This window comes from Chiroxiphia lanceolata, chromosome 10 (assembly GCF_009829145.1).
Source record: "Chiroxiphia lanceolata isolate bChiLan1 chromosome 10, bChiLan1.pri, whole genome shotgun sequence".
In the NCBI taxonomy this organism is placed as follows: Eukaryota; Metazoa; Chordata; class Aves; order Passeriformes; family Pipridae; genus Chiroxiphia; species Chiroxiphia lanceolata.
In genome coordinates this window covers 11,752,031-11,813,785 of record NC_045646.1, presented here as the reverse complement: position 1 = coordinate 11,813,785, position 61,755 = coordinate 11,752,031, and the positions used below count along the sequence as shown (strand labels likewise).

Below are 61,755 nucleotides of genomic sequence, written 5' to 3'. Positions count from 1 at the left end.
AGACAAAACCAGCAACATGAATTAGTTATAATCTGCACTGCATTCAAGAAATGCCATGTTGGACTGATATGACTTTAGCTGCTGTTATGGGGCACACTGTTTTCCTGGCTGTGTGTAGCTACACTAAAGCAAGATCTGGTACCTGAGGCACAGAGTCACAGCAGAGTAGTTCCTGAGTTCAGGTTTTTACTACACAAATTATGGGCTCCTCATACCTTGCTGTAGCTCCCTTAGTAATGCAAATGTATTTGTTCTTGCACAATGTGCTGAAGCTCACTCATAGCTGTGGGATGGTGAGCTTTGCAAGGACCTAAGGAAACTACAGGGAGTCAATATAAGTGACATTAAGTTCTTGGTGCTGGAAATGAGGGAAACATCTCTAGCTATCAGAGCATAGATCTGCTTTCTTCTATTTAAGGTAATAAGACAATGACCCTTCAATCTTTTATAAAAGCAGGTATTTATTCTCACAGGAGCTTCTGTTAGAAGGTAAGTCCATATCATTTCCCATGACAAATGCAGAATTTGAGCTGAAATGCACAGCACACATCCTTAACTCTTCTCTCATGAAGGAAGTTCACTTAGAAGACCATTTTCAGGGCTCTAATCCAACCCCCTATTCAAAGCATGACTGGCTTCAAAATCTGATGAGGTTACTCAATGCCTTGCCCAGGTGAGTTTTGAAAATCTCCAAGGCTAGAGATCACACCACCTCTCATTGTAATTTTTCTCTTTGTATCCAGATGGACTTGGCCTTGCTGCAGCCTGTGACCCTGGACCCTTGTCCTTGCACTGTGTGCCTTGTTTGGCTCTGTGCTTTCCAGCAACTATTCTCCATGACAGACCCCGTATACCAGGCACACCATGATCTGTGAGGAGTGTGCTCCACCAGACAGCTGTGGGCAGGGGCTCAGAGATGGCACTGCAGCTGGGACTGTGCCACCACACAAGTGTTAAACACCAGGGAACTCCGGACTGGGCACTTTCCCTACCTGCATCCAGGCATCTGATCCTGCCTCCAAGCTGGAGTAAACACAGACTGTAATGCTGGTGCATGACAGCACACTTTCCCAGCTTTCACAGCACTGAAAACACTCCTGAGAGAATGTGCAAAGTAGAGGCTAGAACTGTTAAAAACAGACAAAAACAACACAATCTGGATTTGCCCTTAGAAAAGCCACAGTGAGCTTTGAGGAACATGGGCTGCCAGGCAGAGCATTGGGACTAGGAGCTAGGAGTGCTTTCTGCTGCTAAGCACTTTCTCCAGGCAGGGAGAGACAGTTTTGTTCTTGCTTCTTAAATAAACTGGGCACCTCTCCAAGTCTCCTGCTGTCATCTTAGGTCAACAGGATAACAACAACTGTGAAATAAATTAAGCCTCATCAAGATGTTCACTTTCAACAGAACAGTCTTTGTTAAAATTTCCTTAATGATGGCAAAGCTGACTTCCAACTGATGAGGCTGCTGTCAGAATAGACAGAGAGGATAATGATCGTGTGCATCCATTAATCCCAGGCTGGAACGTGTGCATCCATTAATGGTCAATGGAAAAGGATGGGAAAAAATGGTTCTAAGTGTCTCTTGTCATCGGGTGCCACAGAAGTCCATGTCCAAAACTCTGGATCAGCAGTGACTGACCTTCCTGGGGATATGGGCTTTTGTTTTTCTCTCCAAAATCAAATTCCTTATATAAAACCCAGCACAGGACTCCATTCTATCTTCAGGAAGCCTAAAGGATGCAAGCAAATTATTCTCCCTTGTGATAAATAAAAATCAAGGTTTGGGGGCTCAAATAGGAATTGCCCCCACCCTGGGCAGGGATGCTGCAGGGCCTCCCAGGGAGGGTGGCAGGTGATGTAGGGATGCAGGGGAAAACCAGACAGGGGAAAAAGAATAACATTTCAGACATTAACCTCCCTGCCTTTCTAAGGTAAGACACTTCAAGAGAGGTTTGAAGTCCTGTGCCAGAAGGGATGGATGAGAGGAAGCAAACATTACAGCATTGGCAAAGAGCACCAAGAAGCAGGTGTGTAATTTCCATAGGTAGCTGAATGGTGCCTGTGGGAATCCAGGCTTTCTGAAGAACAAGGGGAGCAGAAACCTGCAAGGATTAAAGTATTATAAAGCTCACCAGGGGTAGTGAATGGGGTGATTGCAAAGAATGAGCAAAGAGGAAATTCAGCTTGTGCTTACATGTAACATAACGAGAGGCACTAAAAAATCATAAGCCATGCCTTTACAGAGCAAGGGCTTTTGCTGACTGTCAAGTTGGAGAGTAAACCTTTGCAATCTGAAGTCAGGTATGCATTCCAAAAGTCTCCTTTAGAGAGAAGTAAGACTAAAAGTGGTACATTTGCTGCTTTTTTCTTCCTCATCCTCATCCTTTCCTTACTTTTATGTCAGAAGAACAGAACTCACCCAAATAATGTTAGTCACTTGTTGCTCCACAGGGAGCTGCCTGCAGGACCACAAGAATCCTAACAAATGTGGCAGGTAGTGATGAAGCACCGTGGCCATTCTCAGCTAGTCAGTCACTACCACCTGGATGAAACCACAACACACTGATTTTGTAAGAGGGAGTTTGATGGGGCCTGAAGTCACTGTAGTTTTTGCCTAGCAGTGACTTTGCTGTATTCCACTTGGAAAAATTTCTAGCTCTACCTAAACAAATCACCTTGTATGATTGCATCTGCCCATCCTTTTCTAGATTAAAAAGAAAAAAAAAAAGGAATAAAAAATTCCTGTGTTATCACTTGTTTCACCATTGTTTCCCAAGCTGTAGGGTGGTAAGCAGGCCAAAAGGTGAGGGATGGATATGTCCTACAGCCTCAGCTGGAGCCCTCATTTCAAGTGATGATTTTGTATATGCGAGTCTGCACTCAAAGCAGTGGTGTTCGCTCAACAGAACATTCTTTTGCATGTGCAGAAGTCTCACAGTTTCTCAGCAGCTTGGGGTGCAAATAAAAATCTAGGTAAAAAGACAGGCTCTCCAAAAGGTAAGATTTGTGATTATCTGCACGAGTTTCACCAAAACACAACAGGTCTGTGTATCCTCCAAGCCTCCCTGTAGTGATAGTTTTCCAGAAAAAAAATGGGCAACATTTCTCAATAAGCCAGAAAAACAGATGGTAACTGAGAACAGGAAGAGTGAGAAAGGGGAACAACAGCGTGAAAGTTGGCACTATTAGCAGATAGAATTGACATCTACAACCTTAAAAGTGCCCCAACCAGCATTTTTAGCAGGCAATTACCCAGCCTTGTCTTTTTGGCCATGTTACTCAAAGTAATACATGCACAAGCTGCATTCATCATCCCAGATGAACTCAAGCCTTGCAGAAAGTGAGTCAGAACAGAGGGGGGTCGAGCTCAGGGTAAATCTGATGGTATAACCAGGTCATTCCAGATCACACCTCTTCAGGCCACTGTCCTGGCATGGGGGTCAGGTTAGTCCTTACACACCCACACCAATATTTACCATTCAGGAGCATCACTGGAAATGTGTTTGAGACCAGCAGGTCATGGCATATTTCAGAGCAGAAAAGGTTTCTATATTGCCTTCCTCTCCTCACCAGGAACCTCAGCCAAGTAACCCCACTCAGCAGGGACAGGATGCTGAATCTGGAGGAGGTGCTTTAGCTCAGGATTAAGAGGCAGAGATGAGAATGGTACCACAACTTCCTCTGCTCCCTACTTTTTCTCCACAGGCTGCCTCTTCCCACATCCAACGCCTTTATGTTCCTGAATTACTCTTTCAGTCCCTCTCTCCAGGAAGATATTTTGGAATTGACTTGCTCTCTGAGAAGTTGGATGGCTTCCTGACAGACCTCAGTGTGGGTTTGAAAGCCAGACAAGGAAGCCCAGCTGCACTTCTTATCCTCCACTGCCTTAACCTTGAGGAACTGGTTCTCTGTGGTACAATGCCCATCCGATGGGAGATGGTGATGCCTTTTTGTGGCCCTTGTTTGCCCGAAGTGAGGTGGCAGCTTGAGCTGCTCTACACTCTGCCTTGGACCTTTCCCTTCTCTTTCTCTAAGCAAAGACACATTAAACCACAGCATATAATTTTATGTCAGTAATAGGCCAAGCAGCAGCTGAGTCCCAAAGACAAGCACGTAGAAGGGGGAACAAATCGTATGAGTCAGACTAAAAGCTTCATAAATATTGACTGGTTTTAACAGTCCCCTAAGGAACAGAGAATCTCATTTTATAACAACATCTCCCTCCCTGTTATGCACTCCCTCCTTTCAGGGATCTGTGAGAGGGACTACTCTCCTGGCTTATGAGCACAATATTTTAATTCCTTTCTGCAGTCAAGTTGCCCTGTCAGGGACTTCGCACCCCACATCAGCAGAGTATCTGAGTACCTTCCAGTGGTGCTTTAAATAACAGAGTAGAGTGGGCTTTGTTCTCTGAAGCTTGCCCCAGGGTAGAGGTGACTCAGGCAGAGGAGAAATCAGACATTAAATATGTAAGGGATGAAAGCTGAAGAGGACAGGCATTTCAATACCTTCTTCTCTGGTTCCTACCAGGTGAAGCACAATTGGAGGGTCAGAGGAGCAATAGATGCAATAGAAATATAGATAGAAGAGACAAATGGGGAGAAGTCTACAATGGTGATACAAGCAAGGAAGGCAGACATTATGAAAGAGAGAAAGGACTTGGCTACAGAAGATGGAAACAGCTTGTTGCATATGTAAATAGATAGAGGTGATAGAGGCATGTGGTGGGACAGGAGGGTACATGAAGTTACTACCCAGGATGGGGAGCAAGATGACTCCTGCCTTTCTGACATTGTGTAGGAAGATCAGTTCACCCCTGCTGTGCATGCAGCTCCCTTTTCTTGCCAGCTAAAAAGCTCACCAACTTCTCGCTGATTTGATGGCACTTGCAAGCCCCCATTCCGTCTTTCCCTCTACAGGGCATGTCCACTCCCCATTTCCAAATCTCTTTCTAATTCCCCACCCTCTTCTTATTATTAGGAACATTCTAGGCAAGAAAACAGGGATGCATGAAATCTCCCCATATGTACTACACAGTATGAAACCCTGTCTCTACCACCTGAGACTAGTTACAACCAAGTCCCATCTTTGGTGCAAAGGTTGAGTAACAGTTCATACGTGCTTTCTCCTAATTTTAAGTAAAGACATTTCCCTGACAGGCCCTCCCTCAGCAGGTTGTTTGCTTTGGGACAAAACAAGCTATGGTTAAGTGGAGACCATAAGACAACAACAAAGCCTGTGGATGCTGATGAGGCTCACCTGGAATACATGATGCATGTAGTGTTTTTATGTGCCCTCAGGAGACACTGAAAAAGAAAAGAATATTCTCTCTCTCTCTCCAAACCCCAAATGCACAGCATACAAAGTGGTCTGGAAACCTGCCACTCCAAGCTGGCTCTGCAAAATAGCCTTTTTATGTTCTGTTTTCAGCAGCTCAACACTGCCTCCTACATCTTACAAGTCACTCAAAACCCACACTGAATTCCACCTGTCTGAGGCTTGCTCTGAAACTGGGTTTAAACTCAGATTAGGTTAATTGGGGACTGCATCTCTTCTAGAGACAGCCCTAGTTTCATTAGAGCTAGTGGCAAAGCTCAGAGTAACTTCAGAGAAATGGGATTTTATGTAACATACCTGAAAGCCTTCATCGCTCCAAGATCCACCTGGCAGGGGAGTCTATACACAGAGGGAAACTGAACATTTTGAGGAAGATGATGTCAGAGGGCCAGCTGTTCCCTAGGGAACAGGGAGCCAAGTGCAATGGTGCTGACAGCAGGACAGGGACCCATCCCAAAAGGGGCAAGCAGGGCGGGATCAGAGACTGCAGCCAGGGGTCAGGGAAGCCCATGGTGATGAGCCAGATCGTGGGTCAAGATGGAAGTCAATACACTGGCTAGCATCAGGCCTGATGACAGCAGTCAGGGACAAACACAGCTGACTGAACACCAGACAGTCCACAGAGATGGGACATATCTGAGGTCCAGCAGGGAAGTCAACTTGCAGGTCTGGGTCCAGCAGGGACCATGTGCAGGCAAAGACAGCTGAGCCCCAGACCAGCATTTCTCCAGCACAGCTCAGGGAAAAACAAAGTGGACCAGGGCTGAGCTTAAATGGGCCTCCTGAGCTGATGGGCAGAGATGGTGGTGAGGTCCCAGCTGAGGATGCTCAGGACTATAACACCCTCTGGGCCCTGACACACTTATTCATCTCTCTCATGCTCAGAGCTGGTGCAGCTGAATTTGGTGGCCTCTGCTTGGGCCAAGGTTTTCCCATTCCTGCCATCTGAACTGGTTGGCTTTGTCTGCATAGCTCTGTTGAAAGAGAAACTTCTACATGAAGAGGCTAAACCAGACTAGGACCTTGGGAGGTAGAGATGGAGCTCACATCTTCATGTTCTCATTGTCCTTGAACTCCAGACAAAAGTACTCAGTGGAGCATGTAGAAGACATTATCACTGAGTGAAGTAATAGGAAGAATATGGAGACGATGTTGTTTTCCTGTTGAGAACAAAATACATAAGAACAAAATGTAATAGTATTTCCAGAACCTGGACAAATGCGTAGCAGAATTTTCCAGGTAGAAATCTTAGAGAAGCCCAACGCTGCAAATCAACCATCTCATAACTTCAAAAAATGCAAAAATTCCACCAGAGCTTGGCAGCAGCTGCCAGACATCTATCCACCAACCCATCGGATGAGAGCATCCACTCCTCACAGCATCCAGTAATCTTCCTTCTCATACGTAAATGTAGCATGGCAGTTCCTCACCTTCACCAGAGCCTTCATTTGAAAGGTCTGGCACACTCTATACATGAGTTGCTTTTGGGGCTGAACATTGCAGTGATCCAGAACTGAAGTTTCTCTGCAGCAAAAGAGGAAATCCCAGGAATAACTTATCTTCCTGAAAGAGCCTGCCAATAGCCTATGAGATCTTATAGCCAAGAGTAGGAAAAAACAGTCAGAGATCTGTGGATTCTGCATAAACTGGAAAAACCCACTGTCTGTATCAAGACAAAGTCGATTTCACAGCACATATCTAGACAAGCTGGTGAGGACCTGGAAAGCTGCTTATCGCCAGGTTCAAATGGACCTGACCTTCCCTTAGGAATTTCGTTTTGGGTCACAGCTACTATTGTCCACACTGGACTCCTGTGCAAGGTGGTGCTCATTAAGTTATGGCCTCTGCTTCATGGGGGCTACTTAACTCTGACCACTTTGAAACGGCAGCTTAGAGAGACAGAGGTGACTGGAAAAGTCTTAGTGGGACATAGGTGTCCTTGAGTCCAAACAGAACTTTGTGAAGAAGGGAAGTACTTCAGCTAGCTGATCACTGTCTCACACAAGTCTGAGGGAAAATATGAGTTTGATTTATTTATACATATTATATCTGCAGGGAAAATTTTGGAATATTTTCTCAGTAGAGAAGTATTCATTAATAGAAGCATCACATTCATTTGTCTCGCAAAAAATCTAAGCCTCTCCCCCTATATTTTTATTGATAATATATCAGATAATAAAATACTACAAGAGTTATTAAAAGGCTAGTCATTCAATACCTATTCAAGGCACAGAGCAAGTTGTAGGGAGAGCAGGGGACCAGAAGCCAAAAGCCCAAACATGGAAATGATACTAAGATGAAGTGCAGGTACCATAAGATGAAGCTATGTTGGGTAATCTGGCATGATGTGGTGTCAAAAAAGCACACACAGTGAGTCACTAGGAGTGTATGTACAAGTCAGAGCTTGGCCTGATCCTCTCCCCCATCCCACCACGGGGGGAGTGAGCCGGCAGCTCTGTTGTGCTTAGTTGCTGGCTGGGGTTAAACCATGGCAAGTACAGATGATTCAGTTCTGCATGAAAAGCAGAAGTGAAGAACAAAATTTAGTACTGTTACTATTACAACATTTTCTTGGTAAGGTGGTTATAGAAAAGTAGTAGCAGGTCCCTGATCAATAGTGATGGATAAGCAACAAACGGAAGTCAAACTAAAATGTAGTCATGACCTGAGAAGACTTGGAATACGTACAATGTGCCTCTATACTTTGTTCTAAAATTATAAAATAAGGCTGTGTAGCCAGAACCAGCATCTGACCTTCCACTTCTTTTTTTTTCCCCCAAGAAAAAACTGAAGACACTTGCCCATCCTTGACGTATTCTATATCACTGCCAAATCTGCACTCCCCCACTCAAAATAATCCCAAAATAGGGTGTGATGCCTTTCCCGTTGACAAAGCCATAAGTCACAGTGAGCAAGACACACTCGACATCTCCTCCAATCAGTTAAATGAAAAGAGCTCTACCCCTCTGTTTCCCACCACTTCAGCACTCATTATATCTCACATTAATTAATATAGGAGCTAGGAAGTGAGATGATAAATTACAAAACCCCATTAGCCTGATTCTGTCCAAACTGGGAAAATACAGCAACTTGTACATTAGACAAATCTTCCTTGCTAACGTGGGAGTCCTCATGTCTGAACTCCATTAAAGCAGCAGCCCTGAAAAAATATTTTTAATGTACGTATGTATGGAATGTATATCAACGTGCGTGAACAGTGCACGCCTGTGGGAACATCAGAATTCATTAGATCAGTCTGATATGAGATATATTGAACAGGTTCCATCTGACATATGTTACTGGGTTGTTCTGTCCACTCCCAAAGGAGTGAATCATATTGACAGGTTGAATTATATCTCAAGAGATATTTTTCTCCCCTCCTCCAAAGGCCATTTGCAATCACGGCACATCCACTGCCTCTTAAAAGTGAGCTCATCTGGCGCTGGGTTTCATTGAAGTCCTCCACTGTGCCTGAAGGAAGAATGCTTCTGGGCAGTGGGAACGTGGAGAAGATGTGGTCTGTCCAGCTGTGTCTTGGAGTGCTAACCATCCTGACCATGACTGTGTGTGTCCCATCCACACATGGAGAACCTTTTTTACTACAAGGTAAGCTGGAATACAGGCTACGTGACACAGGTAGGTGGTTATGCTTTTGCTTTGCTGCTTGCCATGGCCAATGCAGCACTCGCTTATCTGGGAAAGGAAACAAAATGAACCTCGGGCTACACTAAACAATCAATTAACATGGGTGCTACCGAGAGACTTGTTCATATCAGCATGAGCTAAAGCTGTTCCTCTAATCTGCAGCTGGTTGCATGACACATTCTGCTAATGAGTGAAAATATCAGATCTGGTGAAATCTGGTAAGGGTAGCTCTTTCTCTCTCATAAGAAAATCTCCAAAGAAAAACATTAAAATATCAGAGAGTAGCAATTCCAGTATGTACCATATGAGATTTGACAGCTCATAAATGTCAGTAGTAGAGTGCTGCTGAACTTTTTTTTTCTTCACAGAACTTCTTTTTATATGTTCTTCTCCCATAATTTAAATTAGTCTTAGCTTGAACTTATACTGCAAGGAAATGTCAATCATTAATGTTCTTTCTTAAAGAGACTTGGCAGTGGAAAAAAGAATGAGCAGCTAAATATAGCCTTGAAAATAACGTTGCTTTTCAAATGTTTTTTTCATCTTATATCACCTATTTATTTTTGTAATGACAACCAAAATATTCCCAAGGCCAAGCTATCTAAATATCGCTTGTGTTTATCTTGTACTAGAGTGTTTATAGGGTGTTTTTTTTCCTGTAGCAAATCCCCTGAGCAAGTAAAAGTAGGTATTTTAAAATTATAACTGTCTTTCAGACTTAGGAACGAGGTTTATAGCACTCCATGTTAATTGCAAGTTTTACACAGCATGTAGCTTTTCTCACTCCCTTGGGTTTATTTCCAGAGATCACAATCAGGACCAGAGGCTTCAGCTGCAGCATGAGGCAGGGTTGAGTCCGGCCAAATACTTGGAGCATTGCTTTGTCCGGCATCCCTCTGCTTCTGCAGATTTATGTGACTTTAGCTAACAGAGCTGATTCCCATATACTCTTGAGCATCCTTCAGGCTCACCTGGTGTAATATTTTGCCTCAAGTTTATCAAAAATACTTGCATTCATCCCCTCAGAGCTCTGTAGGGCTGATGGCTATTTGAGACTGTTTTCTCCTTTCTTGCCTCCCTAAAGACATTGAGATGAAGTCCTAAAGATCCCGGAAGGAGAGAAAATAAGCCTTTCTGTATAATTTCTTAGTATTTTCCATGGATTCTGCAGGCATCTTCTAGGGCTTTGTAAGGTCTGGGTGTGGAGCAGGGGTGTTCAGACCAAAGATTTTTTGGAATGGCCACTCTACATATAAAGTCTGGCTCTTATTCTGTCATTATCAAAAATGAGTGCAACATTCTAGTCTTATAAGACTCTGGAAATCTGTTGAGCAAAGCTGAGAGGGTCTCTTCAGGGCACTGATTAGTCCCATCCTGTGTCTGTTGGTTTCTGCCAAACCCTTGACCTTCACAACCATTCATTTGAGGGCATAGCCACAACCACTAAAGTAAAACCACTGAGAAAGCTCCCTAAAGGGGCCTCCTACAGAGGTCCAAATTGCTTTAGAATAGCAGCTTGGGGAAGTTTTTCCTGGAAAACAGAAAAATTCTGCTTGGTCTTGCTTTAAGCTCCTCCACACTTGGTTCAGGAAGAATCCTGCAGTACTGTTGGCAGTCAGAGAGAGCAGCCCCCAGCCTGAGTGAGCACAAGAATGGGCTGTGGGGCTTCAGGGCATTTCAGCTGTGGTACCCACACATCAGCCTCCTGAGGAGTGAGTTCCTACCTCTGTCAGCCCTGGGAAGGTGCATGGTGTGAGTGGGGGTAACACCCGCAGTTTTGAGGAGAGAGGATCCTGTGGGTTGTTTGTCTGGCTCTGCAGAGGCATCTGCTACACCCACCTTCCAGAAGAGGTTGGGACTGTCCAAATGAAGGTGATGTCTCCAGCTCTCTGCAGCCAGCCATGCTGATGAGGCTGCAGAGAAACTGGCCAGCAGCCCGGGGCTGGCAGGGAGGGCTCCCCATCCCACACCCTTGCACTGCGCAGCCCTCACTGCCTGGACATTTTATTCTGCGCTCACACACCTTCCTTTTCCCCCGAGCTACTTCTACCCTCATGAGTGCTGACAGGAGACATTTTCCTTCTACTTCTTAGCCTTCTTAATGTGATTAAGAGATTAATTGAATCAATTGATTAATTGATTCTTAATTTGATGAGATTGAGAAAGATGTGTTTTGTCCTGCAGATAACCGAGTGCTTCCAGAGAGAGAAGACACAAATCACGAGGACACACTGCTGAATCTGCTTCTTAATAAGAAATTCTCATGGCGGAGGCCAGAAAATGTTGGTAAGCAAAGGGGATGGGAGATCTCCACTTTTTGAATCTGTGTGTGTATGAATGCAAGGAACCTGATTCTCAGGTTCCTCAGAAATACCAGCTGCTCAGAAAGCAGAAGCACCCGGTATGGTGCCTACATGTGATTAATGTCAGATGTTCTCTGTCATGGGGCTCCTGGACCTGCTTTTGCAATGCCAAAAAGCACGTACCCTAGATCCTCAGACACTCAGCATTGGGCTGGCAAGGGAGCATGTGTGCGTACATAAGTAATAACAAGAAGAGATTCTGCTGAGTCCCTGTGCACCTGATATCCTCGAGACATTGTGTTCAATGCCTGGGCTACAGGCCAGCTTTGGGAGTCACCTCTCCACCCACACCCCACACAGCCCCATGGGCTTTTGAGAGACAGCTCTGCATCTTGCTGAAACCAGCAGCATCTTGTGAGCACATGGGGCAGGGGGGTGGCACCAAAATTTTGCAGAGATTGTGCAGGTGAGATCCCTTGGGGTCAGGTGTAGGCTGGGACAAGGGCAGTGGGAGCTCCTGCCTGGGCCTAAGCCCCTGCTTACTGCTGGAGGCAGTTGAGACAATGGGCTTTTCCCACACAGTTGAGACACCAAAGACAGGCCATGGGGAAGTTCTCCTGTTTGTGCTCTGTGAACAGACACAAATTTAAAGCCTCCATGTGGCTAAACTTAAACCTACTGAAGAGAAACTTGGGCTTTCCCTGACATTGGGCACCAAATGGATTACAGGGGTCAGCTATTCCCACGGCCACTGCACCCAGGGGAGGTTTGGAGCTGTACGTGGTGGTCTCAGAGCAGGAAGCTGCCCTTCCCTATGAAAACAGCTGAGAGCAGGGCCCAGCAAAAATTTTGTTATGAAAATCCATTAATCAAATTCACTCAGTGCTCTTCCCCAGATGTTTGTTAACGCAGCAAGGCAGTGGTTAAACAAACCTGGGACAAATAAATAAACATAAATAAATCAAGTCCTTATACTAACAAAAGCATCTTCTTGCAAAGAGGATGCATTCAAGAAATAACGTTTTTATGATAGGTTTATGGATTATTGCACTTATTACTCCTGGAGGAAAGGCTGCATTTTATGCCAGACAATTGAATATAATGAATCTCTGAGCAGAGCAGAGACAGAGGATTTACAGCAGGCAGTTTCTCAAGGCTTCATCCATAAATTAACTTCCTTCTCCCTGCCTGAGAAAATCTGTTCCAAATTTCGACCGCTGTTCATTTTCTATTCATAGCAGTCATTGGCCAAACTTACAGTTTGCAGAAAGTCAAGACAAAATTTTACCTCTTTCAGAGTTTCAAGTGCCTATTTTGGCACTTGAAACTCTGAAAGAGGTAAAAATGTCTATAATAATAATAACACCACCACCTCTTAAGTGGCACTTTTGACTTATAGATATGCCGGGATCTGTCTCTCTACCTTATGGATATGTAAAGACATAGTTAGGAGGAATCTGACCGAGGTCATTGCTGACAGTGCCAGGAACAGAGCTCACACCCCCTGACTCTCATCCCCATCACATCTCTCAAACTGAGCCCTGATGTAATGGATTTGCTTAGGAACTTTTTGCTTTTACTTCCAGTTAAATATCTGTCAGAAAATATTCTGGATTTTTCAACGGAATGGTTTCCTTTTTGAAGGAAAAACCGAAAAAGCAGTCAACACTTTCTTGGAACCCTCCTGCTCAGTTTCAAACATTAAAAAACCAAACCAAACCAAACCAAAACAACTAGTCTGGCAATGTGTCTGTGAGTTGAAGTCTTATCTGAAATCTGAAATCAAGGGGAATTAGTCCTAAATCCCCTTGACAACCCAGACCAATGCCTGGTGCCACATTAGGAACAGACAAAAGAGGCAGTTTCAGGGCTGTTTTTTGGCTTGCTTGTGGGGCCTAGCAGAGATATTCTTTAGCTCTCTCCTGGCTCTTCTGCTTATTTTAGTGCGTTTTTCCCAAATGCACTAAATTAGCGCTTAAAACTGGCTGATTATTTTGTGTTCCCCTCCCAGGAGGACTACTGCAGCCAGTCACTCAGCTTTAACTGAGCTCATGTATCTTATTAAAAAATTAAGTGGTTTTGACATCAGTTTGAGTCTGGAATAAGGTACCTCAGTCCTCAAGAGTAGTGAGACTGAAACCCCCTATTCCTGCAGCTTTCCCTATCGTTAGTCCAGGACATTCCAAATTCAGCTGGAGGGTTTAAATCCTGTTTCCAGGAACCTAATTCTCTCCTCCTTCTGAACAGGACGTCTCAGGGCAGTTCCTTCATCCACCTGCATTGTTTTTTGACAGTAGTACAGTACTGATTAGCTTTGAGATCTCTAAGTCTGATCTATGAAGCTGGCCCCCAGGTCCTTTTGCTCCCCCAATATTTAGAGGTGTGGAATCTGTGCCCTCACTGCTATGTGACTTTTCCTGTTGCTCCACTCTGCTAGCCCGGCTCTTTTCTGACTTATAAAGCAGTAAGTTCTGTTAGGCTAACTTTGTGTGTTCTGACTTCTGCCTGCATGGGTGATGTGAGCATAAACAAGTCCTAAAGGAAGCAATGAAATTTCATATAAAGGCCAGTGGCAGAAAAGCCTGAATTAGAGATTTGCTGTTAGCAGGATAAAATTTAAAAAGCAGCAAAGAGGTTCACCTGAGTTGGTGTCACACAGTAAGTGACCTCATTGGGCCAATTCCCCTATGGCTTGGTGAACAGCAAAGAAGCTTCCCTCATAATGGAGAATTAGGATAAAGTCCAATAGGATTCAGCAGAGAAGACCTACTTTTCTGTCAGTTTCTGCTGTCATTCATTTGGAGATCACTAGTAGGAATTAAATGATAACTAAGTCTTTTCTTGTTAACCCCTGGAGAGGACAAATGAGGAAATGGTTTTTAATTTGAGCTTCAGGAAGCAATGCAGATACTGACATTACTCTCTCCCTTCTTGCAGACTGGGAGTTGGCAAAGAAATTTGAAGAGCTTGAACAGGTGAGGAAAGCAAATGCATAGACACGTAGATGCATACATGTATGAATAGTTAAACGATTGTTTAAGCTGTCTTTATGCCATATTCTTCCATCTTTGCATCCTGCTGCCCTTCATCCTGATGATATGATGTATGTATTGCACAAAGAGAAAAGGAGAACCTGGGCTATAAAAGCAGAACCTGGGCTAAACAGCTGCACAAGCTGGAAAAGGTGGAAAGAGAGCAAGGCTATGGATGAGTGCAATAAGAGCTGAGGCAGCTCCTGCTTCTGTCACCAGTGAAAGGCCAGTGAAGGCCAAGCCAGGAAAAAATTAAGCACCAGTGGAAATCTCCATGGAAGAAAAGCAAGTGGGAAGAGGAAGTTATGCTTCCTTCCTAGGCATTGTATCAGCTGGCTGCAGTAGATAACGAGTTGAAGTTGGAGGGATAGCCACTGCCCACCTAAACCAGAATTTTTTTCTGGACTCTTTGCTAGTAAAGGTGGCTGTACCCAAGGTCAGAACCCTGCTGGGCTAATCAAAGTGCACACACACATGGAGTATCCCCTATCTACACACAGTGCCCAGGAATAGGGAAAGGTCTGCAGCAACCTTGACACAAATCACAGTGCATCATGCCAGAGGGGAGACTGCCAGATTCTATCCTAACCCCTCACTCCAGTGCTGAGGGATGTTAAACTCTGACTTTCTGGGGGCAACTCTGCCAGAGCAGAAGGCAGGATGGTGGCTGTAGAAGTTCACAGTCCGCTAGAAAATAGTAGCCACGGAAGAAGAACAAATATGGTAGACTACCCACATTATAACCGGGGAAAGTTAGCAAGAACTGTGAGGGAGAGAAGGGAGGGACAACCCAGAGCAATGGAAGAGCGATGCTCTCTGCTACAGTGGCTGGATGCCTGGAGACCTGCCTCAGCCCTGTCTTGACTCTTAATCCAATATCCTACACAGCCTCCTCTCCACAGGGGTTACAGCCAGTCTACATGTACCTCCATTGCCCTGAACTTGCCAGCACTCTGTGGAGCTCTTCATAATGGGGCCTTTGTTTACTGCACTGTTTCTGTTTAAACAGCTGGAGAAGTTGAAAGATCAGCTCTCAACTGATGAAGGGTCAGAGGTGGCCTATGCCTTGGAAAGTCTCTCAGCATCCCAGCCCAAAAAACGCGGTAGGTTTTGCGTTCGAGCCTTGCAGCCATCATGTCCACTCTCATCTCTAGGGCTTCCTTTCTGCAGAAAAGGCAGTGACAGTAAACATGCCCCAAATATGCTGAAAAACATCTGGTTGGCAGCTTATCCAGCAGTCCTGGCCCTTTCTTGTTAATGGCTGGCTGGTTTAGCAGCTGGTGAGAAGGACTGTGTACCCAACCCTGTCTGCTGTCGAGGCAGATACAACTGGGTCTGCACACCAGGCCCTCATGGAGGCAGTCACTGTCACATCCCACTTTTCACAGAGGAACACGGGGTTATGTGAGCAAAGAGTGCCTACCCTGGAGGGGGTGAGTTCTGTGTGAACGCATCCCCACAGTGCACCCATCGCTTTGCTCTGGGCACAAAGCTGGTGCTGAAGGCATAATGAGACATGTGGACTGCACGCGTTCCCCTCTGCCAAGGTCAATGCCTCCCTACAGAGAAAAAAGGAACACTTGTTTCTGCTGCTGAAAACCAGCTAAAAAGATGTGGAAATCAACCAAGAATGCAGGGAACTAAGATCTGATAGGTCTCCCAGTTGGTCTCCAAGCCCTGTCCAGTCCATAACCAGTGGCTCAGCAGCCTGTTGTACCAGTGCTCCTGCGAGGCTGCCCCTGACAAGCACAGGGACAATGCTGTTCACAGTGGCTTTCTGTGGATTCCTCCACAAAGCAGCAGCAGCAGCTGTGAACCAGAAGTCACTGATGACAGATCTGGCCTAAAAACAAAAGAGCTAGTTCTGCCCTTAGCCCACATGCTTTGTGCATGTGGAAGCTGACAACCTGCCAGACAGCCAAGAAAAAATTCCTTTGTGCAAGGCTTGCTTAAGTGCTTAGGTGATCCTTAGGCAATATGCAATTTACAAGCAACCCTGGAGGCTGTCATTAATTTGGCTAATGTAATTCATGCCCTCACCAGTCCTGGAAGTTTTGAAGATAGATAAGAGTACTTCCCCTCGCCAGGTTTAAATCAGATTCTGACAGAAATTAAAACAGAGAATCTTTGTCTTCATCTAAACTCCTTGCAGTCTGGGAGGAGCTCGTGTCTCAGCATGAGCACTGCTGATTCAGGAGAAGCTTCCTTCCAAGATCCTGCTTTCAAAAACCAGGTAGAAATCTCTTCTCATACTTGATAATAGGAGACCCACATGGGATTCATGGATTTGTTCTGGTGATACAGCTATTTTTTCCAACACCAAAATATGCATCCTTCCTTAATCTAGTCTTCTTAGAAGATCCCACAGAGATCAGTGTTGTTTGGAGATGGTTAGTAGCAGAGTGGTAGTGACTGGGTTTTAAAAAAAAATAAGTAAGGACCAGATACAGTCTCTCCAAATCAGTATCCTGCTTCTCCAGTCAGCCACAGATGACCCCCCCACCACCACCTCTGAGGCAGAAAAACTGCTGGCCAGTAGACAAGAAATAAAAAGCTCGTTCCTGACATTGCTCAAGTAGAGTAAAAGGAACACTTTAAATTGAGCAGTATGGAAACAACATTTAGATCCCCTGTTTACACTATGAACAGCTAAAGAAAACACCTTTTAAAACTGTTATATGAAGTCAAAGCTGATAATTGAGGTGTGCCCAAAAATCACACTGCTGCCTACACACCTCAACTCTCTCAAGACATGTGTCTTTTGAAACCCTCTTCCAGAGTGGGAAGCTGGAAAAAGTCCCTTGGATCCTAACATCCTTCTCTTGCATCCCTTTCCAGCCTGCTTTTGGAAATACTGCATCTGAAGGCTCGTCAGGACTGGAGGATGAAGATGAGCCCTTCCCCAAACTGCCTTGCTGGGTATTAATGTGTTAAGAATTTGTTCTGTTCTCTCATCATGCTGCTAATTTGGATGCCATCCTCCATGACCACACCACAGCCAAGTCTAACAGGGACTGTGACAGGAGCTGGTAGCCCACTGCCACTCTCTGCTGTTCCTTCCTTCCAGGTTTACCCTACCATGGTCTTCTACTTGGAAGATGCTTCCCAGCTTTCTGTGCTGTCCTGTGTGTGCCGTTCAGGCTATTGCCACTGTACACTCTCCCCCTTCCCACCAGGTCCCCTGAGGCACCAAACACTAACTCAGCTTCCCTGGGCTCGGGCCTCTGCCCACACCTGCAGATGTTGCTCACAGTGGTGTCTGGGTTTTCTGTTGCCTCCTACAGACAGGTCTGTGATGACCTAATGGCTGCTGTTGGGACAGGAAGGCAGGATGGGTGTGATGTGAAGGGCTCAGGCTGCCTGCCTCAGCTTGCTGAGCCAGAGCTGCTCCTCACCATGTCCTGTCACTGTGCACAGGGGAGGGCAAGCACAGAAATCTGGATCTGTTGGATATCATTCCAATAAAGATTTTCTGTTGCACAGAAGCATGTGGTGTTTGCTTTCTCAGCCCTTGCCCAAGGGACAGCACATTTCCCTTGATTTAGGCTCTTGTTACCTTAATGGTTCATGTGAAGTTTACAATGGAAATAAGGCTCCCATTAAACACCTAGAGTTTTAATGTGCCTGAGAGACAGACCCTTCCTTTTGATCAAGATCAGGAATGAGAGCTGGGTCTTCCTCACAGATATGTGAGATGTTGTGCTCATAGGACCAGAGCAGAACCACTGGTTTCTACCTACTCACCCCAAAGAGGTGTTTTCAGCAGAGATTTTTGGCTCATCTGGCTGGTCAGTGCAGGGACTAGCAAAAGGAAGAGATCACAATCCATCAGTGATTCCTACATATATAAATCTTAAGTCACAGTATCCACATTTATTTGCAAAAACAAAGGACCTCGTTCCCGAAGGTGTAAATTCAGAATAAATCCTGACGTTAACTTTGAGGTTTGCAACAGTATAAATGAGAGCAGGATCTGATAGCCACTGTGAATATGTGGAATGATTTTGACTAGCATTGAAATTTCTCTCCAGCTCTTTTGAGCCATGTGATTTAACTGTAGCTTGCATACTACACAGTCTTCAAAACGTTACCTCTCCCAAAGCTGTAATTACCATCCTACACTCGTTGCCTTGGGCTCTGGCAAGAAGAACATGCTTACCACAGCAGTACTTTGCATGTACTTCATTAACAGGAGATCTATTCGTCCTATTACAGGCCAAGGCCAGCATCTATGGAATAAAACCAGCTTCATTATATCAGTGAAGTTTAATGACATGCAAAATACAGTTTCCGGTTACCATTAATTATTTGTTGTTTCCTTGGTAGTGACTTAGAACATATTTCCCATTTTCTGTTGCCTTTGTGCAAGGGAAAAGGTACGTGGGAGCACACTTTTACATACCCTCACATCAGCACCAAACCCAGGAAAAAATTATACCCTATGGACAAGAGAAGGGTCTCTCTTTCTTTAAGAGTTTGGTGCTCCAGCTGAAAGGGAAGTGTATTCCAAGAGCTGTACTGAGTGCCCAAAGGTGGAGTTGAGCTCAGATGATTTCAGCTTGCAGGAAATCCCAGTGCAATGAAAGGCCAGCACAGCAGGCCCCATCTGTCACCTGCTTGCTGTAGCCATGCCTTCCTGACCCAGTGTGACAACCCATCAGCAAGCCAGGAAAAGGAATACAGTGTCTGTGGGTATTTAACAGCTTGCTCTGATCCTAGACATAGGAATTCTCTCATAGGAGTATAATGCATCCTGCTGTGTAGCAGTGATTTTGTTCTAGATTCCATCAATGCAGTTATTTAAGTGCTCATGGCACCCAAACTACCCAACTGTTTCCTCACAGGCACTCCATGCTGCTGTATTAGCTGCTTCTGCTGCAGTAATGAGTTTGTGTTGAATGCAATTAATTGACTAATTAGAAGCAGAGGTGGTGATGTTCTCCCTAGGCTTACCCTCTACATGTCACTGTGGGGGTCATGTCCTTTCCCCTAAACACACAGAAGAGAAACCCTTCTCTTCTTTGGGTGTCTGCTCATACCTTACTCATGCTTGGGCAGTCACTCTTGCTAAAGTTAATGACCCACAGGCAATAATTAAAGGGATTTCCCTGGGACGTTCTAGTTGACCATGTTGATTTATTAGAAGAAAATCCTCACAGGCATCTGAATGGGTTTGCAAATCCAGGCAGCACAGGACAAATCGAGCGTGCGATGGATGCTGCAGTATATCCTCATTTCACATTTGTTGATCTCCACGCTATGCACAGTGGCTGAAGCCACCCAATATTGTCTACAAAACCAAATTGTGATGCTCAGCCTTTCAGATAGCATCATATTTTAAACAGCGCGTGCCAATTTATGGATTTTAAAGATGCTTTTTGAGCCACAGGAGGTCTCAGGGTGCTCTGTGGTAGAGGGGGCAGAGGAACAGAAAGACTGTTGCTTTCTCCTAAGTAATCCACACAGTGAAGTGGGAGCAGCACTAAAGCTTCCACCAACACCACCACAGACACCTCTGTCCTGCTCTGCTTTCACATTACCCTTCAAATGAAGGGCATTTCTGCATACAGCTATCAGGGTTTAAAAATCCCCCTTTTTTGGAGGCCCAGGCTAATACCTGCCAACTGTTAAATACTTTTATGACCCACCAGTGCCTTTGAAAACCTGCTGTGTTAGCACTGGAGTCCTCTGCTCTCAGTCTTCCAAAATATGTCACGCAATGACTTTGTCCATGCTGCTTTTGCCTGACAGCTGTTTGGGTGGTCAGGTCATCACTTCCATAATCTGACCATGCCCCTACATATGGCTGCCTTACAAGCACATAATCTGCAGACTGACTGGATGAGCTCAGTGCAAGAAGATAAATGTTCCCTAAACCGCAGGGCAGGCTCAGGATGGGTGGTGGCAGTGCACTGCAGAGGACAGGCTCTGGGCTTGCCTGGGACTGCATTTGCAGACTTGTTTCTAGCATGGACTGAATGGCTGGGGTGACTGGTTGGCCAGGCACCAGGCTGATGGCCAGGTGCCTTGTGCCTCATATAAGATTTAGGAAATTAACTCTTAATTCTCTGCCTTGCACAGGGTGTTTGGCAAGAATAACTTTTTTTCTTAATCCTGCATAATCTCTTTCTCAATGGATCTTCTTTTGCAATGCTAAAGATGGTTTATACCCAAGAATAGCAATCTGAGGGATTTAGCTGACATGGACCAAAGTCCGAGAAGGAGAATGTGGTGTTTAGAAAACATTAGCTAGGAATCTGAGCATTGAGATATCAGCAAACTGCTCTTCTCAGCTATATTTTATAATCTGGAAAGGGGTGAAAAGCATGAAACGGGATTTAAGATAAACTGTATTAATCTGAAATGAAGTGGAGAGGATATGTTTACATTTTACCAGAGTGAGAAATACTTGAACTTTTAGAGTTACATGTCTGATTATGCCCTGTGCACACATTAAGAGGCTAAAATAAGGCATATGATGCAGATGGTCTAGGAAGTAGATGACTTCATATTTGGACGCTATCCTATGTTATGCATAGGGAGGAGTGAAATGTATTCATCAGCTTAGAGGAGGAAACTAAAAGTCTCGCCACATTTCAGGATCTGCTATACGATGAAAACATGTCTAAATATGGTGCAGAGATAAGAGAAAGACCACTCAAAACATCAGGACAAATACTAAGGCATCGTCACAGTTCTTACTCAGACTAACTCCTAGTAAAGGCATAAGACATCATTCTCTCAAACACCAACTCAAATAAATTCTAGCTTTGTCCCATAACTGTTAAATCCTCCCTTCATCTACCAAACAACTCCCCTTTTGAAAGAAACATGCAAAGCAAACTGTCTGCTTTTCATGGACTGCTGTTGGCATCTCTCGAAATTTTATTTTCAATCCAAAAAATTTATCAGTCCTGGCTAGAATAATAAACTTCTGCTAGTTTAACAGATAAATGCCATGCAATAAAATATATACGTATTCTCTGTTCCTTCCTATCAGTGACATTGTGCACAGCTGTGACAGCATTCTGACCTGATGAACTGAATTTGTTATTACTGTAAATGCAACATTTGTAAAATGCAATGTGAAACAGATTTTGCAGGAGGTCAATTCCTTGAATGTTGTATCATTAGTCAAGGACAAGACATGCTGCGATGCATCTTCTGTACCTCTGTAATGTTTCCAATACAGCATCAGTCATAAAGAATAGAAGTACCTGTAGGCAAAAAAGCAGCAAACATTACATTTTCCAATGTCAGAAATGCAAGACTTGGAAAAACAGACTGTAAGGTGGTCTAGAAGAGATGAAAACGTTAGAAATACTTGTTTTCTTGTAGAGAGGTACTCAGTGGCAAATTAGGGCGTTCCATGTTATAAGAAGCCATCATTTCCTAAGCCACTCTTTCTGAGCCTACTGGTATGACTTGAGTACCTCCATGTAACTGAGAACAGGTGGGTTCTCTGAGCCTGCCCACACCTGGAATACTTTGGCTTACTTGCAGGAACTGCTAACCCTTGGTGTTGCCGAGGCGGTTCACTCCAATCCGGTCAAGAGGAACTCCAAACCGTCTCTTGGGCAGCTCAAGCACTTTCCTGCATGGGGAAAAAGAGCAAAGAAGGAGGGAAAAGAAATGGGAAAAGATACCTTATGAATAATCAAAATGTTACTACATGTTTGATTCCTCCATTCATCCCACTAACACCTTATTGTTCAGAAAGAACTGTGACGCAGAAGCAGCCAAAGATGCGTTTAAAAATAAGATGCTGCACTCGTCTTACAAAATACTAGGCAGGAGTTGCAGCTGTTTTAGAGACTGTATGAGCTTGATGCATTATCCCTGCTTTTACTTGGCAGCAAACAAATAACTTCACAAGTTAACTGCTATTCATAAATGAAAGGCAATACACTGCTTTTATAAAGGGGAATTGTTTCATGCACTGCAGGTGATCCATTAGACTGGATCTTCAAAGTCTCCAGGGCCAGCTGGGGCTAAGATAAGCAAGGAGATAGAAAGTATTGCACAGTTATAGAGGGGACAAGTTAAAAAAGTCCTAGCAGGATTTTCTTATGGGGTGTATGGCTATGTACTGTTCATCAAAATTGTATATTAGCAATCCTTTGATGAGGTTGAAAATGGGAAGGTTTTGTTGGGTTTTCTTCTTCCATGTGGTAAGTTTCCTGACAATTTGATGAATGAGGGCATGAGAAAAGTGTGAAAGAATTTCTATGCAGAAATATTTTTCATGGTTCTTTTCATATACAATAATAAGTTTTCCCATCTTAATTCAGCATTTTTGGAGCATTTTTTCAAGTTTTATTTTAATTAATTGTGGAAATGGCAAGATTTCCTGCAGCTGAGAATAATGTCAACTTTTCCTTTAGAAATACTGCCAGTGAAATGCAGGTCCAAGAGAAGCCCTGGAAGATTAATTCTTTATCAGTCCTTTTTAAAGACTTGTTCTGTAAGTTGCTGGCTGCAAAGTAACTAGCAGGAGAGCATGCTGTGGTGCTCTGAAGTCTGACTCTGTGTCAGCGCTGCCATGCTCCCTCATACTGGGGCTTCAAAGCTCTGCACACCCCACCCAGAATTGTGTAGACCATGGTCTTATCCAAGCAGGCTCCTTTCCTCATACCTCTTAGGCATGGGCCGAAGCCCAGACCCATCATTCCAGCATCTGCAGACCCACTGCCTCCTTTTTAGCTGCTTTTCAGATGGGGTCACAAAATGGGAATTGATGGTGTATGTCATATGTAGGGAACACCACACTGGTTGTGTTGGAGCAGCTACAGAACATTGCAAATGAAGGAGAGCCATTCGTATGGCCCTCCCTGCCCCTTCCTCAGGCACCAAAGTATCCAGCATTGTTACACTAAGCCCTATGAAAAGCAAAGGGAAGGGAAGCCAAGGGCTGATCCTCAGCCTCTTGCCTCAAGGATAACACTGTTTTCCCCCCAGGTGTAGGCACAAACTTATGGGGGGGCAGGAGGGAGATTTGGGCTGCCAGAGCCATACTGAGCCTGCCTGGATAAAAGGGGAATTAACTCCCCACATTGGAATTGGATTGCGGGGGTGAGGAGAGGGTGGTGTTTCTGCACCATTAGCTGTAACACTGTCATGCTCTGTACTTAGATAAGGAAATTGTGAAGTGATGCCTACGAGAAAGGCAGCGCAGCGGAGCGTCCCCTCTTGTGGCCACCCTGCGTCAGAGCAGCACAGGCACCGCTCCACCCTCCAAACCACGCTGGCCCTTTTTCATCACTTACTAGAGACAAAGTGACGTTTCCTCCTTAAAACAGCCTTGTCTAAGATTCCCGAAGCCTCTTTCTCTCCCTCTACCTATGGATCTTTTTACCTCTTCTGAAGATTTCCACCTTCCTGCATGCTTTTCGTATGCTTTTAAAGCATTACGTTGATGTTGATGTGCAAGACAAGGATCTGGGCTCTCATGTAACCAGGGGGTGCCAGAACAATCTGTTAAGTGGACTTATATTTGATCTGCTCTTTTCCAAAAGTTTCTCTTGTATGCCAGGCACTAAACACACTGACTCTATTGATTCAGGGGGCTCAATCTATTTATCAGCTTTCACCAAGTAATTTCCTGGTCTCTAAAGGTAACTGTCTCAGCTCATATAGAAATGAGCTGTTCTCTTCTGGGTGATGGGGTCCTCAGTCCTCTGTTTTACTCCTCTAAGTGCAGCAGCCTCTGCCTGTTTCCATCAAAAGGTAGAGCCTTACTACTGTTTCATAGCATCCACCTGATCTGTGTCCCATGCTGATGGCAGTACCAGACCATCAATACAGTGATCAAGGTAGCTCAAATGGTTCTAATAAATAACTCAACCTCAAATGTAAAAGCTAATCTGCTCCCTCAAGGTGATAATCCCAATGCAAAACTGCAAACTGCTGCTGGAAAAGGTGGAATTTCGTGCAATGTGACACTCATTTGCATGAGCTCATTATTCAGAGACAAGCTGCTAGAAAACACAGACAATTTTCACCACAATTTCTCTTTTTTATGTGTGTTTGTTTTGTTTTTTTTCCTCTTGTATTGCATGTAGAATGAAAGAAGATTTCCATCCAAAAAGCATGAGACAAATTGGGAATACCATGTACCTTTGCAAAAAAGTACAGCAGCTTTCCCTGAAAAGGGAAAATATGCTAAAAAGCAAACAAAGAGTGAGCTGATTTTGACCTCTTGAAGAGACATACAGAACAGAATAGTTCTACTCAAGGTTTTAAAAATTTCGTATTTCATCGCTTTTGGCTGCAGTCAAACAGTCCTAGTGGCAGATGGGGTGGATAAATGGAAAAACAACATGAAAATATTGCAAAACTTTGCTTGAAAAAAATACTTGTAATATTGACTGGCTCTCATGAATACTTTCCACTTCCAGATTAAGCTTTAAGCATGTTATTAAATACTTTGTGGCATTAGGGATTCCATCCAAAAGAAGACAGTTACCAGAAGAACAGAACAAGACAGCTAAGCTCTTTCAGATACAGCAAAAAGCGCTTTGAGCTTTGCCCCAAAGTCACTGTCTCTCCCCAGCTGTATCGAGCATCATTGCTTAACTCCGTTATAAACATGCTTATCTTCACACATATGCCATGAAGGTGTTGATGTGTTGATTAAACCCTTACTTTATCACTGGTAAGAGCATTTAAGAAGTTACCTCTGTTTGCTTTTAGCATCCACAGAGGTTGAAGAAATTCTGTCAATTGGAGAACCAAATCCTGGGAAGCTTCTTTTCTTCTTGGTCTCAGTCACCTCGTTCTCCGGAGACACCAAGTCATCAAGAAGGAACAGTTTGTCTGCCAGGTTGGTGGCTGACTTCTCTTCACTGGCAATGGGAGGTGCTCCCATGCCCAGAGCAGCAGAAGGCTCCAAAGGCTGCAAAAGAAAGCAATAAAGTGTGCTGGCTGCTCGGGTTCCAGGAAAACCATCTCAATCAGTGTCACAGCAGCAGTCCTGCAAATACACCGGGACACTGAAATTGGGACCTTCTGTGAAATGTGGCCATTTTCCACTGAAAGGATTTTGCCCTCAAAGTCTGGAAATTAATTTTTTTTATAGAATTGGACTTGCTTTCATCATTATTCCAAGAAATATCAAAATTTATTGCTTCACAAAGCCTATTTTTGCAGGCCATCCCACTATCCTTATCTCAGCACTGTGATTAGTATCACTTATGAGCTGAGTAGTTTAATAGTTCTAAAAAATGCAATCACCATTACCCAACTCCAACATCTACCCTGATAGTTTTCAAGAAACTGATTTTTGTTTTTTAAATGAATGCTAATAAGTAGTAATGAAAACTTATACAGAATTTTCCATCCAAATATGACAAATTAATTAATAGTTATGCAAAACACATCCCAAAATAAACTTGCTCAGCACTGACATTTAAAGAATTTATGCAGTAACAGTACATGGGGAGGAGGAAAGGAAAGAACAGTATGTTGAGTGGACGCAAGAGTTTGAACCTTAGTTACAACATTAGGCTTAACACCATTTCAAAACCAAACTCTACTTTCTTATCAGAATAGCTGAGAATATTGGGGTCTATCAAGAGAGAAATTAAACAAACCAAAGTTAAATATTTGCTTTACATATAACAGAAAAATACAGTGCAGCAGCTAGTCTGCAAAAGCAAGCTCAAATTGTTCTCTCTTCAGATGAAATGTTTGCCTTCTTGCTCCACTTGATCTTCACAGAATTAGATAAAAAAAATTATAACTTATGCCTTGAAACAGGTTTTATTCTATTAGAAGCACACCACTATCTTTCTTATTCATACACAGTGGTTTAAGTGCAAATGTAAAGAAGGCATCACATGGATGATGCAATGTGCTTGTCTACTGTGGTCCACACCATAGTTGTGGTGGGGATGTTTCCCACCACTTGATGGGTGGCATAAGCAGTGATAGAGTGTATAAAACTGTGACCTTTATATGAGAAGGAGCACATGACCACAATGATCACGCAAGTGATGTAGCACTGTTGATACTTTTGTAAAGGATCTCACATTGTCCTCTGACTCTACTTTTTATGAGCCTCAAGCACACAGAGCAATCCTTTCTGTTTTCTTTCAGGGTTATAAAACTTTTATATAAGCTTGCAACAAAATCATGTCTTTAAAAAAGACTCAACTCTCCCTTTCGGTTAATGGGGATAACTATCCAAAATAACATTTGAAACTAGAAGGTCAAAAATAACCTCTGCTCTTGACTACTTTGCAGTCCCACTTACTTTGTCTTAAAAAGATATAATAGAATTGTAAGAAGTAAGGAGATAGCTAAAACAGTCATCAGAAGTAGAAAAGAGTTTTCCTGTGGTGAACCACTGAACCAAATACAATTTCACAGATAAGCAGAGATGAGAGTGGGGTGCAGAGATACAATGGATTTATAAAGTTATGAACATCAATGAGGTGAATAAAGACTGGTAATTTTTTCCTCAAGAAGAAGAGCTCCTCAGTCCACCCAGTGAAGTCACCAGATGGTGGATTTAAAATAAATAAAAGGAGTTACTTTTCAATCACAGCCAGTAGATGAAGGGGAATGCATTGCCAAAGGACGTCATAGATACTGAGATTTTAAACTCTTTCAAAGACAAATTGTGGCCCATCAGCAGCTAAAACATGCCCTGGTCCAGTGCAAGGCTCTAGATCAAGAAGCGTCCAAAGATGTTCTGTTCTTATATTCTTTTCACAAAAATCTACCACTGATACAGACACAATACCGGGTCTCTGTGGCACCAGAACAGCAGCTGCTGCAGTGCTTTTGTATAGTCAATAGTCAGGACACCCTTATGTGAAGACAGAGAGCAAGGTAGAAGGATCCAGCAGTATTCTTCAGTATGCATCTAATTTTAAACCTATATAAAGACCCTACAGCCAAACAGTGCTACTTTGACTAAACTTTTAGATACTTGTTTTTTTTTTTTATGGCATTACATAAATATGTTTCCTGCCAAATCTGGCATATGTCAAGTTGACTAAAAATAGAGAATGCAGGAGAAGTATTTTCAGGTGCAACCCCTGCATGTCATCTTGGATGAAACATGAGATAACTCTCACATTTCATCTGCTGCTTTCCTTCTCAAGCTCAGGCAAGTGACTTGGCTCCTTCCCCCTCCTGGTCTATTCTGTCTCCTTTAATTTGTAACTTTTGTGCAGGTGATCTCCTCTCAGGGATCTCCTTATGGCTTCTGGAAGCTGCAGCCTTCTCATGCTATTATTTGTCTTTAAGAAGAATTACACTTCCCCTTCAGTGTTAGAGGAGTTTACTTTCCCCCCTGCCATCGCCTCCTTCCCCTCTTCAGGAAGTTCTCTATTCACTGGACAATGTTTTAATACACAGGAGATCCCATAGTGTTTCAGGACAGGCTGTGAGAATTTGGATGGAACTTCATTCTGTCTGTCCTCCCAGAGCCATGCAATTTGCATCTCTCTTCACTAGGCTCCTCCTCTGCCCTTGCAGGGTCAATATTCTCCAACACTATTTGGATACCTTGGTGTCTTCCACACTCTGTGGCCAAAAACATGCAAGGGAGAGTAGTTACGTGACAACCATCAGAAACATTCACCTACCTCTGGGGCTGCCTCTGCAAGGAGCACTGAGCTGGAGTGCCACCACAGCAGGGCAATCACAAGGGCCAAATGCACCACCACAAGCTGGAACTGCAGCATCTGTAAAGGAGAACAGTCTGTTAATGACTCCACAGCTATGTTCCCTGAGGAATCTTGCTCCAAAGGCCTTAAAGAAGTAAAACCAAAGGGAGACTCTCTTCCTGTGGCTGTTAATGTGTTTTATCCAACAGTCACTGCATAAACCCCACCAACCAGATAGTGTCAGCTGAATTCTTTTCACCTTCCCATGAAGAATCAGCTCCCTCTTCTGCTCCTTTACAGCCCTGCAAATCTTTTGATTCCTTTCTGCACAGTGGGGCAGTCCTTACAGCAGCAGCTGTGATGAATGCAAACTTGTATTAAAACCAGGTGAACTAGATGCTCACTTGTAAGCAGGGAGACTTTGGCTAGTAGGTTGACCAGGTTAACCCTGACCTCCCCACATGCTGGAGAGGTGCTTAAAGCTGTGACAGCAATCACCTCTCCAGCAGCATTTTGAAAGCAAGGCTGCATTTCAATAGTCCTCTAACATGACCTAAGGGTAGCCACAACTTCCAGGGGAATCCTGGAATAAAACTGTCCAGTTCACACACCTGGGAAAAGCTTGCATGCAAATACATTGCTCAGACTGACCATGTGCTACAGCTGCAGAACTGCAGATGCCTACCAAGGAGGGACAAGTTTTGTGAGGGTTGGGATTGTGTTGCTGCTTGCTCCAGGGATTGTCTTGGGCCATGGGTTTAGCCTACGTTGTTTAAGCCCTTGTTTGGATCTAGCTCTTAAAACCTGATGTGCCTCCAACTGACTCAGGTAGGAATATTTTAGCTGATGTTAATAAGAACTAGGCTGGAGCCTCGAGTGCCAAAAGCATCTTTTAACTTCCTGATTTCTCTGTCTCCAGGTCCTGCCCTAGAGTATAATTCAAGCCCGATTCTGCCATTCTTTGCTGAATCTCCACTTGGCAAAAGCAGAAATGGAAAGGGTGTATAAATACATTTATATAATGCATAATGGTTGTTTTATCCTTTGTGTAGAAAATTTCTCATTAGATCAGGCAGCAAACACATGGTAAAACACTGTTTTTTACTTTTTCCCCATACTACGAAAGAGTAAAACCTCAAAAGCATTTGGAGTCCATTTTTAAAAAGTAAAGATATAACACTTGTAGCAAACTCAAAACTCTCTTTCTCGCTTAGCTTCTTCAAAACATTTTACACGTGTTTCTGTTATTTGGTTACCCTATTTTCTATATATATATATACTTATTTTTTTTAATGTTGTACATGAGGGATCAGCAGTTAGGAAGAAAGCTGATGATTACTCTGTAAGGGTGAGGCAGACTTACTTCACTGGACTCAAAGGATAAAGTTGAAGTAGTAAATCAGGCAGTACCACTGTTTCTCAGTCTGACAGCAACAGTCACTGCTTGACATAAACACAAGGGTCTGACTGGGTGTTTCTAAAGCTGTGACCCTCTACAATGTATATTTTTGTATGTGGGTGTGCATTGAAATTTGAAGTAGCAATCTACTACCTTCACAGGTAACCACATCCTGATTATTTGGATACAGAGATGTAAAAATAAATGGCAAGGTTAAAAACACGTTTATTATGATTTAAGATCTATGCTGGTATTCATTCAACCCAAAGACCAAAGAGCTAAAAATAGCAACTGGTACACTAATCAAAATAAACACTAAGGCACCTGCAACACAAAAGACATTTGATTAACTGGTCAGAACTTGCCGCCAGTGAAATTAGAAGCAGAGGAAATTGTAAGGACTTAAAGCTTGGTTCTATTTCCCATGGGAAGGAGCAGCTAAGAGTCAGTGTCACTGACTGAAAAGGGAGCAAAACTTCAGTCCAGCAAGACCCTGTTTTATGGATTTTCATGCAGCAATGGGACCAAGGCAGGAGAAGGAAGCAGGGTTGTTGCGGGGGAGCAGTTTAGTTTCAGAAAAATATTTGCAAAACTAATAGTGCAATGAGGATTATGTAAATATAATTAAAATCATACTTTCTTCTGCCAGTCTGGCACTTAGCTTTCCACCTTCAGCCATGTCATAGGACCTTAGTTGTTAAAAGCAGTTGCTAGTTTTTCTCCTTGAGCTCATCTGTTGTAATTGGGTAAGCAGAGCCCTCCTGCTGAAATGGGGCTTTCCCAGCCATGCACTGGCTACTGCTTCACCCCCTCCAAATTTTACCTTGGCAATTCCAAGAGAGACCTTAAGTAAGGCTTTACAATATTTGTTACTGAATGAGAATAAGCAAAGCTCTGACAAGCCTTTGTAAGACACGCCCTTTACTATATGTACTGAATTTCCATCCTTCCAGAAAATTCTTCACCACCAATTTCACAGAGCTAAGTCAGGGGGTTGGGGTATAATGCCATGTCTTTATTATCTCAGGGTCTGTTGTTATCTGACTTAAAATATGGTTTACCCTTCTCTAAATGTAATTGCAAGTCTGAAATTCAGACATATTTATGTGTCTTAGTGAGACTTTAGCTTAAAATGCGTCAAAACTAAAATTCCTCATATAATTAGGTATCTTCGTTGCAGGTCCAATTAAAATAAAATTAAAGATAAAAGAGAGAACATTATTCTACCTTATCAAAGCAGGATAAACATACAAAACTTTTACTTAGGAATCTGTAGAGAGCCATTTTCCAAGAAAAGATCACAAGAAAGCAAAACACTTTACCAAACAGAAACTGTTAAGTCTCCAACATCCAACCAAAGGACTTAAAAGATGTTTTTCTTTCAAAGAAAAAAACAAAAACCAAAATGACATCCTGAAGATAAGTGGGCTGAACAAACTGCAGACAGAATGCAATTCATCACCAAGCTCCAAACCCATTGCCTGTCAAAAATGGAAACAGCTATCATTGTTCTTACCCATTTGAACTATCATATTTCACATTACTGTGGAGATTACTCTGCAAGCATAAATTACAAGGGCCTTATTTTTCTTACTGGCCTGTTAGCAAGAGAGCCGAGGCAAGACATCATACCTTGCACTGCAATCTTTCACTTCAGCTGCCACTATATTGATGACAGTGCTCTGCTTTTTGCTGCAGCACCAACACAGGATGTGTCCGAGCTCACCTACAAACGAGGACTCTGCTCCTTCAGTGAGCACCTTGTGCCTGAGCAGAGAATCCCTTGAGGTTTTGTCCTGGATGCTCCCAAATGGATCTGACGTAAAGCCAAGGCATGACTGTCCCATAGGCACCAGGAAGCTCCTGGCAGTGCCTTTTAGGCCTCCAGTCCTTCTGTTATATGAACACTGGACTAGTACTGGTAAACCTCCATCAGCTGTTAGTCGTGAATGTAGGTTCCATCCAGCTGGGGGAATCACAGCTGTGTCTCCAAGCCAGTTACTGGGGTATTTTGTTGCTGCTCTAGTGCCACAAAATAGAATATTAACTGCTGCTACCTATCTTAATCAAATGTACCACTGAATACTAATATTGGCCTCATTAGCCTCAGAGTGCATACTGACGGGAATATACCTTGTCCAAAAAAATGAAGATGGATGATTATCTTACTGAAAGAACAACTTAAATGTGGTTTGTGCGAAGCTCTAAGAATAAGTCTGCTAGTGCTGGGACAAATTTGCATTACTTTTAAAAGTTGTAAGGCGGATCCTCTGATCATATATATTACCACAAAGCCAAAAATGTGCCCACATCAGCAGTTCTAGCGATTTCAGAAACTGCTAAGGGCCCCTGTGTATCTCAGGTACAATTTCATAGTCATGTAAATGTCAAGGAAAAGGCAGAAAAATCCAAACAAATCCCATCCTCAGAAAAAAAAAAAAAAGCAGAGCCCAAAACTTGGTTAGAGTGGTGGTTTTGTTGTCATTTCACAGATGAGATATGGAGCACTTCTCACATACCTCTTTCTAAAAGATACTGAAGCAAGACATTGAAGCATGGGACTTGCATGGCAAAATGAAATGTAAGCTGCCATTGTCAGGCCCTTTATGTTATTAATAATGTGTTTCCTGGGGTAGGTGTAGATTTTTAAACAATGCCATATATTTTATTAGCTATATGGCACAGACACTGTTACAATGTAATTTCCCTCCAATTTCAGTTTCCTGACTATGTAGATAAATAGATGCAGGTAGTTTTCATCTGATGGAACCACAGAGAATTTAAAATTCATAAACTTATGCAAGAGGTGCATGACTAGTTATTTTGAGATAAGGCCTAGGTATTTTTGTGTCCCAAATAAAAATTCTGATCACACAGTATTTCAAGGCCAAGGATGTTCCATTTTCTGAAAATGAAGTTCCTTAAAAGTTTCTCAAGAAGGCAGTCAAAATTAGTCATTGATTTTCATAGTCTTCATTTTAATAACTGCATTCCCTGTAACATGATTTCTAGTGTTGGGTCCTGACATGTTTTCATATCACCACTATAGTCACCTTTGCCTGTTTGATAGCTGTGCTTTTGCTCAGAGGATGCTCAAGCACACAATTGTTCCTACCATTTGTACTCTGATAAAACAGATTTGGTCATGGCTTAGTCCCTGCAGGGCTTGGCTGGACTCTGCACTGACCCTGCCCACACAAGATGCAATGTTTGTGGGAGCAGCACACGCATCACGCGGCTCATGTGGAGAAAGGATGGAAAGGTGCCCCTCTGATTTCCATGTGGAGTTCAAGAAGTGTCTAAATGAATAGAGCCATGTAAGGGTACCTTTGCTTAACAGACACAGGTATGATTCAGGAAAATTTAATTGACTTGTGGAAGACCCATCAGTCATGGTACTCATCTCTCCCTGTGGATAAAGGGCATGAAACCAAATGGCCATGAAGAACAGAGGAGGACACTTCTCTTTAGAATGCTCAGAAAGGACACAAGCTGGACATCTTTCTAAGCTGAGTACACTGTGCAATAAATCAATTTTTAGCAACGGATTTTAGAAATGAAAAACCCAAAATTCACATAAATACCATAAAAGTAGGAGACCATGATGCAGGACACAAACAGAAGTGGTAAAGCCCAGCTAGAAGCTGAGGGACTATTAAATAAGAAGGATGCTATGCAGTGTAAGAAAATACCTCTTAGTGGGAAAAACCTATTTGCACCTTTCCTCAGGAAGATAATTGAGTGAGCTGCAGTATTCCTGGTATGTACAATGGAAAACAAATTAGGCTATTCTTCATTGCCAACAAAGTTTCAACCCTATGCTATTTATACATGCCAGCTTTTCTTAACATTTCTAACTTGACATTTAGGTTTCTTCCTTCATCTTTAGCACAAAAACCAATGACTATTCATTGTTAGAGTGCCACCTTCAGCATTTAAAGCAAAAATAAGAAAGCTTTCTATCAATAAAAATCAAGAAATAGAAAGGATTTTTCTATATTAGAAAAATTATCTTCTTTCCTAACAGTATTGAAATGATAAGTAGTTCATCACACCTGATATAAAGAGTGTATTAGCAAAATATATTATCAATATAATAACAGACTATTTAATGTCTGGTAAAAAAATATCCTTCAAGATAAGCTCTTAAGAGAAAAGTATGGCACTGGAACACTTAATGAGATTAAAACATTCATGCTGATTTACTAGACAAACAAAGTCTGATCAGGGATACTATTTGAAGAAAAAAGTCTCGGGGAATATGCATTGCAAATGAAAATTAGAGAGTAACCTGTTTCTCTGAGTTGACTAAGAAGAAAAGCTGCAATCACTCGCAAACTTTGCCAGGGTATATCAAGAGTTCTCACAACTGTTGTATCATTCAATTTTTTTAATTTGCTGTGTAAGAAGCCAGAAGGCACACATTTGTCATTCATTCAATGAGTGAAAATAAAGCCCTCATCTGCTGAAATCAGTGTGGCAGGTATTTATAAATGCTGAAGAACACCTGGTCCAACCAGATATATTTTGCAGTTTTCCCATCATTTACACCATAGATCTGCTTGGTTTGAGCTGGGAATTTTTGCCTGTTTTTCCTCATGATGTTCAAAGTATTTTACAAGGCAAGTAGGTTCAGTTGCATTTTGAATAGAGGTGAGCAGAGACAGATAAATGCAATAGTGGGCTTTCTGAGTGAATCAGTGGGCAGGGGCACAAAACGTCCTCTCAGCTCCTCAGCTTTCAGTGCAATCCCTGTGAGAGGGCAATAATTTCAAATTGAAAAAGCAAGTAAGGAAAGCTAAAGGCTTGTGCTTCAAAAAGTAGTGTATTCTGAACTTTACTGTAGCCTCTGGACATCTAAACCAACTGTTATTTGCATGTATTTACTTGTACAACTTCAGTGTGGGAGGAAAAAAAACCCACTATAATAGTTTTGAACTCAGAATGGAGAAATCACAATGACTATCACAGAAGCAGAGTCTGCCTTAATTTACAGTGGCACAAAGCTGAAGTAGTCAGATCACTGGATAATGATAATTACTCTGTTAGTGTAGGAATGTTTTTGCAGTTACGCTATTTTTACTGGAATGCAGCAGAATCTGGATGAACGTTTATCTAGTATGGAATATAATAAAACTCTTTAGCAGATTCATAAATTAAGGACTTTTCCTGAATAATTTATCTCCTGTTTTACAATGTATTACATGCAGCAAACTTGTCAACCACATACGATATTTAGTTATGTGAAAGGATTGTTCTGTCATAGCTCTTCATCTTATTTGACAGTAATGTATACAAGGAAAATCCATAACAATAAACAGACAGCAGTTTACTGTAAAGCACAGCAAGAGCATGAAAGAAATTAACTGAAAGAAATAAGTTTCCACTGAATATTATTAGTTCTGTTTTATTACAAAAAATACTAGGTGATAGTCACCTTATTATCTAAATCCCAAACTGGAAAAAGTAGCTGTGCTTTTCCCATCAGGCATGGGCATCTTTATACCTTGTGCATGTCTGTTAAGACAAAAAATTTGAAAAAAAATTAAGAGGAAGAAAACACAGAAGGGAAGAAAGCTTCTGTAAACAGAGTAGAAGACATAAAACATCCCAAACACATCTCTGTCCTTACTCCTCTTACCTTGCATAGGATGCAAACAATTCCAACCTTAATGGTCCTGCGATGTTCTTCCCTCTAACTTATCCCTAATGTTCAGCTTTCTTTCAGAGTTTTTATAGTCTCTGCTGTAGGCTACAAACTCCAATCCCTGCCTTTGCTTTCTCTTACATCATTTCTAAAGATTTTCCACTGATCCTTGCCCTAAACCTTTCTCTGTCCTGTACTCTCACACACATACTTGCCTCACATTCATTATATTTTTTGCTGTGATCAAGATTATTAGATTATAATTAAAGGTCTAGTGTTTATTGTTGAATTTTTTTCCCCTTTTTTTTTTTATTTCAAGATTCAGACAGCCACGGGAGTAGAAAGATTTTTAGCAGCATCACCATTCCTCTGAACTCTCACTTTTGTAAACTGCAGCACAGAAGCCTGATGTCCTGATAATTACTTTTTCTTTTGCCTTTTTCTTTTTAATTTTATTTCTTGAGGACATCAGAAGGACTGCATTAACTTCAGGAAGAAATTAGTGTATTTTTAGTAGAGCAATACTATTGTAAAGTAAGCATTAGAAAAGGAGTGTGTTTTGGAAACACAATTACAAAGACTTAAGTCTTTCAGATGCTTCATTTCAGTTATTGAAGTGTAAAGCATGAGCTATGAAGATGCCTATCTTTCCTAGGCAGTACAAGAGGACGTATTTCTTTCCCTGTTGGCCTCACTAGAGTAAGTCTGAGTCTGTTGCCCCTTTTTAAAATCTGAGTTTTTAATTGATTCACGCAGCATCTGTAGACCTGTTTTGGGGTTTAAAATTCTAACATATGCAGACTCATTAAGAGTTAATTCATAGTACCTTTATTCCCCAAATAGATAGGCACAGTACTTTCAAAATAGCTTTTACTCTGACTTGCCAAAAGCTCTTCCTACAAGCAATGGACAGTAAAAGGAAATTCCAAATGCAGCTTTGCAATATGTGGGAAAAAAATTGCCAACGAGGGAGCAAAAGCTTTGATTTCATCATCTGTCTTGACCACAGTGATTAGAGAAAAATGAGAGTTTAGTCATATTGAGGCAAAGCAAGTACTTCCATTTCATCCCTGGAAGTGTCCAAGGCCAGGCTGGGTGGGGTTCTGGGTAACCTGGTCTAATGGAAGGTGTCCCTCCCATGGCAGGGGGGCTGGAAGGAGATGATCTTTAATGTCCCTTCCAACCCAAAGCCTTCTGTGTTTCACTACAGGCAGATATGGGAATATGGTCTAGAGTAGAGCTGCAGAAATGTTTCTGCCATGTGAGCACCCACACCAGTGTCAGGCTGGAGGAGGCAGGTTGAGACTTTTCCACTGCAGGGAGTAACACAGCAGTGGTTACTTCCAGTGGCAGCTGCAGAAGTCCAAATGAGCTCTCTGGATGCCAGAGCAGCAGCAGGATCAAAAGGACAGAGCCAAACAACACCAGGCTGCTGAAACACAGCTAAAAACGGTGCTGCAGGAAGAGAACTGGACCATGGTCTGTTTTACAGTGCTACCTGCATTTAGATGGTGGCTTATGGCTAGAAGTCCAAGGACACAACAGTACTCGACTGATGTGTATAAAACAAGTGAGCAGGATCTCAGGGCAAAAAAGAGCAAAAAAAGAAAAAAAGAACCAGGATCTAACCACCAGGTATTATTAGATTTACAGGGTACCTTAGTTACATATACCCATGAGGTGCTGATGACCAGTTACTGCAGTTCTAGGTGCTGTTTCTTCTTGGTTTTTTTCTGTTGTAAAGACACAGGGGGGCACTCACCAGCACTTACTTCTCTTGGGAGTTTTTACAGGTCCTAACTTCAGCTCTTTAAGCAGGATCCCTGTAGGACTCCATTCTGTCACCATGTTTGGGGCTGGTAGGAGACATGGGCTGTGCCACTGTGAGTAAGCTGACAACAGACAGCTGAGTGCTGGTAGCTGAGGCATTTCAGTATTTCATAATACAGGGTGAAGTCTGGAGTCTTGGCCATCTAGAACTTAGCACCTCACAAGACTGAGTAGGAGAGTGGGCTGCAGAAAAAGCAGGAGAAAAAATGTAGCCATATTGTCCTATGGCTCCAAGAGGATGTCTAAGACCTGACATTAAAATTTTCTTTTATGCTGTCTTCTGATCAGTGATGCTATAGCAAAGCTCCACCCACCTTTGTTCCACCTTTTGGACCTACTGCGAGGCTGAGGTTCTTCCTTTTAGATAAATGTTACCCACTATTACCACTATTTCAAAAATTTATCACTGTATTCTTCCTACAAAATCTAAGAGATTTCAGAAATGGTTGCTGATACACACAACTATCATCAACTCTGACTGCAGGTATGAAAAACTCTGATCTGGGTAATTAGTCATCTTCATGGGCTGCTACTGGCCTTCAAATGGGACATATGTTACCAGCAAACAAAAGAAGAAATGCTACTAATAAAAAAGAATAGTGTGTTAGAGTATTAACATTTAATTTCCTGCTCTAAATTGACTTAGAGTTAGCAACAACTTACAGATACCTTTTTGACAGCTTCTAGTGAAGACTGCCAAAGAAGCCTCCCAGACAATGAAGAAGGTATATGGTGGTTACTCTGCTGGCAGAGCATCCAAGGAACAGATATCCTCAACACTACTGTGGTTTAATTATACTTACAGTATAATTAAGTTAGGGCAGCCAAGCATTTGGAAGAAACATTTGTTGTCTTAACCATGAATGAATAAACAAACATAATTTTGATTTTTCTCAACAATGAAAAAAAAAGAAAGAAAATTGGAGAAGGTAAGGACACAAGACATGAAGCTCTATTTGTTACCATCCAAGAGAAAGATAAAATTGCCTCCCTACTGCCCTCCTGGTCTCACAGGTAATTTCTGTAAATCTTTCAACACCAGTTTGCAAATCAGTTGAGCTGGTTCAGTGTTTTTCTTAAGAAGACAAGTTCTGATTCAGAGAGCAGGAGGTAGGAAGGGTTCACTTGTGTAAGTGTTAAGCAATTTTGTTCTTCATCACCCTTGTCTGTGGAAACTATATTTGAGGTTGTCAGACCTTGCCTTTAAAGTCTTAGGAATTGCAGATGAATACACATACTTGCTAGTTTTGCACTTTCAATCTTTTCCTTCTCCCACTAAAACATGTAGCAGTTCTGTTACATCTCTGTGGTCTAAATCACAGAAGTTTCCTTGATGTGTCACTAATTTGTGCCACAGGAACTCTACCTTCCAGCCTCTTCAAACTGTGTAACCCTTTCCACTGACCACTGATTCTTCACACAACACCACTCATTTGTCACTTATAAATCAACATGAACTGTGCAGGGTCCAGCAGGTGTTATAGCCAAAGCACTAGATCTGTCCTTAGGAATTTTTGATTGAACAGGCATGGAGTAAAGACTTGTGACTTGAGACATTCTGATTGCTGGGATATGAATACTAAACAGTGAGTGTGTCATCAGAAATAGCCCATTTCTGGCTGCAGCATGGGAAATAAACACCACACTGAAGTTAGAAAAAGTAGACGTTTCTTCCAGTTTTGAAAGGTTTTCCCCAAAATTCTAAGAAATAATCCAAGAGCTTTTTCTTATTTTCAAATAAAAAACTATACTTTTTAAAATAAAGAGCTGATCTCCACAAGTCAGGTGCTCAGCTGATACTGATTCATGTGGCTCTGAGATAAACAACTGAGATATTCCAAATTATGGTGGTTTCAATTTATTTTTGTTTCTTGAGACAATAAACTCTTCAGATAAAATTGGCCCAATTCTGACACCAGTGTAAAAGGGGACTATCATTCCACCATATTAATCAACAGCCAACATTTTATAGCCACATCACTGGTACAGGGAGAACATCCAACATTACTTTGGTCCATTTATGTGCATACCTTGTCTAGAGAAGGAGAAACATTTTAAAATAACCACCACAGATTTACTGTCGACACAGAAGAGAGAAATTCAGAAACCATGAAGATTCCCACCTATTTGCATGTAGATATACAGAGTGAGAGAGCAGATGACTCACTGTAAGACAAACTATGGAAAAGAGACCCTGTACTAACAATTTGCATGCATGTTTGCCAATAGAAGGTACATTCTACCTTGGAAGGAAAAACTATGTTAAGACAGCTATTTTTAAATCTGCAAGCTATCAAAGTAAGTTTTGCTGTGTCACTTCCATTTAAGATGACTCCTTGCAGCTAGGTAGATTCAGAGAAACAAAAGCCACAAAGTGAAGGTAGCATATAACACTGAAGACAGTAACATTCTTCAGGAATGTTAAGCTTCCAAATCGCAGTTTCTATATATGTAATTTTTAAAAGTCCTTTGTGCTGGAGTTATGTGCTTGTGATAGGTGCTCTGTCATGACATATGAATCCATGAAAAGCTCTCACAAAACAAAGCAAAAGTCCCAAAAAGGACAGTCTGCTGAAATGCAAGCTTTTCCCGTAGCAGGCGTGCTATGACGCAGAAGGATGTGTTTGGAAATAAAAGACAGTTTATCTCTGGTGCCCGTGCCATTGGCTCCCAGCCCAAGATGGACGTGAGGAATGAAGATGGCCAAGAAAGGCTACAGGACCTTTTGTACTACAGACACAGTGGCCCACGAGCTAATGGACCCGAGGTAACAAAAACATACACAGATGTCTCAAAGTACCGAGCAAATGGTAATAATTCTGAGCCAATATCAGCCTGGTACTGACTCAACTGGCAACACAGAAATGAAAATGAGTAGACTGTGTTTCCATCCCCTCTAGCTATGCTCCTTGGAATCAGTGTTAAATATAAAGATAAACTGGGAACCAGCCCCATATTTATGTTCTAAGAGGGAAGAAGAGTGGGAGCGGTGCTGATGTTTTCATGCTGTCTCCCCTGTCAAAGATGTGTGTGCTGATGTTACCTGTCACTGAAGCAAACTCTTCGTGGCACAGTACACAAAGCACAGAGCAGCAGAGTGGGCACCTTGGCTGCAGAGCACACAATTCAGCTCCAGAGCCAAGTACAGATGTGGCCATGTAGCACAGCACTGAATGTGTAGCAGCAGCTCAAATTTAGACATGCTCTCAAGAAGAAAACAACACATCTGCCCTGAAACTGTCCTCACCTCACACTTTTTTTTCCACACAACTGTCCACTATTTTCTGTGCAGAGCTGAGAAGTACAGCAGAGTTTGGTTTATTTACATCAGGAGAAAATATACAGAAGAATTAAAGAAAGCAGGTAGTAAGCAAAATGATAACAGTCTGGGGAAAGTGAGTGATATTCTTCAGTCAGATCCAGAGGTATGGAAGCTGGGCAGTGCCACACCACTCACAACATCACAGGACACTGCAGGAAATCTCTCTGACAGTTTCTTACCTGGCATGCAGGTAAAGGAAGATGAAGTCACAAGAAAGGAGGGGCTGGGAAACTGTTTCTCTCTGGAAAAAAAATCCAGCACCAAATTATGTTAATCAGTAAGGTTCTGTTCCTTCATTCCTGGTAAGGTCATCCCTGGGATGGTGGCTTGCACAGCAGCACCGTTCTGTGCTGGAAGCCAAACAGAGCAAGCTGTTACTGTAAACCTGGGAGTTCAGAGCAATTTGTGCTGGCTGATTTGATTTGCTTCCCTGTTTTGCTCTGGTTTAAATGTACTTTTGGATCGGTTCCTTCAAGGGACAGCACAAGCCAAAGCTGTTATGGAAATGAAGGTCTCTGTTTTTTTCTGAGAGTTAAAGATCTCGTAACAGTTTGTAAATTCATCCTAATGCTTGAGCCAAATCCTGGTACATTACTTGTCCACTTCAACTCCTCTATCACTTCATCTGGGCACACACCTGTCTCTGCAAGACTCTGCACCTTTCTGCAGTGAAGCTGCAATTTGCTAAACAGCTGCAACGTCGCAATTGGATTCATCCAAGGTAATCCAGTAATCATCCTGAATTACAGCACGAACATTAATCAGTCAATCATCGCCCTCTAGAGGCGGCCACCACACTGTGCGTGGAGCTGATTTGGGTTTGCTGCAAGTGAGCCATGACAGCCTGAGTGCTTCTGTTTGCAGCGGGAGGAAGGTGTTTGCTGGTTCGAGTGGATCCATGTACTGTTACAGGTACAAAGGACTGACCGCTGATTCCCAGCTCCTCCACTATTTCTTTCCTCTCTTACCTGGGAGATCACCTATCTTGCAGCATTTTGGGTTCATGCATTCTGTAGCCGTGATACTGCAGAGAGGAGTGGAACATGTAGAGTGACAGATAATGGTATGACACAGCTATAATAAAAAGCAGTAGAGTAACCCACAGACTAAACTGTTTTTGTTACAGCTTGTTTTTTTCACAAGCAGTGTGCATAAACTAAACCAGTTGCACAACTGCATGAATTAATTGTTGCCACACGAACTGGATGTGCTGGTATGAGAAAAGCATCAAGCCTGTATGTACAACTACACACTCTCTTTTCTTTCCCTTAATGGGAACAGGTAGGAAGTTTTAAAGGGAAGAATATGAAGAGTGATGAATAGTAGGTAACCTACCACGTAATCGAGTGATGAATATACTGTTCCTAGTGTGCAAAGACCTTGTTTGAATAGGTATTTATTTAAGGAGAAACTGTTCTGTACAGAGACTTAGCACAAGATCCTGGAGGCAGGAACAGCACATGGCCAGGTTTCCCCAGACATGTCCTTTCTCTTTTTTCCAGCTGGAAATTCTGTCTAGGTGGAATTTAGCAATTTTTCACATTTTCTTCTGGCAGGCTGGCTAAATGTGGTGGCTTGCCTGCATATGGAGGGATTCTCCAGGTATCCATACATATGCATGCAGACCATCTGTGCGTGAGCAGCCCCATACCTGAACATATAGTTTTGTTGGCAAGATTTAATCAAAATAGAGGAGATGCCCAGGATCCTGGTAACCATTTCGTTTCAGATATTACTCCGGGATTCAGGATTGCTGTGTTCTGTTACAGAATCACAGCATGGTGGAGCTCTGAAGACTGACTAGTGTAACACCCCTCCTCAAAGCAGGGTCAACTAAAGCAACTTTGTAAGGGCTTTGAATACCTCCAAGGTTGGAGACTCCACAACCTCTCTAGACAGCCTGTTCACTCTTCAGTCACTGCTATGGCTAAAAAAAAAAAAAAAAAAAATCAAAAAAAATATCTGATGTTTAAATGTAATTTCCTGTATTCAGTTTGTGCTCATTGCCTCTCATACTTCTATTGCACACCACTGAAAAGACTCTGGCTCTGTCTTTCACTCCCCCATCGGGTGTTTATATGCTACTGACCTCCCTTATAAAACACTTTCAAACTTTGGTTATTTGAGGTAGGTGTCATTTCATTTGTCCTTCACAGGTAAATATCATCCTGTCACCATGTGGCTGCTTACATTACAATATTCACTTCCATGTGGGCTTTTATAGCAGTCACTGTCCTGCTGCCCAGGTGTCTTAGATTTGGTTCAATTTGTCCTTTCTTTAAGAGCTTACACACACATTATTCTACTACACTACAGGTCTAGAGACTGAGATAGAATCCTGAACACTGTATAATATCCTATGGCCGGGGGCTATAAAGTTCTCTGACACGAAGAATGCCCTTTCATCTTACGAGGTTCTTTTTCTCCCTTCAGTGGCTGCTATATTCTAACCTAGCCAAAAAGCAGTTTTGATCCCATAGGGAACACAGGGCAGTGAACATTATCCAGTTCCTTCTGTGTGGAATTGAACAATTTGTCCTTGATTAGAACTGAGAAACTGTCAACTTCAGAGAACTCAAGTCCCAACATTGCCAGCTTGTTCTTGCTGCAAGTTTCCTTGTCCATCTCTGCATTGTGCCAGACCCTTCCCCTCTACAGGCTGAGGTCTGTCTTTTGTGAGGATCTCTGCTCTCAAGCAAAATGGATTCCTTTGTGGGTTTTTCTATCCCATTTGAAGTTATAGTGTCCAAGCCCTTTGGAAATAAACAGTGATTCATATATTTTCACAACACCTTCAGGGGCAAAGAAGCACAATGATCCCCTGCCAAATTTCAAAGCCTAGCTCTGGAAGTGCAGGTTTGTCACAGCTTCTCACCATAACTCTTTCCCTGGTCATATGCAGAAGAAAGCAGGCTTGTGCCATGCAGCAGTAAGTCACTATAACTATAGACATTGCTGTTGGCACAATAATGAGCTGCATAAATCATCATTGATTCATGTGAGCAATATAATCCTCTGGGTTGCATTTACTCACACCAAGCTGGGCTATGTCCAAAAGCCACATACTGCCCTCCCTGCAATGTGGCTGCTCTCTGGAGCCTGTTCAGTACCTCTCCCTTCCTGTCCCCTTGTCTTCACCTCCACCGTGGGCCTCTATCACAAGGACCTTAGAAGAAAGGACCTTATCTTACACAAGGACCTTAGAAGAAAGGACAAAACCACCTTCCTTGCACTTGCTTGTCCCATTTACCCCAGGTGTGAATCAATGGGGTCGCATGTGGGAAGAGGTTGGCCCTCTACCTCCATAAGTGCAGACATACTGCATTTGTGCTTACTTTACAATTAAACTTGGAACCACAGAGCAAGAACATAATATAGTTTCTTATGTAACCATATATTTATTTTGGTTACGTGCGGCTTCGAGACAAATCTAAAATGGTGCTGGACCGTGCTGCTGCCCTCAAAAGGAGTTTGTCAGCAGAGTAACAATAATGTTCTGCTTCTGAAAATGATGTGCTGGGCTTTATGGTCAGCTTTTAGGTTTGAATGCTTTTTTTCCACTTTGATATTTGAGCCCTCCCCTCAAAGCAAATCCTTCGAGCGTGCACATGGCTCTCCAAGCAATGGTCACGGAAGGACATAGACAAGCGCAAAAAAAAAAAGATGCTGACGGCATCTGAAAGTGATTTGCAATCTCTGAGCCGCATGAGCTCAGTCACATTAACACTGTGATTTAAATACCGTGGATGGCTTTTCTGATGTTCTCCTAGAAATTTCTTATTGGAATTATTAGGCATCCAAAATACATTTGAAACCGACCAGCCAGAGGAATGAAACGGAACAGATTACACTGACTAAGCACTCCAAGCCCTATCTCCCAGCCCCAAATCAAGCACATTGCCACCAAGCACACAACTCCAGTGAGCAGTTAGAGAGGATCTGGAACTGGGCTACTGAACTGCATCAGGTCACAGAAGCTGTGATGTTGCATCACAAGAGGATCCTTCTGGGGTCTGAAGCACCTACACTCTCTACAGCCCAGCTGTGCCACAGCAAGCCTGGTTGTCTTTGGGAAAAAATGGCATTGTGAGGGTTTTGGTGCCTTGCACATCAGATGTCCTCAAGGTAAACATAGAAGGAGTGGCTGACTTTTTTTACAAATGCTACAATAAAAATACAACTAATAAAAGTACATGATAAATAACACGATCAGCATTTTAAACACAAAAAAAGAAAAAAAAAGAGGTGGGTTACTAAGGCTGCTGCTGAAAAAGGAACAGACCCAGTACACTGCCATATATAACTCATCTCTGCTCGTCCAGTGGGGCAGAAATCATGCCCTGGGGGGTGCCATACCTTGTCTGTCTGCCCACAGACATTACTGGGCACACAGCAATGCCACTGGTGTAAGTCCTGCTCCTTCAAAATGCTCAGAGGGCTCCAGTGCTGTCAGGAGCAGATAATCTCTCCATGAAATGGGCACTAACTTGGTTCTCACTAGATCAAATAAAGAGTCAACAGCCAGAAAGAAACAGCCAGCTACCAGCCATTCCTGTTTCTTCCAATCTGGCTGCTATTCAGCCAGGTTATAAGTGGAATAACTAATGTCAAGTCAATACTTTGATAGCAGAGAGTGCTGTCATTGCATTGAGGTCAGCAAAGCTATCTGTGATTGACACCAGTACAAACAAGAACAAAGCCTGGCTGCATAGCCTGAATGGAGAGAAATGTCAGACCCCTTTTCTTTAAGGCATTTATCACACACAGCCACTACACAAAGCACCTCAATACTGCCTTTCTTCCATCTCGTTTTTCCACCTGGTCCTGCAAGTTCCTTGGACCAAAGGCTGTCTTTCATTATCCAGTGATTTCCCACCCTCACCTCCATCTCAAGCAGGTCCCTCACCCTCCTGCCACACAATGTAACCAGCAAGCATCACCCCTGGGAGCAGCCACGGTTAATGAACAAAAACTTCCCCCTTCACCTGCTCTCTGCCCAGGCTCTGGAGCCTTCAAGCAGCTGGGCACACCAATCAGAGACTTCCCAGGTTGTTTTCTGGGCATTGTAGGAAACACCCCATGTCAGAAAGAGCCATTTGAGCCGTACAAGCCACATGGTTAGAAAGGAGAAACCTCATCCTGGAGCTGACAGCGACTGATGACTGCGTGTGCTGCATTTGCTGCTCCTCACATATCCCAGATTTTGGGGTTTTAAAGTGATGTTATTAAAGCACCACAGGAGCGCAAAGATCTGTGTGAACTGAGAGCATATTCACCATACAGGCAGAGCAGAAGCTGTTTGACTAGGTTGAAATTGTGTTCCTTGGTAGCCTTCTCATTTGTCACATGACTTGATACACTAAAAAAAATCCTATATTGTGTTTTTACATTCTGGGTCCATGACAATTGCTTTTCCTGCAGCAGACAATGATTTGTAAAGTGACTTTCTTATTCCCAAACCACCCAAAATTTTGCAAATTGTTTTCCACGAATTAGAAGTGGGTTAGAAATAACCTTGGCTCAGGGACTGGCTCTGTTATGGGGCTTTTGCTGCCATGACAGCTAGCTGACAATTATTGCTAAATTGCTCTATTTTTACAGTAATATTTCCTTTAGAGTAAAACAGCAGTAGAAGCAGTATTATTTCCACTGCATACTCTGAAATAGGACTGGTTCCTGGGAACTAAAACTTATTACCGTTTGATCATAGGTGTCCCTGTTCATTTTACATGGAAGTACATCCACAGCCTCCCCAGTCCCAAGCACTGGGCTCACTGTGGGGGTACAAGGAGCAACTCCTTTTCTCCTCTGTGCTAGGAACTACCATCAGGAATATATATCACACTTTACAGCAGACAGCCTTGCATGGCCAAAAGCCTAAAGCCTAATATCATAGAGTGTTTTGGGTTAAAATGGACCTTAAAGATCATGTAACTCTAACCTTCCTGACATGGGCAGAGAAAAGGGAGAACCCATGATGGGTGGGCTCAAATCTCAACTTTTCAGCTATCAGCCAAACATGCAAGAGATTGCACCACAGAGACTTCCTAGTTACAATTATCTTCATAATGAAAAATAATTATCCTTTCTAAAATAAAATTACCTTCCTAAAAACCTTGATTCCAATCAATCACATAAACCAAGGTGACCTTTATCACAACATTAATGATGGTTCAAAATTATAAGACCAGGAGTTCTCATATTCCAGAAACCCACCAGCTGACCATGAGACGGTGAACACTGCTGTTCCCCATAGCTTGATGCTTGATTTGAACCCACAATGCAGAGTTTCAAATTGCAATACTTGGCTCATATACCCAGGTCAGGAGCAATGATACTCAAGCTCAGAGGGGCTGAGAAGCATCTTTATGTGAAGTACTAGAACACAGATAGATCCAGAGCTGTCCTGTCCCTGCCCAGTTCTCTTCAGCCACGTTCTGTTTGGAAGGGTGTAGGAACCCTGAACAAAAACATCCAAAGGAAGGTCAGCTCAGCCACTATCATGGTCCCTTTGCTCCACCTTTTACCTTTTCACTGCTCATCACACTCAGGGCTCGATTTTGCAGCACACTAGAGGTGGCAGCAACAGAGAAAGGAGGGAGATGGTGCCCATCCTGTACCGACACAGCACTAAATGCTGGGCACTTCCCTATCTGCAAACTGACCTCCTTAGACTGACAACTATGAGATGTCTCCATAAAGGGTTAGATCCCATGTTTTCAAAGCTCTTGCTCCAGTAGCAAGGACCAAAATTTGGTGTCTTCTGAGTGCACTGAGGACCCAAGCACTAATATGCCTCAGTCATTTCACTGGGCTCTTCACACATCAGGAGATCAAATGTGTAAGATTAATGTTTCCAGAGAAACTGAAGAAGTGACTTAATGGCTCACTTAAAAATTTTACAGTATTTATCATGAGAAGAGGAATCTAACAGCTTATTGAGGGGGGAGAAGGAAGAGTGGACAGGAAAAAATAAACAAATGAGGAGAGGCATAAGACTATACTGTATTCTGAGCACACACAGTGGAAAATGCAAGTCAGTGCCAGCAACCTAATAATCCAAATTCTCTTTTTAGGTACTGACCTCTTCTGAGGAAAAAAAAGGAATTTAAAGGAGCATAAATGATAATTTTACAGAATTTGGAAGCAAACCTAAAAGTGCCGTCAGGAAAAATCACCCTTCTCATTACAGAGTCATTCACACATTCCCTTCCCCTCCACCAGGGCAGCAGAAGTCACACCTACAGAGGAAGGGGAGAATGCTCCTTACCTGCAATATACAGTTGGTCCTCAGCACAGCAAAATGACAAATGTTAAATCTGAGTGGCAAAGAGGGATTTCAGGATTGGCAGGATGGATGCACATTGCTGGGAAAAGCCACTGTAACACTCAGTATTGGCACCCAGGTAGGCACAGGAGAGCATATGAGGGCACCCAGGAGCTTTGTGGAGAGCATGTGAGGAGGAGAACAAGTGTTACACCTAGGGTGGAGTTCCCAGCAAACCAGGTGCAGGTCATTTGCTTCTTTCGCCTCCCACAGTGAAGGACAAGCACTGCTTTGGGTACTGCCCTCCAAAGAGCTGGGAACTAAAAAAACTGTCCTAAATGCTATTTTTAAAAATCAAAATCTTCACCTCTTTTTCATGCTCTGGATGGCTGGGATAGCAACAACAATTCACCAAAATACCAGCAGCTAGATCCACTGATAACACAGTTCTGTGCAGGGTTTATTTTTTCTTGTTCTTCATGCAACTAAGTCTCCCCCCACAGACTCTGCATAATACTTCTCCTTTCATTCTGTTCAAATACCTCTCCTTGACTCCAGTGAAATAGAATTCCTGTTCATTTTGCACATGCACTTTACACCAGCTTTGTTTAGATACTTTTTCTGACCAGCTTACACACTGATTGGGTCAAAATTGCACAGACAAACAGTATTGCAAAATCTGTCCCCAAAATTTCCAACAGAGGATATTCTTGCCTACTCCAACTTTGCATTTGGCCCGTCTGCCACAGTCATTGCAGGGCTGAAGTAGTGTCACTATTATCAGCAATGAACTAAATGTTCTTTAGTGCAGATGAAAATCCTGAGAAATTCACTAAAATCAATTGAGATATTCCAGATGAGGGAGGTATATGGCTCAACAGAAACAATGAAGCAGAAAACCTCAGCAGATGCAGGAGATGTTGTCCAGATGGGTTAAGCAAGCCTGATGTCTGCCAGGAGCACATCCCTTAACACCCATGCAAAAACCTTTTGTGCTACAGCTTTAGCCCAGGACACTTATCTCCCTGTCACTGGCCCAAAACCACTGACTTTGTTGGCTCACGCTGACTTTCAGTGGGGGAAAGCTTCACCACTGATATTATCTGAGAAACTTGTGGGAGGGAAGTTCAAGAGGGGTACCCTGATACCCCTGCGAGTGACTCCAGAGCAAACCCCCTTGCTGGCTCAGAGGGCTGACTGCCAGGGGGAGGCTTGGGGCAGGAACACTGGGGCTGATCCCACTGGACAAGGTGAAGGACACACGAGGAACATAAGCACAGGGTAAAGCATAAACAAGCAAAGTAAGCAAAAGGTTTCTTGTATCTCACAGTACTATTTTGGTGTTACGGCTTCTCCATCCTCAGTAGCATTTGCTTTGGTGTAACTGAAATGAAAATATGGTTCAGGAGAACTGGAGGACTCTGAGATCAGCTGAAATCAGGAAAACACTACTTTATTCCACCAGCTTAAGCAGCTTTTCCAGTGGAGCAAGTCAGCACAAATATCCTGAAAGTGGAAACAAATGTCTGTACAGAGCTGCACAGATTTTCACAATGGGTTTAAGTCAACTAAACTTTCCAACAGCTGAGAATTTGGACAATAAACCTGGCTAGAGCTGAGCAGACCTATGTTAGGCTGGGATCCTGTCCTACAACAAATTCCTGAACACAGTGCTAGACCCACCTGTGCTGAATGTGACAGGTAAGCTGCTGAGGGAACAGAGGCTGAAATCAAGCAAATAGCTCCAAATGGAAAACAGAGGTTTAGCTGCAGCTGCAAAGGAAAGGATACATGAAGAAGGGCATTTAACCATCATCCCTCTTTGGACAAGTGCACCTGGACTAGAGAGGTTAGTGGTGGGCTCTCACATTTCCTCAGGGAACAAACACCTGCACTTAATGTACACACTTTGCTCACATTTGTCTATGAGAACATTAATTCAGCACAACGAAAACCAGAAAAGCCCAGCTGTGTGCTGGTGAAACCAGGCCCTTTGGCTACTTCAGGGAGTTTACTAGGTGTGTATAAATAAACATGGGAGACTCCAATACTGCAGCAGTTTAACAAAGTGCTAGAATCCCTTCTGAAATCTTTATGAGGTGAAAATTAGCAAGCAACTTCTGCAAAATCAACTGATTTTTTCAATTTATGAGGCTTCCCATCTCGCAATGTCTATTATTTTGCATGAAGATATAAATTTAAAAACTGCCTTTCTGAGCTATGCTGAGATGGGAAGGCTGCTGAGATTCTGGGCTGACATCCCAGGAACCGCAGTAGATTGCCTGGTATTCACAGTCCAGTTTTCTAATAAAGCAGTGCACATTTCCAAAATGTCACTGCACAAGTGGCCACTGGTGGAGTTATTTTAAGGCAGCGGTTCAGGAAGGCGCTTAGACTTTTTGTGCCTGTTCCTGAACCGACAGACGTGCATTCCTTGAACTTTCTTAAGACCCTACTGTGAAGAGAGACTTTAATGGGAAAGACAGCTCCAGGATCACTTACTGGAAGAGATTGTTATCACTTGATTTTCTTCTCTTTGTAGTGGTGTCAATTAGAAAAGAAAATTTAAAAAAATCCAGACCTGAAATTCAAGGAGTTAGTCCTGGTTAAAAGCAGACCGAAGCCTGAATTGAGCCATATCAAGCAGCTTTGGCCTTACAGCAGTGGTATTTTCTACAGATAATCCACATTAGAATTCAGGGAAACTAGAGGGAAACAACCATTTTCTATCTGTGAAATCTCCTCAGAGAGAGTGTTGAGGCAGTTTCATTACAAGTGCAGCCAGCCAGGTTTGGGGGTGTCATGAATAGTGTTTATACTTCCAGGCAGTGATCTGAAAGGCATGCCCAAAGAATCTCTTCTGGTCTTTACTCTGAGGCTCTGAAAGGCACATACTTTCATTCCACCATCCCTGACATCCTCTCTCCGGGAATCTGACTCATTTCCTCGGTTTTTACCTTTATCTCTGTTCCCTGAACATTTTTAAAGTTAGACTTAATGCTCATGGAAATTGCTACTGGGGAGGATTGATTTCCTTTTCCCTACTATAACTGTGCAAGATCCTTCACCCATTGCTGATAAGTCTTTGGCAGAGATGCTCATGAATGTCTTCTGACCTTTATGTTCCCTAAGTACAAGGTAGAAAATCCAAGGAACCTTGAGATATCTATTGTTGTCCCTCAAGACATGTTGGACATAATTGTATTTCTTTTTTTGACCATTACTCAGTATTTCATCATTCCTTCCTAACTACTCAACTTCTGTAAGAACATTTTGTGATGGTTTTTGTCACAGGACTAAGGGTGTTGTAAACAAATCCAATCAGCTAGGCCTCCTTTAAATATTGTTTTCCAGCACAGACAAGGCAAATCATTGTCATTTACAGAAAAAAGCGCTTCGAAATTTGTTCTGATGCCTTTCTCATCTGTGTAAGTTTAAACCATAACTGCCTTCTACTGTGGAAAACAAAAAATAACCAGAAACAGTGAAATCATAGCTTGTTACATATTCTCATTGAAATGACTACAGGACATATACTTTGGAGAATGAAGATCTGTGTCCTACCCACACTCAAATGCTACCTGTACAGAGTCACAATTGTTATGGAAAGGACACAGCAGCAGAGGAGCAGAACTCCTTCAGGATCTCTCTCACACTTCCTGCTCATGCTTTGCCACCAGACACATTTCTTCTTGGATAATTTAAATTTTACCTTTTTTGTCCCGCATAGAATGAGCTTCCTGTTCCCTTATCCCTATTTCTACTGCATTTCAGTGAATTTGGTTTCTTCTATTCCCTCAAGAAATTTAACAGAGGAATCGGGAGAGCAGGCAGCAAAATTAACACACTGGAGGGCATCAAACTGGAATTGCATCAGGGACCATGTAAAGGGAGGTATTAGGACTAATTCCATCCCTTTTCTACTAACTGAAATCTCTACTTCTGTTATTATTTATTTTCTTTTATGCTGGGGAAAAACTATCATGCGAAGGAACAATGCCTTCAAAATTCTCTCTTACTGGCAAGTTAGGATTAAAAAGTACCTGTGAAAGCTGCTAAGAGCTGACAGATGCCCTCTTCAGAACTTCTGAGCATCCCATGTTTAACAAAGTCATCCATTACCTTTACAGCTGGAAAGGTTGATCTGACTCAGCAAAGGAGTCATCATTCTGGAACAGATTTAACAATGGATCAGAGGTTTGGGAGTCCCCAGTTTCGTCACTGGGGGAGAGGGTGCTTCACCTCATGGCAAGGTGCTGGGTGTGTTGCCATACAGGCCCTTCTCCTCCATTCAGGTATTTCTGTATCTGCCTGACAACCCTACATAGACAAGCCAAGTGCCACAGAAGCCACTAGGACACTTTAATGAAGAAATATCCAGAAAAAGGAATTTCTGATCTGTGGGAAGTTCCAACATTCTGAAATTTGTTTTTCTTCCACATACAAACGAGAAGCCAAAATTCCATGGTCTGTGTGGAATGGATCTCCCAGAGAGGAAGGGGGGAAAGAATGGATAAGATTAGGAAACTTTATTTTGAAAGGAAAAAAAAGAAAAAAAAAGTCCTATTGATACTGTTTTGGTGAACTTTGCCACATAATAATGTCAGTGGGGACTAAACCAGACCCCCGAGAAGACTCTCAAAGTTTTCAGCTCACAGGGAATCTGGGAGAGATGCATGAAAAAGAAGCAAACAACTAATGATCAGTCAAGGTTGATAGTCAGAAGCCCACTGATAAAGAGGTTATTTTCAATTTGGTCATACATTTCAAACAATTCATGTATATTCAATATTTACAGACAGCTTAAGAACTCCTCAAAGGGTCCAGCAAAGGTTTTAGGTATGGTTTTCAATTTCAGAATATGTATTCCCACTGAAAATATTTACTCAAGCATGTACAGTTAAAGGTTCATTTAATTGCTTTCCTGGGCTAGTTCCTATTAATTCTTAACTCAAGAACATTATGTTTACATTTTATACAACACACTACTGATTTCTAAGCAAGTTTCACTCTCAGTGTCAGTCAGCTTTGGGTTTGCTATTTAATTCTTTAGCTGAAATCTGTTGATCCTTGGTATCTCAAGCCAACCCTTTAAAGTTACCTAAATAAACTTATCTTTCAGTGAAACAGAACATCTGCAGTTTCTTTAATCCTTGCTGTTGAGAATCTGCAGCATTCCCTTTCACAATGCCCATGAAATTTTGGGATGCTCATGGGCACAGCAATATGCATGTTCCTGATAGTCCTGACTCACACCTTCCTCTTTCCTATCATATGAAGTGGGTAGAGCTGCTCAAAGAAAACTCTTAACATTTGTAAGTTGAGAAAAATAAGCTTTATGCAATGATCTAGAAAAGACAGACAGTAGTTAGAAGACAGTTTGCTATCAATAATTAGGTATTCCAAGGTATGAAGAAAGGATTACAGAAAATTTCAGATGAAGGTGACAAGATGGCCAGAAAATGGGCAGGTGACATTGAGTGTCAATAAAAGTGATGCACACAGGAAGAAACAATCTTAAATACTACTTTGCCTGCATAGCAAAGGGCTTTAAGTTGACGGTTTCTGTTCCAAAATGAGGACCAAGAGGGGGTTTGGCAGAGGCTGGCTTTCAAAATGATTGCTTCCAATGTAACAGCTTGGGATTTTCAATTGAAAATGACAGGAAATAGGCTCAAAAACCAGAAAGGACCTCTTTTCAGCCACTATGTATTTTAACAGTGGAACTCCTCACCAAATTATATTCTAGATGCCAAAAGCTTACACAGATTCAAAAACAAAGTCACCAAAGGAAAATCCCTCAAGGACTATTAAGCACAAAATATTGTGTCTGCTTCTAAAATCCCTTAGCCACAAATTGTTGGAGACTGGGAGAATATTTGAAGGAAGTGTCAAATATATTTGCAGTACTGGCCACTGTCAGAGAGAGTATCCCGAGCTAGACAGACGTCTGGTCTGACCCGGTATGACTGTTCTTGCACTTTTATATCACATTTTCCTGTTTCTTCGTTTTCAGAAAAACGAAAAAAGAAAAAAAAAATCACTGAAATGATCATTTACATCCACACACCCCCCGTATTTTTTTCAATAGATAGAGTTGACATAGAATATTTCAACTCAAAGACTTTAAGCTTAGTAAATTCATAAGCAACTAAAATGGGGAAACGCTAAATGTTTACAACTTAAATAAGAAGTAGAACTATCATCCCTGCCTTTAATTCAAAAAAATTATTTGAAGTTGAAGTAGAAAGTACATATCAGTAATTTAGGGTAATATACAATACAGTGATTATGTAACTACCCGTGAAGTGAGCTTTGTGTACTCAAGAAATTCAGAGCTAATCTTAAAGTTTAAAGAAACTCAAATATGCTGAGATATGAAAATACATACATATTATGCATCCAGACATAATGTGGTAACATTTGCAATGTTTCCCAGAGTCTAAAAGACTCTAGTGGTTTTAGAGATATCCTTTACAGTTAAAATAAAGAATCTAGTAAACCTGATTATATTCATCATTTTGGTTGGAGTTGCTTGTGTGCACATATACATGCAATATCTTTGTTTGAGAGGCTGACATCAATTAAATTCAACTGCTTCGCCTGTGGACTTAAATCAAGGCTGGATACTAAATTAATATATTACTATATATAGTCTGTTTGTAAGTCATTCTTCTTCAGCAATTGTACCTTTTCCATGTAGTTTAGAACAGAAGCTGCCCTTCTTCTCTAGCACAACCTCTGCCATGAAAACACCAGAAGACAGTGTTACATTAGTGGGCACCACCCTTGTTTAATGGTGTATAAATATCCTGGTGCCAGTCCTATGCTTGGCATACAGAGAGAGGTTAAATACATTAAACATCAGCAGCCCAACTAAACACCAGTGAAATGCTAGAGGGCATATGATAACCATAGACTAGGATAGAAGAAATGGAAACACTAATGATGGGAGAGCACTGTTTAGGATAATTTCTAGTCACAGAACAATGCTTTAAAAGTAAGTGCAGGGAAAATGATGCTGGAAATATTTCCTAACAGGGAAAACCTAACAGGCTGTGGAATAATCACCCAAGGGACATGAAGGAAGTCCTTTTGTCTGAGTCATTTCTTTCTGGACTGGGCAAAGTATTAAGCACAGTACAGGGAAAAAACGTACTGGCAGTACCTGGACCACTGCTCAGAAGCCTAAGATGTTTCTGTTCTCTACAGTAGCAGTTTTATTGAAAACAAAAACAAACTCATAACAAATTTTTTAATTGTTCATGAAGAGGTGAGTGACTTCTGTAGTCTCTCCCTTCTCTTTCTCAAATTTAATTTATTTACATGTATTTATGACTCCTTCTTAAGCTGTGTTTCCAGAAGAGACTTTTCCCCTGGTGTGTTCCCAGGGCTGCAGTCACTCATTGTCTTTGTCCATCCGATGCTGTGTGCCAAGAACAGATGTAGCTTTATCAGAAACTTGTCCTGATCAGGTCATGCCAAGCATGACTAGTTTAATGTGACAGATTATAGAATGAAAGGAGAGTGAAAAGGGAGGAATAACAAGTACCAGGGAAAAATTCAATTCTCTCCACATTTCTGCATTTATTGACCTTTTCTTCTTCGATATACCATTAGTTACCCAGATTTACAGCTTGAGATGGTAGGCAAGCTGTCAGGTGCACAGCTTAGGTTATCAATGATGTTATGAACTCTACTGGAAACTGATTTCATTAAACAAAAATATGTGGCTTGACATTTGATACAGCAAATATCTGACATTTTTAATTGGTCTTTGTACAGTTCCTTTGTAACTATTGAGGTCTTTTTAATAGCTTGTTAAGAGCTTAAAAATTAAAACATGTCTGGAAAATTGCGTATGGGGTACCAACATCTGGTATATAGCCTCCATCCCCAATGAAAAGTCAGTGTATGTGAGTGTAGTTTGGCATCAGTGTACGTAAATCTATAAACCAATCTACAGAGAAGCAATATTTTATACTGAAGTTTCTTGAAGGCTCACTTGGATGGTTTTCTTTCAGCACTCTCTACATCAAGTATTCTGTCATAAATTGGACTTAAGTTGCAATTTATTCATTAATAAAATACCACCTCTTGGACTTGATCCAGAGAGAAAGTAAAGAACCTAACTACTGCTGGCCGGCAGAAGCAGTTCAACATTCATTACACTGGTCTGAAATGATTCAATAGTCTACAATAGTGCAAGCAAGATTTCATAACCTTTAGACCACATTTCTGAAGGCAAAATCTATACAATGCTTAAAGCATCTGAAGGTCTGTATTTTTATTGCAAGGCTTGAACCCAGGCTGTCACTGTGCCTTCACTTTTCTCGTTCCTGTTATGGTTTAACCCACTCAGCAACTAAGTACCACGCAGTCACTCTTTTACTCCCTGCCCCCAGTGAGATGGGAAAGAGAGTTGGAAGCATAAAAGTGAAAAAATTGGTGAGCTAAGATCAGTTTAATAATTGAAATTAAATAATAATAAATTTTAATGTAAAAGAAAATAACAAAATGAGATAAATAAGTCCCAGGAAAGACAAGTGATGCAAATGAAAAACAACTGCTTACCATCAGATGGGTGAGGCCCAGCCAGTCCCCAAGCAGCTGCCCTCAACCCACCTTTTCCATTGTTTATTGCTGAGCATGATGTCATATGGTGTGGAATATCCCTCGGGTCACCTGGGGTCAGCTGTCCTGGCTGTGTCCCCTCACACCTTTTTGTGCACTCCCAGCCTTCTCACTGCTGGGATGGGATGAGACGCAGAAAAGGCCTTGGTTCCATGTAAGTGCTGTTCAGCAATAACTGAAACAACCCTGAATTTTCAACATTTTCCAGCACAGATCCAAAACATAGCCCCACACCAGCTACAGTGAAGAAAATTAACTCTACCTTAGCCAAAACCAGCTCAATTACATTAGTTGAAGCAATGCAGTTACAATGATAGACAAGATCCCCACCATTGGATCTGGGTAAGAATTTGATCATAGTTAAACTGTGGCATATTGAAGCTGTCCACACATTCATCTTGATAAAATACTTTCAGGTTACAGCATGTCTCCTAAGAAACTCATCTTACCACTTGGTAATACTTTACAGAGGCAAGCACTTGGAGGAAAACAATTCCTGTGCCTGTTCATAGCATAAATCCAGCATGCAGTGTCACGTGCAAACAGGGAACAATACTATGAGAATCAATACAGCAACTTTGACTGAGGTAAATCTGATCTGAATGAGATCAGACTGCCCTGGTTTATCTCCTTTCTGTCAACTAGACTCAAAGACTTCGGTAGGTGTAAAATCCAGCTTCTTCCACCAGAAGAGGGACTCATCCCAAGAGAAAATGGGTATTGGGAGGCTGCCCCTCTTTGCACTGACTTAGTGGCTCAGTGCAGCTACAGCTGTAGAGGAACCTTATCCATCAGTGCTGGAAAGAGATCATCTTCACCAGCCACGCTTGCCCCTGGAAGGGATTTGTGGTTGGTGTCATCTACACTCTAGCAAGAAGGGTGCAAGTGTCATTTGTGATCTTCAAAGAGTTAAATGTAAGACCAGCCACTAGCTCTGTACTCAGGTCTGTTTAATTCTGCATCTGTGTAATGTGGCATGTCATCTGTTTTAGCACCATGAGAAGAGTTGAGTCTAAGCTCTAGGACTCTTGCTGCTGATGACAGTTCCATGCAGCTCATTTTCCTCACGCCACAAGACCTGGCTGGCTTTGGCACATCCTGTCTAAATGCTGCTGAGTGATGAGGAAATATTTGCCTTGAGCTGGAGCACTAAACACCTCCTCTGTGGTTAGGAGGGATGTAGCTTTCTCCACGGTGGGGGGGTGATTATACTGAACCGTTACCTCTATTTTCCACCTTTGCTGAAGTAATTGCTTTCCCTTGTGCCCCTCACTGGACAAACAAGCTAAGGAAATATTCTGGGAACACTGAAGACTTTTGAACACTGTGTAACGTGAGCACACTGGCTTTTCAAAATGGGGTTGGCTCTGCAGACCTGTGAGCAGGGAAAGTCTGCTATTCCACCCTGAGGCAAGAAATGAATTGCTCTGTGTCCTCTCTTTGCCATGTATTCAGCCCTAGCCCGTGGCCACCATGTGGGGTCAGTATCCAAATCTGGTCTTCTTTATGCCCTAGTACTTCACACCCATGCTCCTGTACCTCACAGGAATATTACTTGCAGAGTAGAATAGGTTCCTCTGCCTCTACTAAAGGACAAGGACTTGAACGGGCAGCATAAGTGTTACTTCTTGTGCAGAAAGCTGGAGATGACAAGCCAATACTGCTTACACGATAGATGTAGAAGAGCAACAAGAAGCTAAGCTCACTCACTGTGGTCTCAAAACAGGTCCCAGCCCTGCCATGTCAAGAAGCTGTATAAACAGAGCAGAAAGACCCTGCCCTGTCCCACAGCTTTACAGTTGAAGGATTTGGGCATAGTCAAGTTAACTTAACTGTACATTAAGCTGACTGTAGCATTTATTGTTTGTGCACTCTTAGTTTACAACAGGAAAACCTGATTCAGTTTAACCTTCCTCAGTCACAGACTAAACTGAACTGTGTCACATTCCCACAGTCCCAGGCTTGGAGTGCTCTGGGCAGACAGCATGTAGGAGCATGTGAAATTCTGGAAGGAAAATGCACATCTGGGTACCTATGCATGCAGAGAGACACTAATACATACAGGATGTGAGTGCTATATTAGACATTGCCCATGTGGCAGAAAGCAAGCAGAAAGCCAGAGAAGTGTCAGGAAGTGGTATACTGACTGCCACCTTGTTCAGGAGCAGCAAAGACATGACTTAGGCTCCCTGGTTACCAGAGGCTGAGCCTCACCCATTCCAGGACTGGTTCCAGGCTGAAAAGCTGCTGTGATGACTTGCCTTTTCTGCCTGGCAAAGGGACAGCATGTCTTTGAAGGAGACAAGGCCTCTGAGGAAAGGAAGAAGATGTTGAATTCTCTTTTTTTAGGGATGGAAGCAGCCAGTCTGCATGACTCATCTGGATCCAGAAGACACAGCATGGCATTTGAGTAAAGCGTTCTGTGAACTACAGCACCTACTCGACAGAAGAATTAAGCTGCACTTATCTTTTTACAATAACGTATGTGCCTTCCAATGGACAGCTCTCTTGCCATAATACAGATGGAAAAGACCTGATTTAAGGTTCCTGCTGAACACCATGCAACTTTGAGTTTGCTCAGATCATGAGCCAGTGTGAATCAGCATAGGTCTACTGAAGCCTGATTCATCAACACAGGACCTCTTACCTTCAGAGAAGAAAGCTGATACTTAGTACATAATGATGCCAACAGCAGAAAAAGACGTCTTTTTATGTTTAGAACACAGTTAAATAAACTATTTTAAAGAGAGTTACTATATGTCTTAGTTGGCACAAATCCTTCAAGTATGGTGCTCCCCTAGTGATGAGCTCCAAAATGTTATAGGAAGAAAAGCTCCACTCTTTGTATACAATGAGATTGATATAAAACTAAAGCCTGAGAGAATTAGCTAAAAATGAAGGAATGCTTAAAGCAACTAAAGCGAAAAAGTAAATTGGAGCTTAGAGTTGGAATCTTCTGTGTCAGGCAAATATTCCTATCATTGAAAAGGCTCACAGGATTTTTTTGTAGTTTAATAATTTTGATAACTTTCTCAAAAGTTTTCTACAATGATTTAAAATATTCATTACCTTTCTCAGTGAAAACAAACTTATTTTCACATTAACCAGCTTTAAGATTTCAGAAATTTAACCCAGCTCTTACTGTATTTAATTTTCATACACCACCCAAGGAAAGGACCCACATAAACCCATCAAATTATGCCTACGGAAACCTCACAACAGTGTCTGCTTGGATGTCAGTAAAAAACTGCTCATACATTACTTAAAGTGGAAAGAAACTTCTGAAGACTTAATAGACTCCTAGAGCATCAGATCCCAAGCTGATCACAGATGTTTATATTTTGCTGAGCCATCATCAGTTAACTTACATTAAGCTTAAAGCAGAGGCACCCACTTTGAATACGTAAACATAAATAGAAATAATCCAGCACTGTTCTGCTAGAGAACCAAATAAATTATAAGAAATCCACTTTATCCAGCTACAATACCAATCTCCCATAAGTGTGTGACTTACGTGACTTGTAGATTTGCCTTTTTGTAACCAGATGGCAAGAAAAAGCTCATTTTCCATCAACATGCGGCAGAAGAACAAAGTTTTAGTTTCTGGGTTTCAGTGTTCCTTCCTTCCCCATGAGGAGCCTGACCCAAGAGAAGATTTGTCATGGACTCCATGACTTCAGATGGCCCATGGATGGAAAAGCCTTCATCTCAATTAGCATTAGCTGTCTAGTCTAAGCTTGTCCAGGTTCTGAGGGCAGCTCATCCAGATGGACACAAGAGTGCACATTATGCATCACTGATGATAAGCAACATTTTCAGGGAGAGGGGAATGGACAGAAAATGGGAGAGAGGAAGGTAAAAAATCCACACTGTGAAAAATTCTCTTTTTTTTAAGCAGGTGAGGGGAAAAGTGCAGGAGGCAGCACATAGCATTTACAGAGAGAGTTAATATAGTCAGAGGGGGAGTGTAAACTGCCCTAGACTTGACCAGCTGCTATCTTGTTTGGAGAAAGATCTGCTGCCAGCTGAGAGAGAAGAAGATGCAGATGGTAGAAATTGCAAAGATATTAGGAAGCAGAGAAAGAGGTGACTTCTGAGTCTCAAGGCTGGGCAGAGGTACCCAGGTTAATACAGATCTTTGAAGTAGGAATATCTCCTTAGTCAAACAGCCACAGAATGCTTCTTCAATGGAGATGGAGGAGAGGAATATAACACCTCCTGCTACTCACACACACATAAACACCTTCAATCACTAAAACATCATTAGAACTAGAGGTAAGAAGCTCCAAACATAGGTAACATCAGAATTTCTAGACAGAGTTCAGGTTTGCTTAAAATAGTTCTTTTTGTCTGGATATCACTGAACTTTCAAGAAATCTGCCAGAGCTATGAAGGGAAAATATAACTTTCAGTACCAGAGAGGTATCATTCTCTGTGTTGTCTTCCAGAAGCTGAAGGGCTGTGATGTTATTAGAACATTGCTGTTGCAAAACCACAGGGTAATACACTGACATTTTGAGCTGCATTTAAACCTAATATATATTTTTAAAACTACATTTATGTTCTGTCATAAACTGACACTGGACAGAACAAGTCATTATTGCCTCTGTGACTGCACTTGAACTACAAATGGAAAATACTATGTGGAGTGTTGCAAAAAGCCCTTTTTCTGTGTCAGGGTCTATCCAGGGTTTTGCAGCAGTGCCAATGTCTCTAGTTTCTGACCACCTCCCTCTTAATTAGACTACAAAGCAAGTTACCAGTGGGGCTTCTGGAAGCTTCAGCCTCTTTCCTTTCCCCAGTTACAGGAACTAGTGAATTCTCTAGTTACAGAGAAAGGATACACAACATCAGGGGACTGCAGTGTCAGGAAAAACCCAGCCCTTGTTCAGATGTCTTGTCAAAAAAAGAAGCTCCTACTGCATTTCATAAGGACGATCAGACTCTCTCTTGGCCTTGTATAGAAGTTCTCCTGCCCTGGGAGTACTTTAATCCTGTTTCCTTTGCTCTGTCTCATCTGCCCCACCTGTAGCTGACAGGGCAGTCTGGGGGTGTGGTACCCAATGGGAGCTTCACATGGTCGGAATTGGAAGAAAGAACAGGGAAAAAAAATGTTTGTTAGGAATCAGATTGTGCAGAACTGAGAAGACTTTGTATTTCTGGTACTGAACAGCCACAGAGACACATCTCTTTTTTTTGCTGCTTATTTCAGAGTGCCCTTAACCTGCTTCCTCACATGTGGATTTCAAGGTGCATCTTCTTAGAGATCTCACTTATTTATACTGCATTGAAAACATGACAACTAAGCCAAAAAATCACATTCACTCTCTTAAGTTCTCTCCAGATGCATACAAAAAAATTGTTTGATGCCCAAAACAGCCTGCACTGTTCCATGCCCTCACTTTGGGGAAACTGCACAGTTCAGGCTGGTAAGAGTCCTCCCTCACTTTGTGTAGAGTCAAGCAGGTACATCATCTCCTGCATCAGAAACTGTCTTTGGGTTGTGCAACTTGAGATCTTGACTGACCAGTAGGATTCTGGGACAATACAGAAATTGAGTACAACAATAAATAAATGCTAGATGGTCAAGCTGCTGGAACAATTATTTATAAAATTAAACAAACAAAAAAAAAAGCTTATGATCTCGTAAGGCTTCCTATACCTTATTCCTTAGTCATTCATCCTGAAGTAGATATTCCTAACTGAGACATAAAAATAATATAA

At 42.3% G+C, this 61,755-nt stretch overlaps 2 protein-coding genes across 3 annotated transcripts; one reads left to right on the top strand and one right to left on the bottom strand.

The window, feature by feature from the left end:
• The first annotated feature begins 6,942 nt into the window (after positions 1 to 6,942).
• UTS2B (urotensin 2B) lies at positions 6,943 to 17,769 on the top strand. Its single transcript, XM_032697930.1, has 6 exons — positions 6,943 to 7,046; positions 8,725 to 8,942; positions 11,166 to 11,267; positions 14,222 to 14,259; positions 15,326 to 15,419; positions 17,155 to 17,769. The coding sequence occupies exons 2-6, from the start codon at positions 8,819 to 8,821 to the stop codon at positions 17,178 to 17,180; spliced, it is 384 nt and encodes a 127-aa protein (XP_032553821.1). The 5' UTR covers positions 6,943 to 7,046; positions 8,725 to 8,818; the 3' UTR covers positions 17,181 to 17,769.
• A 2,923-nt stretch (positions 17,770 to 20,692) lies between these two features.
• OSTN (osteocrin) lies at positions 20,693 to 35,025 on the bottom strand. Of its 2 annotated transcripts, none has more exons than XM_032697904.1 (5): positions 34,973 to 35,025; positions 27,912 to 28,010; positions 24,993 to 25,210; positions 21,814 to 21,910; positions 20,693 to 21,533 (listed from the first exon to the last, which is right to left on the bottom strand). In XM_032697904.1, the coding sequence occupies exons 2-4, from the start codon at positions 28,008 to 28,010 to the stop codon at positions 21,826 to 21,828; spliced, it is 402 nt and encodes a 133-aa protein (XP_032553795.1). In that variant the 5' UTR covers positions 34,973 to 35,025; the 3' UTR covers positions 20,693 to 21,533; positions 21,814 to 21,825. The 2 variants fall into 2 exon arrangements, with proteins under 2 accessions (XP_032553795.1, XP_032553794.1); XM_032697903.1 differs by lacking the exon at positions 34,973 to 35,025 and adding an exon at positions 28,192 to 28,290 and having other exon boundaries at positions 21,831 to 21,910.
• Positions 35,026 to 61,755: the final 26,730 nt, after the last annotated feature.

Excerpts from the sequence above, each read along its gene's own strand:
- UTS2B (XM_032697930.1), top strand. The coding sequence starts at position 8,819 with ATGCTTCTGGGCAGTGGGAACGTGGAGAAGATGTGGTCTGTCCAGCTG. Across the intron at positions 8,943-11,165 it reads AGAACCTTTTTTACTACAAG|ATAACCGAGTGCTTCCAGAG; the intron begins GTAAGCTGGAAT and ends TTTGTCCTGCAG. Across the intron at positions 15,420-17,154 it reads ATCCCAGCCCAAAAAACGCG|CCTGCTTTTGGAAATACTGC; the intron begins GTAGGTTTTGCG and ends ATCCCTTTCCAG.
- OSTN (XM_032697903.1), bottom strand. The coding sequence starts at position 28,010 with ATGCTGCAGTTCCAGCTTGTGGTGGTGCATTTGGCCCTTGTGATTGCC. Across the intron at positions 21,911-24,992 it reads GATGCTAAAAGCAAACAGAG|GAAAGTGCTTGAGCTGCCCA; the intron begins GTAACTTCTTAA and ends TTCCCCATGCAG. Across the intron at positions 21,534-21,830 it reads CCGCCTCGGCAACACCAAGG|GTACTTCTATTCTTTATGAC; the intron begins GTTAGCAGTTCC and ends TTTTGCCTACAG.